This window comes from Gossypium arboreum, chromosome 9, assembly GCF_025698485.1.
Source record: "Gossypium arboreum isolate Shixiya-1 chromosome 9, ASM2569848v2, whole genome shotgun sequence".
NCBI classification, from domain to species: domain Eukaryota; kingdom Viridiplantae; phylum Streptophyta; class Magnoliopsida; order Malvales; family Malvaceae; genus Gossypium; species Gossypium arboreum.
In genome coordinates this window covers 23,158,107-23,230,195 of record NC_069078.1, presented here as the reverse complement: position 1 = coordinate 23,230,195, position 72,089 = coordinate 23,158,107, and the positions used below count along the sequence as shown (strand labels likewise).

At 37.8% G+C, this 72,089-nt stretch overlaps 1 long non-coding RNA gene and 2 other non-coding genes across 3 annotated transcripts; 2 read left to right on the top strand and 1 right to left on the bottom strand.

Moving 5' to 3' along the window:
• Positions 1 to 13,795: 13,795 nt before the first annotated feature.
• LOC128281061 (small nucleolar RNA R71) lies at positions 13,796 to 13,902 on the top strand. The gene has a single exon (XR_008271277.1). It is a non-coding gene; the product is annotated as a small nucleolar RNA R71 (small nucleolar RNA).
• Positions 13,903 to 14,375: 473 nt separating this feature from the next.
• On the bottom strand, positions 14,376 to 37,846 carry LOC128280560 (uncharacterized). Its single transcript, XR_008270654.1, has 2 exons — positions 37,590 to 37,846; positions 14,376 to 14,492 (listed from the first exon to the last, which is right to left on the bottom strand). It is a non-coding gene; the product is annotated as an uncharacterized LOC128280560 (long non-coding RNA).
• Positions 37,847 to 47,088: 9,242 nt separating this feature from the next.
• On the top strand, positions 47,089 to 47,195 carry LOC128281033 (small nucleolar RNA R71). Its single transcript, XR_008271250.1, has one exon. It is a non-coding gene; the product is annotated as a small nucleolar RNA R71 (small nucleolar RNA).
• Positions 47,196 to 72,089: the final 24,894 nt, after the last annotated feature.

Genomic DNA, 72,089 nt, shown 5'->3' with positions numbered 1-72,089 from the left:
GATTGTCTACTCTTGAGTAAGATTTTGAGTTTTCTTTTGTTTAACCATGATTGAAGTTGAAAAGGGGCATGATTGTCATATTCGCCATGATGCATTCATGAGCATGGTTCATGCTTCTTGCATGTTAGTTAAAATTTGTGTTTTGGATGGCTATGGACACCTTGAAATTCGCCATGCTCATATATGTATATATATGTTTGCACATGATGTTTTGGTTATGAACTAAGTGATGAATATATTGGTTTAAAGAAGAAGATGTGGAAGAATGCTTGTGAAATTGCAAGCACAATTCGCCTAGCACACATATAAGTGCTTGATGCTATATTATAAGTTTTAATACAATGTGCAAAGCATTAACTAGTAAAATGCATGCTGTTTTTGTGAGGTATTAAGTGCAAAATTGACCTCAACATGTACATGAATATTCGGCCTTGGGTAGCCTATTGAAGGCCTTAGCATTTCCTTGATGCTCGAATAAATTGTATTGAATTGCTTGATGTAGTATAAAATGTGCATGACCATTGTGTATTCAAGCTAAAGGGTGGCCATATGACCATTTAAACTCCTTGTCATATTCGGCCATAAGCTAGCACAATGAGGTTTTAATAATTGAATTTGTTTGAATTAGCTCAAGAGCTTAGAGGGCCACAATTGGACAAGGGGAAGGAGAAAGTGATCGAATAGCCGAAAAAGCCGTTCGACAACATCCGAGGTAAGTCCTCAAGAAGTGACCCTACTTGAATTATGTGAAATAAAGTATGGATGTGTATTGATTATTGATTATGTGTGCATGAGTATTTGAATTCTACCCGGGCTAAGTCCCAAGGCGAATATGCTTGTGACTATAATTGTGTTTGAGCCTTAGTAACGAAAATGAAATATGTATGTCCAATGATAATTGATGTATGTGTTCATGGGAAATTGAATGATATCCGGCTAAATCAAGACAATTATGCTGGAAATTATATCCGGTTAAGACCAAGGCAATTGTGCTAGTGGCTACATCGGGCTAAGACCAAGGCATTCGTGCGAGACATTCTATCGGGCTAAGACCAAGGCATTTGTGCACATGGTTATATCCGGTTATATTCAAGAATCTTGGGCTGGAGGTGAGTGTTGGTTGCTGTAATAAATTCAATGAGTACACTCGAAAAGCCCAAAGAATGAGGTACGTTTATATGTGCATTGGAAAGTCGACACGTTTGAGCAACATTCGCTCAATCGACTAATGAATTTCAGTTATTGAATTGATTGATACTTTGTGAAATTATATAATGATGAAGTGTGAAGTAAGAATGTGTATTAATGAAATGATGCATTTGGCTATGTGAATGTATTGCTGTAATTAGAGTTGATTATATTCCTTGAGACTTACTAAGCATAAAATGCTTACCCGTTGCTTTGGCTCTCGGTTTTCTAGATTTCGCTCAAGCAATCGGATTTGGGATCGTTGAAGTCGAAGTCATCCACACTATCAAGCCTCCATTTTGGTATAAATTTTGGTTGAACTTGAGACGGCATGTATAGGACTACCCCTTGTTGGTTGAATATGTTGTGATGTATATATATACGGCCATGCGAAAATGGCTCGTAAAAGTGAAGTATCGACTTAGACAAATTGTGGTTTGTATGTATATATTTGGTGTCATGATGTGGCTATGGCTTGGAAATGGGAATTTTGGTCATATGATCAGCCATTGGCATGGTTAAAATGATCATATATGAACCTATGTATGGCAAGACTAGTTGGTTCATGGAGACTACCAAATAGGTAAGACCTACCTTAAAAATAGATGCTGCCAGCTGCAGGGACGTGAATATGAAAAATCACCAAAATTCGTAGGAATGGAATTAAATAGTGAATAAGCTATTTAAATGAACCTTGATGAGTCTATTTTCATATGGAAGAAACGATATGGTCATAGGAGTTACATGTTAAGAGATATTAAAGCTATTGTGAGACAGGGCCAGAATGGTTTCTGGGTTCCCTGTCGCAACTTTAAAAATTTACTATAAATTATCCAAAAAGAATTAGGAGACATACCTTATATGTACAGATTCCATTTTGAGTCTAGTTTCATTAGAAACAAACGGCACCAGCATTAAAGCCCTGTACAGAGATATATTCAAGTTATACCACGCAAAGGTCAGAGCAGTCGATCCCTGTAACATGGGTGACTTTAACTAATAAACTGTACCAATTGGCCTGACAAAAAATTCTAGAAATAAATCCATGGATGGATATATGAGTCTAAATTCAGGGAAAAGTTACGAAACCAGTTTCCGAGTTTTGAAACTCGAGATATGATTTTTAAGGCGACAGTGACGCAGTTTTCCAGCCTAACTGGAAATGTCAAATGGATGGGCAAAACAAGTGAACTTGGCTTGTTAACCCCTCGTGTCCGACACCGGCGATGGTCTCGGGTTCGGGGTGTTACATGCATCGACTACTGGCAGTTGAACAAGTTAACTATTAAAAACAAGTACCCAAAAACGAGAATCGATGATCTTTTTGATCAATTTAGGGGAGCTTCCATTTTCTCAAAGATTGATCTGCATTCAGGGTATCATCAATTGGGGGTTAAGGAGGTGGATGTTTATATGATAGCTTTCAGAACTCGTTATGGGCACTACGAGTTCTTAGTGATGCCATTCAGGCTAATGAACGCACCTATCACTTTCATGGATCTCATGAATTGGGTCTTCCAACCCTACCTGGATCAGTTCGTGGTGGTTTTTATAGATGACATCTTAGTGTACTCAAGAAATGAGGATGAGCATGATGCACACTTAAGGATTGTGTTGCAAATTTTGAGGGAGAAGTAGCTGTATGCCAAATTAAGTAAGTGTGAATTTTGGCTAAGGAGGGTTACCTTTCTAGGACATGTGGTGTCAGTTGAGGGGACTAAGGTGGATCCCCGAAAAATTGAAGCAGTGTTAGACTAGAAAACACTGAAGTTAGCGTCGAAAATTTGAAGTTTTCTGGGCTTGGCAGGGTACTATATGCGATTTTTTGAGGGCTTTTCATTAATTGATGCATCTTTAACTAAGTTCTTGAGGAAGGGGGTACCATTTGATTGGACGGACAAGCAGCAAGAGAGTTTTGGAAAGCTTTAGAAGGTTTTAATTGAGGCCCTTGTGTTGATTCAACCAGAGCCTGGGAAGGAGTTTACGGTTTATAGTGACATGGTGCATGTGGGCTTGGGCTATGTATTGATGCAGGAAGGAAGGGTTACGTATGTGTCACGTCAACTTAAGACTCACGAGGTAAATTACCCAACCCATGACTTGGAACTAGCTGCAGTGGTTTTCACGCTAAAAATATTACCCAACCCATGACTTGGAACTAGTTCCAATGGTTTTCACGCTAAAAATATGAAGGCATTATTTATACGGAGAGAAGTGCATAATTTATTTAGACCATAAGAGTTTGAAGTAGCTCCTTACCCAAAAGGAGCTAAACCTTAGGCAGCGTAGGTGGGTGGAATTATTGAAGGATTATGATTGTACGATTGAATACCACCCTGGCAAAGCAAATATGGTAGCCGACGCGTTGAGTCGTAGGGTTAAGTCGGACTTGAGGGCTATGCTTACCCGTTTAAGCTTACTGAATGATGGTAGCTTGTTAGTCGAGCTTCAAGTAAAGCCGGTGTGGGTCGAGGAGACAAAGAGTAAGCAATTAGTGGATGAGACTTTAGGTGCTCATTTTAGACAAGTAGAAAATGGGGAGACATCAGACTTCGGGATAAATAGTGAAGGAGTATTGTGTTTCCGGGAGAGAATGTGTATACCAAAGGACGATGATCTGAGGAAGTCTATTCTGCGGGAAGAGCATAGCAGTCTCTATGCTATGCATCCTGGCGGAAACAAGATGTATCAGAATTTGCGTGAGCTTTATTGGTGGCCTGGACTTAAGCGTGAGGTTATGGAGTTCGTGAGTACATGCTTGATTTGTCAAAAGGTGAAGGCGGAACATCAGTTGCCTTCAAGATTGCTTCAGCCAGTAAAGATTCTACTTTGGAAGTGGGAAAGGGTTACTATGGACTTTGTTAGTGGGCTACCCTTGACACCTACTAAGAAAGACTCGATATGGGTTGTAGTGGATCGGTTAACCAAGTTTGCCCATTTTGTACCAATCCGCACCGATTACTCGTTACAAAAGCTGGCTAGGCTGTATGTGGCAAAGATTGTAAGATTGCATGAAGTGCTAATTTCTATAATATCTGATAGGGACCCACATTTCACTTCGCAATTTTGGAAGAAGCTACACGAGGCATTGGGTACTAGGTTGAAATTCAGTACGTCATTCCACCCTCAGACTGATGGACAGTCGGAAAGGGTGATCCAAGTTTTGGAAGATACATTGAGGGGATGTGTAATTGAGTTCCGAGGTAGCTAGGAGGACTATTTGCAGTTAGCCGAATTTGCGTACAATAATAGTTATCAAGAAAGTATTGGGATGGCTCCGTATGAAGCACTGTATGGGTGAAGGTGTCGAGCTCCAACATGTTGGACGAAATTAGGTGAACGAAGAGTTTTGGGCCCTGAGTTAGTGGCAGATACTGAGGGTAAGGTAAAATTGATTCGGTATCGGTTGAAGGAGGCCTCGAATAGGAAGAAGTCATATGCTGACCTTAAGCGTTGAGAGATTGAGTATGCAGTGAGGGACTTAGTTTTTCTTAAGGTCTCTCTGTGGAAGAAGGTATTAAGGTTTGGACGGAAGGGGAAGCTAAGCCCGAGGTTCGTTAGGTCATATCGGGTTACGAGGCGGATTGGGCCAGTCATTTATCAGCTAGAATTACCTTCTGAACTAAGGCAAATCCACGACATGTTTCATGTTTCCATGCTAAGATGGTATCGCTCGAATCCTTCACATGTCGTGTTGGTTGAGGAGATCGAGGTTAGGCCAGACTTAACTTTCGAGGAAGATCCCATACAAATAATTGGTCGTGATGTTAAAGTACTGAGAAGGAAGTCCGTTCCATTAGCCAAAGTGCTTTGGCCTAATCACAAGGCTGAAGAGGCTACTTGGGAACCTGAGGAAGCAATGCGACATCAATATCCTCAACTGTTTGGATCAGGTAAAATTTCGAAGACGAAATTTCGTTTAGGGGGTAAAGTTGTAATGCCCCAAAAATCCCGAACTTTCTTTTTATTGGTTTTGATAAAAGGTGTGTTTAATATTCCTAATCAAGTGTTATTTATGTGATATTAGGCGTTGGTTAAGTTATGAGTTCGAACTTTGGGGTGAAGGAAATTATAGTTTTATAATTAAAAGAACCTTGGTGGCAAGTAGTTTGGTTTTTAAATAAATGAAGGAGGAATTGGACACAAGGAGCCCTGTGTTGGAGTAGCAAGTAGCGTCACATGTGGGGCTTAGAGGTGGCGTCACATGCATGGCAAGGAGGTTTGGGGTTCGAATCCCTCCTTGCTTAAAAGAAGGATTTATTTTTGCTCAATAAATGGCCAGTAGTGGCGTTGGATGTGAACTCTAAAGGGAGTGATTAGAGGAGAAATTTCAGGAAGGGAAAGGATTAAAGAGTTATCAAGGAGAAAACTTAGGAGATCATGGGGTAGAGAAGTGGAGCCGATTTGGGAATTTGGGGATAGGTAAATTCGGCTATAATATATATAGGTGCCAATTTTGGGAATTCAAGGCTAATGCCGAATTCTTCCTTTCTTTTTACCGAAAACACTTTTCTCTTCAAATATCTAAAAGCCAAAATACCTTATTCTTTCTCTTTTGGTTTGTGCCAATTTCTTCCCTTCCTTTCTCATCAAACTTTTTTCTTTCTTGCTCCTAGTTACTTTCTCTAAAGCCGAATATCTTTTGGCCAAAATCCTGTTGTGCCACCACTTTTTCTTCAATGTTGGCCGATCGATTCTTGTGTAAGTGCTTTACATTATTTTAATTGGTTTTCCTAGTACCGATTTCTTCTCTCCCTCACTCTTTCTAAATCGGTTTGGTAGGGGATTAGAATCGAATCTCAGATTTTAGATCTCTGTCGAATTGCTCATTAGGCATTTTGGGGTTTTGGGTAAGTATTCCTCTTTTATTGGTTAAGGTTGGCCGAGTGGTCATGGATGATTTAAGAGTGACTTAAGATGATTGCAAGTCACTTGTTATTTGGTTCTTAATGATTAAGATTGATGCAGATTTAAGAAATACTCGTGTTTAGTGATCAAAGAAGGGCTGTTAATGCTTGTAGTTCAAGGTAAGGCGAAGGTGAGATTTTTAGTTTTTGGTGATCGTATTTGATAAGTACGTGATTAATCGTTGAGTGACATCATTTGTAGGTTCGTGGCTAATGAGATTGCGGCACGTTTTAGTACCAGGTGTGTTTAGTACCAGGTGTGTACATACACTGCACACACATAGTAGACCAGAAAATCCCGATACGCCGAAATGCCGAAAAGTAGGAAGTTTGGCTACAATAGTCTTGCGAGTGCGTGATACGTGATATTCGCTACAGATTTTAAAAATTTATAATTAATCATTCTTGAAACTAAATATTATCACGATGAAGGCATGTGTACCTATCGAAAAGTAGTATAGCTTTAGCAAGACTAGATTGTCGAACCTAAAGGAACCAAGAGTACTAGTAATTACTTTCTTTTTATTATCTAGCCTAAAAAGTAAGGGATTTGTTTATCTAAACTAATTAACTAAACTAAGGGTGCACAGAGAGAAAATTGGGAAAAGCTTTTGGGAAAACTCAATTGATTAAGACAAGACCCAAGGAAAAATCCACCTAGACTTCACTTGTTATTTGACTCTGAATTGACGATTTTTTATTTGACTTGATCCGTAGAAATCCCTAAGTTATATTATTATCTCTCTCGAGACTAATAACGTCTAACCATAGGTTGATTAATTGAAATCTATTTCTAATTAACACCCTAGAGTTTCATTAACTCTATTTATGGACTCCCTTATTAGGTTTCACCCTAATCCAGAAAAATCTTGTCACCTTATCTCTAGGCGTCCAATCAACTCTATTTAATTATGACAAATTTACTCTTAGACAGGGACTTTTGCTCCTCTGAATAAGCACATTAACTTGAATCAATATCCTGGAATAATAATACAAGAATTAAGAACACATAATTAAGAACATGTCAAATATTTGTCATACAATTTAGATAATAATAACAAGATCTGTCTTAAATTTCATTCCCCTTAGGTATTTAGGGGGTTTAGTTCATAATTCTGAAAGAAAACATCTCAAAAGAATAAAGATAACAAAACATAAAGAAAACCCAAAACTTCTAAGGGAAATTGAAGGGAGATCTTCAGTCTTGACGATGAATCTGGCTTCTGAGATGGATCAATCGGCTTTCCTTGAGTAATTCCTGCCTCCTACTCCGTGTCTGTTCCCCTAAGTGCCTCCTCAGGTGTTTAAATAGGCTTTAGAATGCCTAAAAGCCCCCAAAAGTGGCCTTTTCGAATAGGACTATACTTGGGCTCGACAGGGACACACCCGTGTGTGATTGCTTCAGACCATGGTCAAGGTTGTTAAATAGGCACGGGCGTGTGGTCTACCTGTGTAAGTCGTGCTTTGATTCTACCAAATGGACACGGCCGTGTGGATTACCCGTGTGAGGAAGTCCAGGCCGTGTTGATTTCCCATGTTGGTCTATTTTCTTTGTTTTCGGCCCGTTTCTCGCTCTTTTTACTCTCCTATGCTCACCTAAGTATAAAACATGAAACTAAAGGATTAGGAGCATAAAATTCACCAAATCTAAGGAGAAATCATCCATAAATGTGCTAAGCATGGGAAAAAATATGTATAAATTACGATTTATCAAATACCCCCACACTTAATCGTTTGCTTGTCCTCGAGCAAAATCCTCAACTCACAATCAAAATAAATTCTTCTCAATTTATAATCCCTATCAATAATATCTCAATATAAACCATAAGTAATCATACATTGAGAATTCAACTAGAAGAACATCAAAGTTTCAAACATTCCAACTTGAGCATTTTATCACGAAAACATAGGTGTCTCCCCTCATTTAAATGATTACCTTTGATTCAAAATATCCCAAAGTTTAACATCCTCATGAAAGATTCACTCAAACCACTTGAGGTGTTTAAGGACAATAAATGAAGCACTCATTAGTCAATATGAAAAGTTACTACCTTAGGCTTGCATGAAAATTAAATCTCCACCACTATATATTGAGATGATACGTCAATCAAAAGGTCTTTAGAGGGTTGTAACGTGGCTTTGGTTAGGGGGTGTGGTCACAAGCTGAAAGAAAAGGTTAGAATCGAGATGGAATTGAAAAATTACCTAACTAGAAAAATAACTAATCATTAATTGAATACAAGTGAGCTTCTTATCAGAATATGGAATTAACACTTAAGCTCAAAAAACAATGAATTACTACTAATATATAAGTATGTATTTTTTTTTTTGTTAAGAACAAGTCATAGGCTATCTATCAAAAATAAAACATAGCTAAGCAATTTATTCAAATCAAATCTCAACAAAAATAGGGATCAAGTTAATTTAGGGGATTTCAACAATAATGGGTTAAGGGTTAATGTTGAGGGTAAATCAATGAATGGGTTGTTAGGCTCAAGGGGGTTCACTAAGGGTTAATTGTGAAGGTAGGCTTTTATGGAGTGAGTGGGTTAAACCTAACTGCCTTGATCATCTTGACATATCAAATCAAAGGTGTGGTCTTGACATGTATAATCAAGCAAGTTCTAGAATAATAGGTCAATATTGACGTACTCAAAGCAACAATAAAAGTGAGCATGAAAGAAATAATAGATGCTCTAAAGGCTCAAGATCTCACAAAAATTATGGCTTTTTGATGTTTAAACCTGTGAACTTCAACTCAAGATAATACCTAAACTTGGGGGAACAACCTAAAATTTTTTTAATTCTAAAAAATCAACTTTATCATGCTTGATTCTCTAATTCCTTAAAGTTTAAAAATCAATGCATAAATGCCTATGTTTTAATTCAAGACATATCAACAAAAATCATAAATTAATCAAAATTCATTCTAATGATTATATGAGAAAATTATTTGAGAACAAGACAAAATTCTGGGATTTTTCTGATAATGATATAAAAGGTCCCCCCACACTTAAGATGTACATTGCCCTCAATGTACAAATTTAGATTTATTGAATTATATAGATATATAATCATAAGATAGGGAGAGGAGTGAAACTTCCTGAATGTTGAATGGAATCCTTGAATTGGAGGTATGGAGAATAATCGGCCAGGGCAATGATAGGAGTGGAGGAGGATACTCCGGTGGTGGTAGAGCTTCATTAGTCCATAAGTCCTGTGCCAAAAGAATATTATATTTGGTAGTAGCTATGGTCGTGGTCAAGCAGGACATGGCAGTCCTAGAGAACTTTTGCCAGTGGAGTTTCGAGTTCCTAGGTGATGATGAGCTTTGGAGCTCTTTATAACTATGATAACATCAAGAACTCTTTAGGAAATATAAAGAAGCATAATTACTCGTAATGGAATAGCCGAAACTATAAATTGTTTAATAAAAATTATAAAACCTAAAAATGAAATAATATTAAAGGAAAATAAAATAAAAAGTACTTAAAGAAGATAAATAAAGATAAAAGTAAAAATAAAAAATAAAAAATAAAAAATTCTTAAACATCGTCATCACCGGATGGTTCGCGATGTGGTGGTGGCGATGAGATGTGAAGGTGCTGACAAATCTGATGTAGAGTAGCATCAATGTGATCAAAATGCTGAAAACACTACTGCTCAAATCGAGTAAGGCGCTCATAGATGTCAGAGTATGCAGCTGGCGCATGAACTGGACGATGGATTGGTAGTGGCTGAGACGGTGGGTCCTCGTGCTATAGAGGGACATCATCAGTAATGTCTTTTGGGTCCTCCTCCTTGGCGGACTGGACTAGGCGGTACTTGGGAGGATCAACTCCACGTCGTCGCTCGATCATCCTTATATGAAGCATGCTCGAGATGACTTGTGGGGACATCTGACCGATAAGGGTGAGGGAGGATGATTGTGCTGCTGTGTTGAGGAGCCCGAAGTATCGTGCCAGTCTAGTCACATAGGGGCCAATGGAGATGACTCATCTTCTATACTGCTCTGTCTAATGGCAAATCGCGAGGGCAATGAAATAGGAAAGGTCGAGGATGTGCCCATTCGCCATACTCCTTAAAAAGTAGGCATCATGAGTGTTAATGACGCTGGTGCTCTCTCGCTGCCCTGTCAGAGTGTGGGCCAAGATGGTGTGTAAGTACCTTAGGGATGGGGTGAGGGCCGATGCCTTGGAGCGACTAGGGTCGTAGGTGGCCGAAGCAGGAACAAGGGCCCTTCAGTAGTTGGAGGGAGACAAGTGGATGTGGTGATGGAGTGTGTCAAAATCATCATCGTCCATGAACTCCTCCGTATAAAGCCCTAGAGCGACGCCGAACTTAGGTATGCTCAACTGGTGGACTAAACCACCGAGACAGAACTGGACTGTTCTGGGATCATCGAACTCTATCATAACTACTTGGAGGTGGAAGGTCGAACAGAGTTCGAGTGTGAGCTTGAGGTACGTCAGCTCGACAATCTCAAAGAATAGCCCCCACGGGACAGTCGTCAGGAGAGCTCTGACCGCGTTAGCTAGTTGGATTTGTTCAAGTGCGGCCCAGTCAATACAGCGGCTCGTACCTAAGGATCGAGCCCATAGTATTTGAAAAAGTTCCTCCTGTGGTCCCAATGGAAATTGGAGGAATGGGTGCCTGATTTCAGCTGTAGGACACGAGGATGGCGTTGCTCCTTTCCTCTTCTTTGAGGTAGGGACGGTGGTCTTCTTGCCACGTGAGGTTGACATGGTATACCTGCAATGAAAGGTCAAAGTTAAAACAATACTCCCCAAGAATAGCATGGAGAGGTATGCAAGTATGTTAAAATTAAAGAAGAATACTTCATAGGCATCACAGGTACAAGGTAAGATGTACTAAAAAGTAACTAAATCCTAATGGAAGTCATTATTAACAATAAGAACATGAGAATAGTGCTAAATGGAATATCGAGTGAATGAATGTATGTGGGTTTGATAATATGGAATATGGTGTGGGTAAGCATGAAATCCATGGAAACAAGAAAAACGGATGAATGTAGCATAATGTATTGACTAAAATGGCAAATTTTTAACAAAGAGCATAAGTATTACTATCATTATAACCATGAATATTTACCCAAAATAGTCAAATAAAACAATAAAAAATCATGAAATAAGTAAAATATTTGAAGAGAATAGAGAGAAAAGAGTAAACAAACACAAGAGGGAAGAGCATGGTAAGGAGGGCGTGGGAAAGAGTTACAGTGGCTAGGGTTAGGAATTTTGGGGAAGGGGGTGATGAATAGTGAGGGGTTTATATAGATTTTGGGGCACACGATCGTGGGCCACGCCCGTGTACCCTTATTTCAGCCCATGTTTATCGTGATTTTCAAATTTGGGTGTGTCTAAAATTCGTCCCATGCCCGTGTTCTTTGGGCATGTCGATGTGTGTTCTACTTCATTCACTTCTCCCACGCTCGTGTATATAGGCGCACGCCCGTGTTGTTTTATCAGTCCTAAGCACGGGTGGTGGGCACGGGTGTGTCGCACGCCCGTGCTAAATTCTCAGTTTCAACCACGGGTTCTAGACACGGGCGTGTCACATGCCCATGTTGTTTTGACAGGCTCATCCATGGCCACGTCACACGACCATGGCAACTTATCGCATCCCGTGTTGGGGAAAATTTTTGCCCTATTTTCACACGGCCGTATCGCACGGTTGTGTCTCCGCCCGTGGTGTGAGCACGACCTAAGGCACGCCCGTATGCCTGGCCGTGTGGATTAGAAAGCCTGTGTTTCAAGGACTCAAATAGTGATTAGATGTTAAAAACTAAAATTTTAAAGAAATCAGTACTGTTAGTGCTCGAGTTGGCTCCCGAGAAGTGCTTATTTATAGTCTAAGCTCGACTTACCTCGATTTCGCATAGTCATGGTGGTTCGAAGAGTTTACACTCTTCATCCTTGCAATCTATTTCATCAAAAGAAGGTTTTTGACGAGTATTATTTACCTTGAACATACTGAATTTGGGATGAATTACCTCAACTGTGACGTATGGGAAAATGCTAAGTACCGTAAGAGGGATTTCTCCATTAGGTTCAGAGGTGGCAATCCGAGGGTCTGCTACATCTAGTAGTACTTTGTCTCCAACCTTGAGTTGATTTGGTGAGATATTAAGCTCGTCATGGCGTGGATTTGGTTTATCGTGTGTCCTCGGTTTATGTGTCCGCCATTCATCTAGTTCCTCAACTCGTAGCCTTCGTTCTTCATAAATAGGTCCCTTGTTGTTACTCGAACATAGCTCAGGTGTTCTCTTCGAACGTGTTTCCTGCAAAGAAGTTTTCACCACATGATTAGTATTAGTAGTACGGTTTATACAATCACTCTCGATATTTGATGTGTTACTTGAATTGTGAGCTTGAAGAGTGATTGTTTCATCACCCACACGAAGTGTGAGTTCACCTGTACCAACATCAATTATCGTTCTAGAAATTGCTAAAAAAGGACCTCCCTAAAATTAAAGGCACGTTACTATCCTCCTCTATGTCTAGAACAACGAAATCAATTGGGAATATAAATTTGTTAATTTTAACGAGTACATCTTCAGTAATACCTCTAGGAAATCTGATTGTTTTATCTGCTAATTGAATGCTCATCCTAGTTTGTTTGGGTTTCCCAAGACCTAGTTGCTTAAACATTTTGTAAGGCATGACATGAGCAAACTCCATTCATCTCCACACGTGACACCTCGTCTAACTTCTGCTTATTTACTAAAAGCTCCTTTAAAAATTTGACTGCGTTCGGCATTTACGAAAGAGCCCAATAAACGGTAAGTTAATATTTAATTTCTTTAACAGTTTAAGGAATTTACAAATTGTTCATCTGAGTGGTCTTTCCTTGTCGCATTGGGGTATGGTACACGTGGTTTGTGCTCTTTACTTACCTGTATTTGGTCATTGTCGTTCACCTCACCTTTATCTTGAATGGTAATCGTATTGAGCTACTCTCTTGGGTTAGATTCAGTGTTACTCGGTAGGCTACCTTGTGGTCGTTTAGATATCAATTTAGCAAGCTGGCCTATCTGATTTTTGAGCCTTTGGATCGACGCTTGTTGATTCTTAAGTGCTGTCTCAGTATTTTAAAAATGAGTTTCTGACACCGAGATGAATTTTGTTAGCATCTCCTCAAGGTTCAGCTTTTTCTCTTGTTGGTAAAGTGGTTGTTGGAAACCTGGAGGTGGTGGTGTTCTTTGATTCCCTTGGCCTCCCCATGAGAAATTTGGGTGGTTCCTCCATCATGCATTGCAAATGTTGATATAGGGATTATTTTGAGGTCGAGGATTATTACCCATATAATTTAATTGCTCGTTTTCCATGTTGTGGCCATAAGGTGGGTATTCTGAATTGCTTATTCCTCCTTCACTTGCATTGTATTGCATTACTGGGTGAACCTGTAAAGAAATAAGAAAACCGTCAATTTTTCTATTCAAAAGTTCTACCTGATTAGAGAGCATGGTGACCGAATCGACGTTAAAAATGCTAGCTACTTTCGTTGGCTTTGTCCTCATGACATGCCACTGATAATTTTTCAGTGGCATCTCTTCTATAAATTCATAAGCATCCTCAGGTGTTTTATTATTGATAGTCCCACCAGTGACTACGTCAACCATCTGTCTAGTCGAAGGATTCAGCCCATTGTGAAAAGTTTGAACCTGTAGCCAGAGTGGTAGCCCGTGGTGAGGGCACCTTCTCAACAAATCCTTGTATCTCTCCCATGCATCGTAGAGTGTTTCTAGATCCATCTGCACAAAAGAAGAGATGTCATTCCTTAGCCGTTTTAGCCGGCAAAAAATATTTTAGTAAAAACTTCTTGGTCATTTGTTCCCAAGTAGTGATTGACCCTCGTGGTAACTAGTTGAACCACTACTTAGCTTTATTCCTTAATGAAAAGGGAAATAACCAAAGACGAATGGCATCATCAGAAACGCCATTGATTTTAAATGTGTTGCAAAACTCCAGAAAATTCGCCAAGTGATTGTTTGGATCCTCATCCTGCAAACTATCAAACTAAACAAATTACTGTATCATTTGAATCGTGTTAGGTTTCAGTTCAAAATTATTTGCAACAATAGCAAGCCTAACTATACTTGACTCAGTTCCTGTTAAATTCGGTTTAGCATAATCATACATAGTGCGTGGAGCATGATTCTGATTTAGTGGATCAACGGCAATTGCAGGAGGTAGTGAATTTTCCTGATTTTTAGCCATCTCCTCGGTTGTGGTTTGAATATTGTCTTTTTATTGTTCCTCTGTGTATCTTAAGCTTCGCCTTATTTCTCTTCAGTTTCTACGAGCTGTGCGGTCGATCTCACTATCAAAAAGTAATGGTCCTAACGGGTTTCTTCTGGTCATAAACTAGAAAAACCTGTTAGAAGCGAATAAAAGAGAAAATTAGAAAAGAAAATAAAAATTTAAATTGCAAATAAAGTAAAATGGCTAAAGCAATAAAAATTGAGTGTTCCTAATATCTTAGTTCCCCGAAAATGATGCCAAAAGATTGATATGTGATATTCGCGACAGGTTTTAAAAATTTATAATTAATCATTCTTGAAACTAACTATTATCACGATGAAGGCAAGTATACCTATCAAACAGTAGTATAGCTTTAGCAAGACCGGATTGTCGAACCCAAAGGAACCAAGAGTCTAGTAATTACTTTCTTTTTATTAACTAGCCTAAAAATTAAGGGATTTGTTTATCTAAAGTAATTAACTAAACTAAGGGTGCACAGAGAGAAAATTGGGAAAAACTTTTAGGAAAACTCAATTGATTAAGACAATACCCAAGGAAAAATCCCTAAGTTATATTATTATCTCTCTCGAGACTAATAACGTCTAACCATAGGTTGATTAATTAAAAACTCTTTCAAATTAACACCATAGTGTTGCATTAACTTGATCTATGGACTCCCTTATTAGGTTTCACCCTAATCTGGCAAAATCTTGTCACCCTATCTCTAGGCGTGCAATCAACTCTGCTTAATTATGACAAATTTACTCTTAGACAGGGACTTTTGCTCCTCTGAATATAGTGCATTAACTTGAATCAATATCCTGGAATATTAAAACAACAAGAATTAAGAACACAAAAATAAAAATAAGACAAATATTTATTATACAATTCAGATAATAATAACAAGATCCGTCTTAGGTTTCATTCCCTTTAGGTATTTAGGGGGTTCAGTTCATAATTATGAAAGAAAACTTCTCAAAAGAATAAAGATAACAAAACATAAAGAAAACCCAAAACTCCTGAGGGAAATTGAAGGGAGATCTTCCATCTTGACGATGAATCTGGCTTCTGAGATAGATCAATCGGCTTTCCTTGAGTAATTCTTGCCTCCTACTCCGTGTCTGTTCCCTTAAGTGCCACTTCAAGTTTTTAAATAGGCTTTAGAATGCCTAAAAGCCCTCAAAAGTGGCCTTTTCTGAATAGGACTATACTTGGGCTCGACAGGGACACACCCATGTGCGATTGCTTCAGACCATGGTCAAGGCTGTTAAATAGGCACAGACGAGTGGTCTACCCTGTGTACCGGGGGATGGAGATGGTGTGTAGTGGTTGGATGGGCGGGATCCGTGCATATTTGATTGCTTTACATCTGTTCTGATATTTGATTGGGCTCAGGCCCAAAAAGACTTGCTATTGCATGCTTTTCTATTTACCAAGAGTTGTACACACTGAGTTTTCGAAAACTCACCCCCTCTTTTATTTTTCTCAGGTGATCCTCAGTAAGTGGTTCGACGATTGGAGGGACTCCGAGGTGGCCGGCTAGCAAGACAACTTGGACTTGTTTTCTTAAGCCTATAATTTCTAGTATTTAAAGTTATTTTAGTCCGGAATGTAATAAGGCCTTTCCTCTGGTTATTATTCAAATCAGGATTATATTTATTATTATGCTTTATATTTGCTGGAAGTAAAACATGGTTTTCTTAAAACCATAACTGTTTTGTTTTAAATACTACGTTTCCGTAACTTAATTTTTAAATGAAAATTTTTCATAGATCATCTGTTTTAAATAAAGCTTTCACAACTGAAAAGAGATTTTACAAAGTAATTATTATCATACAAGAAGGATTAGTTTTTTTTTGAAATACACCTCGCTTTGAAAGCAACAAATACAAGCTGTGATTTTACTCAAGGTTTTTATTTTAAAGAAGGGTTTTCAATGAAAACAAGGTTTTCAATAAAACCCTTCAATATGACTCGCTGGATCTGGCTATAACGTCCGGGCCGGGTTTGGGGTGACACATAGGCCGTGTGCTAGGCTATGTGCGATAACACGGCCGTGTGATCGATGAAGGCCAGGCTGTACACTAGACACGATCGTGTGATGGCTGAAGTGTGGCCGCGTAGGCCAAACAGGCTAACCCCATGTGGCCTACACAGGCACGTTACACGGGCATGTGATATCTGAGCCAAGCCGTGTGATCCACATGGGCAAAGCCAAACTGGGTGTGTGGGCCCACTTAACCAAACCATATGGGTGTGTGGACCTATTTAGCTAAAATATTTCCTAGGGTTGCAAGGGTCGCCCAAGATGACTTTGAACCTACTATAGGGTCAGTTAGCGCTACGTAGACTCTAAAATCGTGCGATCTAAATATTAAAGTATGTATTAAGCATTACAAGTTTACACATGTTTACTGATCTGTATGTATGACTGATGACTGAGTCATAGCATGTAAGCATGTATTTTTGTAAGTCTGCATTGAGCATGTTAGTCGCATCTGCATTAGGGTGGGATGATTGATTATTGGAGAAAGTGTACTGAAAGGCTTTCATGCCTGTGATCTAGCAGCTCAGTTGCAATATTACTGATATGTGCTGTATTCAGTATGACTTGGTATGTAGGGTTGGGAGGGTGTTTTAAACCCCATATGGTGTGTAGGGCTGGTCAAAGATGGTGTGTAGAGGCTGGTGGGTAGGATACTGATTTCTATTACTGTATCCATGCTGTATCTAAATAGGCTAAGGCCTAAACTGTATCTGAATCTGTAACAGGTTTAGGCCCAAACTGCATTTGATTGATAACTATTGTTTGACTGTATGCGTGTCTTCTGTGGGGATTACACACCGAGTTTACGTAAATTCACCCATTTCTATTTTAACAATACAGGTAATCCCCAGACTTAGACAGATCGGTGCGGCGGAGGACTCAACGATGACCACATGTTTATCACACTGTTTAAACTTCATTTATGGTTTTTATTCCCTATTCTTATGGGTAATTTTTGATGTAATTCGGGACTTTTGGATGGTTAGCATTTATTTTGGATTTTAACTATTTCATGAACTTTCAAACTACAACAAAAACTCAATTTTATTAAACACAACGTTTTCCCCAAACACAAATAATTTTCTTTAAATATCAAGATTTTAAAAGCTTTCGCTACAAAATATGTTTTAAAATGAATCAATTAACGAGAAATTAGTTTTGAAATTGACGAAGAATTAGTAGAAGCTAACAAACAGTAACGATTTAATAAATTCAATTTCAAATTCCGTTCCATGTGACATCACCAGATTCAGCCATAACGTCTGGGCCTGATTGAGGTGTTACATTTAGTGGTATCAGAGCCTGATTGCAAAACTCGACTATGAATTTTAGGTTTTAAAACTTAGCTTTTAAGAACTGATTTTCAAATGATTGAAATGATTTTACTGAGAATGTGGTACATCGAGTCTCTGGAGCTGATCCTGTATGTATTTTGATAAATTGTTATGGTATTATAGATAGTCTGTTCTGAAAACACTCTAGTTAGTGTATACTGAAATTGTAGTGCAACTGAAACTGATAGAGACTGTGCTTGCAAAAAACAAACTCTGAATTTATCGAACTGCTTTACATAAAACATTTGTTAATAAATACTGAAACTATAATTGATTCATAAAATTCGTAATACAAATAAATTTAAATTGATATGAGCACACGAGGTATCCGTGGACGGGGTACTAGAGGCCGAGGTAGTGGCCGTTGAGGGGCTTGAGCTAAGTCCTCTTCTCTAGGCAGCATGCCGAACTTGGATATGAGTGAGACGCCGGTGTCACTTGCTACTGAGACTAGATCTCACGATTGCATGGCTAGGAACGACGCATTATCCCAGGCTACGCTAAGGATACTGGAGAGGGTCGCTGTGTGACAGCCTTAAAACGACCCTAGTCGGAATGTGGTTTTGGGACCACAAAACTGAGGCATAAAAATAATTTAATATTCATTTTGATGCCTATGATATGTGTTAACTCATGTGTGATATTTTTGATGTTTTGATTTAGAGTTATAAATGTGAATTTCACTAGAAAGGACCTAGTAGAAAACTTTGAAAGTATGATGGGAAATGTGTGATGACTAGTTGATCATGCATGCAAAAATGAGGGGTTTGCATGTCAATTTCCCCTTTTATTTGCTAATGGCCGGCCATGACAAAGAATTATGGGCAAAATATGTCATAAAACATGTTGGGTGAATGCTTGATGTTAGAAATAATAAAATAAAGAGCATGGGCAAAACATGGTCTCATCCATGCCCCCCCTTTGCCGTGAATGAGAGAAAGAAAACAAAGAAGAAAAAAAAATGTGTGTGTTCATCCTTGAACATCTTTTGGCCGAAAATTGAAGGAAAAAGGGAAGAAGGGAGTGAAGCATTCGGCTACCCTAGGTCACTATTAAGGTAAGTTTGATGTTGTGTTGATGAGATATTAAGTGATTTTTCTAAACCATGTTGAAATTTGATTTGTGGGGTGAGTATGTTTTTCGGCTATAAAAGATTAATAAGGGTGATGCTTGTGTTTTATGCTAAACTTAGATAAATAATGGTAGTTGCTTACATCTTGATATCTATGAGTTCCTTTCTTGGTTCTACCATAGACCCACGAAGTATATGTTTATGTGGTGTTGTTGGAGATTATGATAGAAGCTAATGAGTGAGAGTTTGATAGATACTATGAGGTTAAACTTCATGAGATTGTAAGCTTGTAAGTTGGATGATGAAATTCATGCTTTGTGAAGGTAAATGGTGTGGAAGGAGCATTCGGCCATGATGAAAATATATGAGATAGTTATAATCAACTTGAGATTCGGCCCTTGCACCTACATGTATATATGTTGCACATGATGTATTGGTATGACATATATACTATCTCAAGGTATATATTTGCATATGATGATGTTTCGGTCATGAAATAAATGATGGATGCGTATTGAGTTACAATATGGAATCGTTAGTTAGTAAAATGTATCTGTTTTTGTATGGTATTAAGTGTATAATTGGCCTCAACATGGACATGCATATTCGCCACATGAAGGGGGTTGGTGTGCATGCATTCGGTTAGAGGCAAGCATATTGATGCCTATTCTTGGCTTGGAAAATTCGGCTAAGGAGAGTACTAACTAATGTGTTGAATTCAATTCGTGATTTCGTACACATGTGACTCTAATGTCTAATGTATATAAGGGCTAAGTACCTTGAGCTTCACTTTGATGTTTGAATGAATTGTATCGAATTGCTTGTTGTGATTAAAAATTGTGCATGACCATTGTGTATTTGAGCTAAAGGATGGCCATATGGCCATTTAAACTCCTTGTCATATTCGGCCATAAGCTATCATAATGAGATTTTAATAAGTTAAATTTGTGTGAATTAGCTCAAGAGCTTAGAGGACCACAGTTGGATAAGGGAAAGGAAGAAGTGATCGAATAGCCGTCGAAATCGTTCGACAACATCCGAGGTAAGTCTTCGAGTAATGACCCTACTTGAATTATATTGAAATGATTTGTCATATTATGGCGGACAGCCGAATGTGCGTAGGGACTAAGTTATAAAGTCAATTGAAATCATGCTCTTTGTGTGTGCCTATTGAGCCGAAATTGGAAAGGTTTGGTAAGTGTTTTGTGTTTGAGCCTTAGTAACGAGAATGAAATATGGATGTGTCGTGATTATTGATATATGTGTACATGAGCATTTGAATGATACCCGGGCTAAGTCCCGAAGGCATTTATGCTAGTGATTATATCCGGGCTAAGACCAGAAGGCATTCGTATGAAGTTGTTATATCCGGCTAAGACCGAAGGCATTTGTGCAAGTTACCAAATCTGGGTTAAGACCCGAAGGCAATTGTGCTTGTGGTTATATCCGGCTAAATTTCGAAGAGACTCGGTTTGAAGGTGAACGTTTCGGTGCTGTAATAAATTCAATTAATACGCTCGAAAAACCCATACGATAAGGTATGTTTACATGTGCATCGGAAAAGTCGATCCGTTTGAAATAGTATTCGTTCAATCGACTAACAAACTTTCGGCTCTTAGATAGGTTGATACCTTGTGTGTATATGTTGATGAAGTGTGAAGTAAGTATGATTATGAGAATGTGTATTAATAAAGTGATTCATTTAGCTATGTGAATGTAATACTTTAGTCAAAGCTGATTTCATTACTTGAGACTTACTAAGCATTAAAATGCTTACCCTATTGCTTTGGCTCTCTGTTTTATAGATTTTGCTCGTTAGCTATCGGATTCGGGATCGTCGAAGTCGAAGTCATCCACACTATCAAAGCCCCTTTTTTTTTGGTACAAATTTTGGTTGAACTTTGAAATGGCATGTATAGGACTACTCTTTCGTTTGTTGGTCATAGACCCCTTTGATTTTGTATAAATTTGGATAGCCATGCGAAAATGGCTTATATACACTTTGGCATGGTATCATAATCATTTTGTATGTTGTTCATTAAGAGGTATGGAAATGTTTGGAAACGATTAGCCATTGGAATGGTTAATCATGATCATTCCTTGTGCTATGTATGCTAAAAGGGCTAGTTGAATCAAAGAAATTATGAAGTAGGTAAAGGTTACCTTGAAAACAGATCTTGACAAAGAAGAGTGATGTGGATGTGAAAATCACTAAAAATAGTAGGAATGGAATTAAATAGTGAATAAATTATGTAAATGAACCTTAATGAATATACTTTCATATGGAAGAAACGAAACGGTCATATGAGTTATATGTTAAGAGATATTAAAGTTCTCGTGAAACAGGGCCAGAACGGTTTCTGGATCCCCTGTTCCGAATTTGGAAATTCATTTTAAATTAACCAGAGATAATTTGGAGTCATGCCATATATGTATAGATTCCTCTTTGAGTCTAGTTTCTATAGAAACAAGCGGCATCAGCATTGAAGCCCTGTATAGGGAGATATCCAAGTCGTAATACGCGAAGGTCAGTGTAGTCTATCCCTGTAACAGGGGAGACTTTAACTAATAAACTGTACTAATTGACCCGACCAAAAATTCTAGAAAAAAATTTTTGGATGGACATATGAGTCTAATTTCAATGAAAAATTACGAAACTGATTTTCGAGCTTTGAAACTGAAGATATGATTTTTAAGGCGACGGTGACGCAAATAACCAGCTTATGCGGAAAAATTTTAAATGGACCGTGAAAATGATTAAGTCAAGTTTGTGTGCACCTTGTGTTCGACTCGAGAACGGACTCGCACGGGTGTTACAATTTTATTGGTATCGAGCTACGGTTTAGTCGATTCTAGGACTACCGTAATGCGTTTGGGTCTAGCTATACATGCCATTTTATGTGATTATTTGATAGTGTGGTGATTTCGACTTTTGAATTTGTGTTTATTTCTAGTAATGGATCCCGATTCCAACCGAGCGATAGGCGATGATGTGGAGAGTATGGCGCTGCTCAAGACAAGGGACAGTGGGCGGACTCTCAACCTATTGCTAGCAATCCGAATGATGAGGCTAGGCAAGCTTTTATAGCGTGATGAATGATTGGTTCAACCAATACATTCGAACTAATACTACTATTCCACAACCTCCATTCCCAACAAACATGACCCTCGCACCTACAATGCCTCCGGTAACTAACCAAATAAGGTCGAATAAGCCCCAGTTGATGTAATCCGAAAACATGGGGCTCTTGAATTTAAAGCTACGGATAGCGACGATGCCGAGCAAGTGAATTTTGGTTGGACAACACTATCCGCATTTTCGATGAGCTATCTTGTACACCGATGAATGCCTAAAGTGTACTATCTCCTTGCTACGCGATTACGCCTACTATTGGTGGAGTACTCGACTTGTTGTGCCCGAGAGCAAGTAACATGGGAGTTCTTCCAAATCGAGTTTGGAAGAAGTATATCATCAAAGATTCATTGACCAAAAGCGGAAGGAATTTCTTGAACTCAAACAAGGTTCCATGTTAGTTACCGACTATGAGCGAAAATTTGTGAGGCTTAGTCGATCATGACGAGAATGCATTTCCTCGAAGCCATGATGTGTAAGCGTTTGAAGATGGGTGAATGACGATATAAAGTCGTATGTTGGCATCTTGGAAATCGAGAATTTGTGGTACTTGTCGAGCGAGCTTGCAAAGCCGAGGAGCTCAGTGTGGAGAAAAGAAAAGTGAAGGGGAGCAAGGGAGTTTCAGAAGAGGTCTTGGGAAGCCCATCCCACATCATCAAAGAAATTTAAAGATGGCTTAGGCCGATCTAGAGACACTTTGGGCTTTTCTAGGCGAGACCGCGATCGACCCCTATGGGCACGCTGAGTCACTTCGATCGCCGGTGTTGGCAATGATCGTCGAGACGTAAGCTGAGTGCCAATATTGTGGTAAATGGCATTCGGGAGTTGTAGATTCGTGACCGCTCTGTTACAAGTGCGGATCGTCGACCACTTCATTAAAGATTGCCCGAGGTTGTCGAGCAGAATGTAGATCGAGTGGGAAACGGGTGCTACCACCGCCGAGGTAGACCATCAAGAAATACGGCAATGCTAGTGGTGGTCGAGAGGATCTAGAGATCTGCGACGGATCCGAGGCTCGTGCTCCTGCTAGGGCTTATGCTATCGCCGCACGCGAGGATGCTTCCTCGCCGGATGTTATTCTGGGTACTTTCACTCTCTTTGATACTAATGTGATTGCTTTGATTGACCACGGTTCTACTCATTCTTATATATGCGAAACCTTAGCATCTAGTAAGACTTTACCTATTGAGTCTACTGAGTTCGTAATTTGGGTGTCAAATCCCTTGGGTCGTTACGTGCTTGTTGACAAAGTTTGTAAGAAATGCCCCCTAGTAATTCGAGGTTCCTGTTTTCCGGCGGACTTGATGCTTTTGCCGTTCGATGAATTTGATGTTATTCTTGGTTTGGATTGGTTGACCGTGCATGATGCGGTTGTGAATTGCAAAAGCAAGACTATGAATTTGAGGTGCGCAAATAACGAGATGATCCGAGTTGAGTCTACGGACTTAAAGGGTTGCCATTGTAATATCATCAATGTTGGCCCAGAAATATGTAAGAAAGGGGTGTGAAGCATACCTTGCGTATGTACTTGATGACAAGGAATTGGAAAAGAAACCTAAATCTGTGCCGATGGTTTGTGAATACCCGGATGTTTTTCCATGAATTCTGGGTTTACCACTGTTCGGAAGTAGAGTTTGGTATTGAGCTTGTACAGGACTACGCCAATTTCGATAGCTCAGATCGTATGGCACCAACCGAGTTGAAGGAGTTGAAAGCTCAGTTGCAAGAGTTAACGGATAGAGGTTTCGCTCGACCAAGTTTCTCACCTTGGGGTGCACCAGTATTGTTTGTGAAAAAGAAGGACGGAACCATGAGGTTGTGCATCAACTATCGTCAGCTGAATAAAGTGACGATAAAGAATAAATATCCGTTACCACGCATTGACGATTTGTTTGATCAACTAAAGGGAGCCTCGGTGTTTTCAAAGATAGGTTTGAGATCGGGTTACTATCAGTTGCGAATTCGAGATTCGGATGTACCCAAAACTGCTTTCAGAACGAGATACGGCCACTACGAGTTTTGGTGATGCCGTTTGGGCTCACAAATGCCCTACGGTATTTATGGATTTGATAATCGGATCTTTAGGCGAGATTTGGACCGGTTCGTAGTTGTGTTCATTGATGACATCTTGGTCTATTCAAGAGATGAGACCGAACATCTTTGAACACCGAGATTAGTGTTGCAAATTTTACGGGATAAGCGGTTGTATGCTAAGTTCAACAAGTGTGAGTTACGGTTAAGAGAGGTTAGCTTCTTGGGTCATGTGGTCTCTGACGGGTATTCAAGTTGACTGAGCAAAGTTTCACCATACTTAATTGGAAGCCTCAGAAATATTCTTGAGGTTCGGAGCTTTTGGGACTTCTTAGGTTACTACCGACGGTTTGTAAAAGGTTTCTCGATGGTAGCCACACCCATGACGAAGCTACTTCAAAAAGATGTTAAGTTCGAATGGACGGAAAAATGTCGAAAAGTTTTGATCAACTGAAAACTTATTTGGTGAAGCTCAATTTTAGTGCGGCCGAATCGGGTAAAGAGTTTGTCATCTATAGTGACGCCTCCTACTTGGGTTAGGTTGCGTATTGATGCAAGAAGGTCGAGTCGTGGCCTATGCGTCGAGACAATTAAAACCACATGAGAAAAATTATCTGACCCATGATCTCGAACTAGCTGCCATCGTATTTGCTTTAAAAATATGGCGACATTATTTATTTGGCGAGAAATGCCATGTGTATTCAGATCACAAAAGTCTCAAATATTTGATGACTCAAAGAGACTTAAATCTGCGACAAAGACGTTGGCTCGAGTTGTTAAAAGATTATGAGCTTGTCATTGATTATCACCGGGAAAGGCTAATGTGGTTGCGGACGCCTTAAGCGAAAATCCTTTGCTTTTTACGAGCTATGAATGTACACTTGTCTATTCTACCCGACAATGTGTTAATAGCCGAATTAAAGGCCAAACCATTATTGACTCATCAAATTCGTGAAGCTCAGAAAGTTGACAACGAGTTGGTTGCAAAACGGGCTGAGTGTGTTCCGAACAAGGAATCGGAGTTTCAAATTGATGATGACGATTGTTTGAGGTTCAGAAGTCGTCTGTGTGTTCCAAAGAATTCGGAACTTATTTCGATAATTCTAAACGAAGCCCATTGTAGCCGAATGGCAATCCACCCGGGGAGTATGAAGATGTACAACGATTTGAAACGTCAGTTTTGGTGGCATGGTATGAAACGAGACATCTCCGACTTTGTTTCGAGATGTTTAATATGCCAACAAGTGAAAGCGGAACACCAAGTGCCTTGAGGTTACTTGACCGATCACGATACCCGAGTGGAAATGGGATCGAGTCACAATGGACTTTGTGTCCGGACCGCCATTGTCGACAAGTAAGAAGGATGCGATTTGGGTTGTTGTTGATAGACCGACTAAGTCGGCTCACTTTATCCCCGTATGCGTCTGGATTTTTCATTGGATAAACTAGATGAATTGTACGTTTCTCGGTTGTGAGATTACACGGGTACCGATTTACATTGTGTCGGATAGAGATCCGAGATTCACCTCGCGATTTTGGAAGAAATTGCAAGAAGCTTTGGGTACCAAGTTGCATTTCAAGACCGCCTTTCACCCCAAATCGATGGTCAATCCGAGCGGATAATTCGGATACTTGAGGATATGTTGAGATTTTGCATCCTCGAGTTCGATGGTTCATGGGAGCAGTATTTACCTTTGATTGAATTAAACACAACAATAGTTTTCAATCAAGTATTAAGATGGCGCTTACGAGGCCTTATGCAGGCGTAAATGCCGTACACCATTATTTTAGACCGAGCTCGGTGAAAGCAAAATTTTGAGTGGATTTGATTAAAGATCTTTGAGCAGAAAGTAAAAGTAATCCGTGAAAATCGAAGATAGCCTCCGATCGTCGAAGTCGTCGCGGATCTGAAACGAAAAGACATTGAGTATCGGTGGGAGATAAAGTGTTTCTTAAAGTTTCGCCTTGAAAAAGATACTCGATTTGGCCGTAAAGGCAAATTGAGCCCGAGGTTCATCGGGCCATATGAGATATCCGAACGAGTCGGTCCGATTCGCATGTCGTTTGATTTTGCCCCTAAACTTGGAAAGATTCACGGCGTCTTTCATGTTTCGATGCTTCGACGTTATAGATCTGATCCATCACACGTAATTAGTCCATCAGAGGTTGAAATTCAAGCCGATATGAGTTATGAAGAAGAACCGATTCGTATCCTAGCTCGTGAAGTGAAGGAGTTGCGAAACAAAAGGGTTCCGCTAGTGAAAGTGTTATGGCTCAAACACGGGATAGAAGAAGCTACCTGGGAACCCGAGAACTCTATGAAAGAGCGATACCCAAACCTATTTACCGGTAAGATTTTCGGGGACGAAAATTTCTTAAGTGGGGGAGAGTTGTGACAAATGTGGTTTCGGGACCACAAAACCGAGGCATAAAAATAATTTAATATTCATTTTGATGCCTATGATATGTGTTAACTCATGTGTGATATTTTTGATGTTTTGATTTAGAGTTATAAATGTGAATTTCACTAGAAAGGACCTAGTAGAAAACTTTGAAAGTATGATGGGAAATGTGTGATGACTAGTTGATCATGCATGCAAAAATGAGGGGTTTGCATGTCAATTTCCCCTTTTATTTGCTAATGGCCGGCCATGACAAAGAATTATGGGCAAAACATGTCATAAAACATGTTGGGTGAATGCTTGATGTTAGAAATAATAAAATAAAGAGCATGGGCAAAAAATGGTCTCATCCATGCCCCCCCTTTGCCGTGAATGAGAGAAAGAAAACAAAGAAGAAAAAAAATGTGTGTGTTCATCCTTGAACATCTTTTGGCGAAAATTGAAGGAAAAAGGGAAGAAGGGAGTGAAGCATTAGCTACCCTAGGTCACTATTAAGGTAAGTTTGATGTTGTGTTGATGAGATATTAAGTGATTTTTCTAAACCATGTTGAAATTTGATTTGTGGGGTGAGTATGGTTTTCGCTATAAAAGATTAATAAGGGTGATGGTTGTGTTTTATGCTAAACTTAGATAAATAATGGTAGTTGCTTACATCTTGATATCTATGAGTTCCTTTCTTGGTTCTACCATAGACCCACGAAGTATATGTTTATGTGGTGTTGTTGGAGATTATGATAGAAGCTAATGAGTGAGAGTTTGATAGATACTATGAGGTTAAACTTCATGAGATTGTAAGCTTGTAAGTTGGATGATGAAATTCATGCTTTGTGAAGGTAAATGGTGTGGAAGGAGCATTCGCCATGATGAAAATATATGAGATAGTTATAATCAACTTGAGATTGGCCCTTGCACCTACATGTATATATGTTGCACATGATGTATTGGTATGACATATATACTATCTCAAGGTATATATTTGCATATGATGATGTTTGGTTATGAAATAAATGATGGATGCGTCTTTGAGTTACAATATAGAATCGTTAGTTAGTAAAATGTATCTTTTTTTGTGTGGTATTAAGTGTATAATTGGCCTCAACATGGACATGCATATTCGGCCACATGAAGGGGGTTGGTGTGTATGCATTGGTTAGAGGCAAGCATATTGATGCCTATTCTTGGCTTGGAAAATTCGGCTAAGGAGAGTACTAACTAATGTGTTGAATTGATTCGTGATTTCGTACACATGTGACTCTAATGTCTAATGTATATAAGGGCTAAGTACCTTGAGCTTCACTTTGATGTTTGAATGAATTGTATCGAATTGCTTGTTGTGATTAAAATTGTGCATGACCATTGTGTATTTGAGCTAAAGGATGGCCATATGACCATTTAAACTCCTTGTCATATTACCATAAGCTATCATAATGAGATTTTAATAAGTTAAATTTGTGTGAATTAGCTCAAGAGCTTAGAGGACCACAGTTGGATAAGGGAAAGGAAGAAGTAATCGAATAGCCGTAAATCGTTCGACAACATCCGAGGTAAGTCTTGAGTAATGACCCTACTTGAATTATATTGAAATGATTTGTCATATTATGGCGGACGGTAGAATGTGCGTAGGGACTAAGTTATAAAGTCAATTGAAATCATGCTCTTTGTGTGTGGCTATTGAGTAGAAATTGGAAAGGTTTGATAAATGTTTTGTGTTTGAGCCTTAGTAACGAGAATGAAATATGGATGTGTCGTGATTATTGATATATGTGTACATGAGCATTTGAATGATACCCGGGCTAAGTCCCGAAAGCATTTATGCTAGTGATTATATCCGGGCTAAGACCCGAAGGCATTCATGCGAGTTGTTATACCCGGGCTAAGTCCCGAAGGCATTTATGCTAGTGATTATATCCGGGCTAAGACCCGAAGGCATTTGTGCAAGTTACCAAATCCGGGTTAAGACCCGAAGGCAATTGTGCTTGTGGTTATATCCGGCTAAATTCCGAAGAGACTCGGTTTGAAGGTGAGCGTTTTGGTGCTGTAATAAATTCAATTAATACGCTCGAAAAACCCATAAGATAAGGTATGTTTATATGTGCATCGGAAAAGTTGATCCGTTTGAAATAGTATTCGTTCAATCGACTAACGAACTTTCGGCTCTTAGATAGGTTGATACCTTGTGTGTATATGTTGATGAAGTGTGAAGTAAGTATGATTATGATAATGTGTATTAATAAAGTGATTCATTTAGCTATGTGAATGTAATACTTTAGTCAAAGCTGATTTCATTACTTGAGACTTACTAAGTATTAAAATGCTTACCCCGTTGCTTTGGCTCTCTGTTTTATAGATTTTGCTCGTTAGCTATCGGATTCGGGATCATCGAAGTCGAAGTCATCCACACTATCAAAGCCCCTTTTTTTTTGGTACAAATTTTGGTTGAACTTTGAAATGGCATGCATAGGACTACTCTTTCGTTTGTTGGTCATAGACCCTTTTGATTTTGTATAAATTTGGATAGCCATGCGAAAATGGCTTATATACACTTTGGCATGGTATCATAATCATTTTGTATGTTGTTCATTAAGAGGTATGGAAATGTTTGGAAATGATTAGCCATTGGAATGGTTAATCATGATCATTCCTTGTGCTATATATGCTAAAAGGGCTAGTTGAATCAAAGAAATTATGAAGTAGGTAAAGGTTACCTTGAAAACAGATCTTGACAGAAGAAGTGATGTGGATGTGAAAATCACTAAAACTAGTAGGAATGGAATTAAATAGTGAATAAATTATGTAAATGAACCTTGATGAATCTACTTTCATATGGAAGAAACGAAATGGTCATATGAGTTATATGTTAAGAGATATTAAAGTTCTCGTGAAACAGGGCTAGAACGGTTTCGGATCCCTGTTCCGACTTTGGAAATTCATTGTAAATTAACCAGAGATAATTAGGAGTCATGCCATATATGTATAGATTCCTCTTTGAGTCTAGTTTCTATAGAAACAAGCGGCATCAATATTGAAACCCTGTACAGGAGATATCCAAGTCGTAATGCGCGAAGGTCAGTGTAGTCGATCCCTGTAACAGGGAGACTTTAACTAATAAATCTGTACTAATTGGCCCGACCAAAATTCTAGAAAAAATTTGTTGATGGACATATGAGTCTAATTTCAGGAAAAATTACGAAACTGATTTTCGAGCTTTGAAACTGAAGATATGATTTTTAAGGCGACAGTGACGCAATAACCGACTTATGCGGAAAAATTTTAAATGGATTTGTGAAAATGATTAAGTCAAGTTTGTGTGCACCTTGTGTTCGACTCGTGCGGACTGAGTGCATGTGGTGTTACTGTTGGGCTGAACATTGGATCTGAGGTCTAAGGGTCAGTTATGGAACGACTATGGTCCAATAGAGCTGAACTTTTTAGGGGTGTCACTAAAGTCACCCCTAATGTGGCTGAGTACTAGATGGAGGCTACTGAGAGAATAATGGATGATTTAGACTATACCCCTGAGCAAAAATTGAAGGGTACAGTGTCGTTACTTCGCGATGAGGCCTATCAGTGGTGGTTGACCGTTAAGGAGGGGCACTCAACCCGATCGTCTGTCTTAGGAGCTCTTTAAGTCTGCCTTTCAAGGGAAGTATGTGGGAGCAAGTTACATCGATGCTTGTAGGTGTGAATTTCTGAACCTCACTTAGGGAGACAAATCAGTGGCCGAGTATAAGGCTAAATTTCTATGACTGAACCGTTATGCACGAGGCATGGTGCCATCTGAGTATGAGAGATGTGTTCATTTTGAGGACAGCCTTAGGGATAATTTGAGGGTACTGATAGCTCCGCAGAGAGAGCGAGAGATCTCTATTTTGGTAGAGTAGGCGAAAATCGTCAAGGAGGTTAAGCTCACTAAGCGCCAAAACAGAGATCGAGAAAGGGGTAAGAATAGAAAGGATTCAGAGCGCTCGAGTTCAATACAGAGGCCTAGGAAAAAGGCCAAGACTGATGGGCCGGTTAGAGATGGCCCCCCTGTTACTCCTACTAGATCGCAACTGTGTGGAAATTGTGGTAGACGCCATCAAGGCGAGTGTTGAAGGAGGACTGAGGCGTGTTTGAGGTGTGGGTCATTAGAGCACTGCATTAGATAGTGTCCGCTGAGGGCTGATCAGGTGCAAGCTCTGGGTTCTGGTACTGCACAGTCACAGAGGGTAGTTCTGCAGCCACTGAGGGGCCGTGGTCAGGCTAGGGGTGGTAACGGTATGGGCCGTGGATAGAGAGCATCAGATAGAGGTGCTGAACAGACTGAGGGGAGGTAGCCTGCTCTTATTTATGCTGCTCATCATCGAGAGGACAGAGATGCTCCAAACGTCATTACTAATACGTTCTTAATTTATGATGTACCTTATTTTGCTTTGATAGATATAGGTTCTACATATTCCTATGTAGCTAGCACTGTGACAGAAAACTTGGGGATTTTGGTTGAGAGTACTTCTAGTGAGGTGACTGTGTTGAATCCACTAGGGCAACCGGTTCAGGTTAGCAAACTGTATAAAGATGTTTCGCCAGAGGTTCAAGGGTCGGTATTTTTGGTTAATCTGATGGAGCTTCTGTTTGGGGAGTTTGACCTGATTCTGGGTATGGACTGGTTGGTCAAGCATCGTGTCAGTCTGGATTGTGCGACTAAGAGGATCGTCTTGAGAACTGAAGAGGGTAATAAAGTAGTCATGATTGGAGGACGTCGAAATTATTTGGCTAATATGATCTCTACACTGGTGGCTGAGAAACTGGTTCTTAAGGGATGTGAGGTCTTCTTAGTGTTTTCGTTTCTAGGGACTCTACTATAAAAGACATTAGAACTGCAAGGGATTTTTCGGACATCTTTCCTGAGGAGCTACCGGGGTTACCTCCAAATTGGGAAGTGAAATTTGGGATTGAACTTCTTCCAGGTACAGCTCCGATGTCTATCACCCCCTATCAGATGGCACTGAAGGAGCTTATGGAGCTTAAGGCTCAAATTTAAGAGTTGTTAGATTGTAGGTTCATCCGTCCCAATGTGTCTCCGTGGGAAGCACCTATACTGATTGTTAATAAGAAGGATGAGTCCATTAGAATGTGTATATACTATCGGTAGTTAAATAAGATGACCATTAAGTATCCATTTCCGAGGATTGATGATCTGTTTGATCAGTTCTAAGGGGCTTCTGTGTTCTCCAAGATTGATCTGCATTCTTGGTATCATCAGTTGAAGGTTAAGGAAACTGATGTATATAAGACAACATTGAGGACTCGTTATAGACACTACGAGTTCCTAGTGATGCCTTTTGGACTAACTAATGCACCGTCCACATTCATGGATCTGATGAACCAAGTGTTTTAGCCCTACCTGGATCAGTTTGTTGTAGCTTTTATCGACAACATTTTGGTATAGTCTAAGACTGAGGATGAGCATGATGAGCATCTTAGATTTGTGCTTTAGATTCTGCGTGAGAAGCAACTGTATCAAAATTTAGCAAGTATGACTTCTGGCTTCGTGAAGTCATTTTCCTGGGCCATGTGGTCTCAACTAAGGGGATTTGAGTTGATCCTCGAAAGATCGAGGCTGTATTGGATTGGAAACAGCATAAGAATGTGTTTGAGATCCATAATTTTTTGGGTGTGGCGGGTTATTATCGGCGGTTTGTGGAAGGTTTTCTCATTGATTGCAATGCCCTTAACTAAGCTGCTATGTTAGGGTGCTCTATTTGTCTGGACTGATGTGCAGTAGGGCAGCTTCGAGAAACTCAAGACTATTCTGATTGAGGCTCCTGTTTTGATGCAGCCTGAACTTGGGAAAGAGTTTGTGGTTTATAGTGACGCGTCGCATATGGGTTTGGGTTGTGTTCTAGTGCAAGAGGGTAAGATTGTGGCATATGCATCTCATCAGCTCAAGACACATGAGGCAAATTATCTGATGCATGATTTGGACCGTAGTCTTTACTTTGAAGATCTGGAGGCACTATCTATACGGAGAGAGGTGTATTATCTGCACTAATCACAAAAGCCTCAAGTACCTCTTAACTCAGAAGGAGTTGAATATTAGCAGCGTAGATGGATTGAGCTGCTTAAAGACTATGACTATACTATACTATTGAGTACCATCCTGGCAAGGCCAATGTGGTGGCCAATACATTGAGTCGTAGGGCGATGACTGATTTGAGAGCGATGTTCGCTCGACTTAGTTTGTTCGATGATGAAAGTTTGTTGGCTGAGTTGCAGGTTAACCCAACTTGGATAGAACAGATTCGGGATAGGTAGTTAGGGGATAAATCGTTGAGTCTCCGATTCCATCAGGCTGAAAGTGGCAACACTACGGACTTTGGGCTGAATAATGATGTGGTACTTTGTTTCCGTGGTCAGATTTGTATACCGAATGATAATAATCTGAGACAGTCCATTCTGAGAGTGGCACATAGTAGCCCTTATGTTATACACCCCGGTGGGAATAAGATGTACCGAGATATTTAAGAACTGTACTGGTGGCTGGGTTTGAAGCATGAGGTTACTAATTTTGTGGGGCGATGTCTAACATGCTAGAAGGTTAAGGCTGAGCATCAGTTACCTTCGGGCTTGTTACAGTCGGTTAAGATTCCACTATGGAAGTGAGAATGAGTAACAATGGACCTCGTTAGTGGGTTGCCTCTATCACCCACAAAGAAGGATTTTGTTTGGGTCATCGTGAACCGGTTGACCAAATTTGCGCACTTCATTCCGGTTAGGACCGACTATTCTCTTCAGAAGTTGGCAAAGCTTTACATTACAGAGATAGTGAGACTGCATGGGGTACCAGTTTCAATCATTTCTGATAGGGATCCTCGCTTCACGTCTCGGTTCTGGAAAAAAGTTACATGAGGCTCTGGGTTCGAGATTGGACTTCAGTACTGCATTCCATCCTCAGACCAATGGTCAATCTGAGAGGGTGATTTAGATACTAAAGGATATGTTGAGGAGTTGTGTTATCGATTTTCGAGGTAGTTGGGAGGATTATCTGCCACTAGCCGAGTTCGCCTACAATAATAATTTTCAGTCGAGTATTCAGATGGCACCTTACGAGATCGAGTTGAGTGAACATCGAGTGTTGGGTCCTGAGCTGGTTTTTGAGACTAAGGATAAGGTTCGACTGGTTAGGGATTGTCTAAAGGCAGCTTCTGATAGACAGAAGTCCTATGCAGATTTGAAAAGGTGTGAGATTGAGTATTTTGTAGGGGACTTTGTGTTTCTTAATGTCTCGCCACGGAAAAAGGTTCTAAGGTTCGGCCGTAAGGGCAAATTGAGCCCTAGGTTTATTGGGCCTTACTGAATTCTAAAGCGAATGGGACCGGTCGCTTATCAGTTGGAGTTACCTCCAAAGCTAGATAGTATTCACGACACATTCCACGTCTCGGTGTTGAGGCGTTACCACTCTGATCCTACTCATAATATCCCTGTGGAAGAGATTGATGTTAGGCCCGATTTTACCTTTGAGGAGGAGCTGGTTTAGATTTTGGATCGCAATGTGAAGGTTCTTCGAAAGAAATCTATCCCATTAGTGAAGGTGCTGTGGCGGAATCATAGAATTGAGGAGGCCACGTAGGAGCCTTAGAATGCCATACGTTAGCAGCATCCTCATCAGTTCTGATCAGGTAATTTTCGAGGTCGAAATTCTTTTAGGTGGTAGAGTTGTAATGCCCCAAAAATTTCTATTTCGGCTTTTTTGAAAATGTGACAAATGTGTATCTTCTTCAGTGGTTAAGTGTTCTGGGTGTCTGTGAGAGGTCCTAAGTTCAAGCCCTGCGTTTGGCAAGTTTTGTGATTTCTTCAATAAAGCCTTACCCTTGTTTAGTGGGTTATATTTAAGTATTTGTAGAAACATATCAGAATAGGCCTACTGGTCTGATGCTTAAGTGGAGTGTTAGGATTGTTGATGGTCAAGTGTTCGAATCCTTGAGCGAGCATGGGAGTTTATTTTTCCTGGGCGTTGCACAAGTGTTTTAGTGCTGATGGAATTCTAAGTAGTGGGTGAATGGATGAGTTAATTTAGGGGTTTGGGTGAATCTATTTTCCCAAAAGAAATTCTCTGCAAAAAACTGACGTCCTTTTCTCCTCCTTGCCGAAATTCTACCTTCCCGTTTTCTTTTTTTCCTTCTTTTCTTTTCATTTTGATTTCTATTTCAACTATTTCCTTTTTATGCCCCCTCTGTTTAGTTGATCAGTAAGTGGAGGTAAATGTTCTTTTTGGTAATCTTGTTTTCCAATTCTCGTTTGGAGACTTATTGGTTGTTTTGGCAATAGCAAATCAAGAGGTTAAGGGCTCTCCTCATTCTGAATCGTAGTTGAATCGTTCCGGGCTGTTGCGTAAGTGTTAAACGTTTGATTGAAATACTGTCAATTTCGTAATTTCAGTTTAATCAAGATTTATGACTGATTTGGGGAAGTTTGTGGTATCGATTTTAGGTGCTGGTCTGTTCGAGAGTGTTTTTGCATTGAATCAATATAAAATGAGTTTTCAGTAGAAGCCGAAAACCTTACTATCGATACGACACAGACCGTGTGGTAGGCCGTGTGGTAGGCTGTTTACGACAACACGATCGTGTGATCGACGAAGGCCAGGTCGTACGTAAGACATTACTGTGTGATGGCCGGGGTGTGGCCGTGTGGGCCACACGAGCTAAACCAAACTGGGCGTGTGGGCCCACACAGGCATGCCACATGGGCGTGTGATATCTGGGCCAGGCCGTGTGATCTACACGGGCAAGGCCAAACTAGCGTGTTGGCCCACACGACCAAACCACATGGGCGTTTGGGCCCATTTAGCTAAAACGTTTCTTAAGGTTACACGTCGCCCAAGACGATTGTGAACCTACTGTAAGATCGATTAGCGCGACTTAGACCCTAAAATCGTGTGATCTGAATATAAAAAGTATGTATTAAGCATGACAAGTTTAAACACGTTTACTGATCTGTATGTATGACTAATTACTGAACATAGCATGTAAGCATGTATTTCTGTAAGTCTGCTTTGAGCATGTTAGTCGCATCTGCATTGGGGTGGGATAATTGATTATTGGAGGAAGTGTACTGAAAGGCTTTCAAGCCTGTGATCTGGCCGCTCAGCTGCAATATTGATGATATGTGCCGCATTCAATACGACTTGGTGTGTAGGGCTAGGTGGTGTTTTCAACCCCACATGGTGTGTAGGGCTACTCGGAAATGGTGTGTAGAGGCCAGTGGGTAGAATACTGATTTCTGTTACTGTATACATATTGTATCTGAATGGGCTAAGGCCTAAACTGTATCTGAATCTGTAACGGGTTTAGGCCCAGACTGCATTTGATTGATAACTATTGTTTGACTGTATGCATGTCTTCTGTGGGGATTACACACTGAGTTTACGTAAACTCACCCCTTTCTGTTTTAACTGTACAAGTAATCTGCATACAACGGACCGGTGTGGCGGAGGATTTAACAGTGACCACATGTTTATCGCACTGTTTAAACTTTGTTTCTGGTTTTTATTCTCTATTCTTATGGGTAATTTTTGATGTAATTCGGGACTTTTGGACAGTTTGCATTTATTTTGGATTTTAAATGTTTCATGAACTTTCGAAATGTAACAAAAACTCAGTTTTATTAAACACAACATTTTTCCCAAACACGAACGATTTTCTTTAAATATCACGGTTTTAAAAGCTTCTGCTACAAAATATGTTTTAAAACGAATCAATTAACGAAAAAATAGTTTTGAATTTGATGAAGGATTAACAAAAGCTAACAAACGGTAATGGTTTAACTTGATAAATTTGACGTCAAATTCCATTCCCTGTGACATCGCCAGATTCGGCAATAACGTCTAGGCCGGGCTTGGGGTGTTACAGGTATGGGTTTACGCTATTCCTAATCTCCCGATTAAGGCTATGAACCATGTCTACTAGCAGCAATTTTAAATACTCACTATTCGCACTTTCACCTAATCACCAAAAGTCTAAACCAACTTTTCCTTGCCTTCGCCTTACTTGTCGAAGGCTCCAATGGTTGTATATCTTTACCAAAATTAACCACACAATAAACATGATTAATATACAACTAGAAACTCACTTAAACTATCAAAAACACAAGTCCAAGGTTCCTCCTTCTTGGAACTGAAACTTCTTACTTACAAACTTGAAATTCAAATATCTCAATCTCTACTAATTCCTCTCACCTAAAATTGATTTCTATGAACTAATTATTCATCTACGTATGATTCTCAATCTTCAAACTATACAAAATTACACAGATTCATGGTTCCAAAATTTTGACGTTAAATAGTCATTTTCCAGGAAAACTCATTAAAACCTTAGAATCTCTTGATTAAACCTTAGGGAAAGTTTAGAAGCCTTTTAATAACATCAAAACAAGTTGAAAATCACTTTGAAACATCCATTTTATAAAAAAATCCCAAATTTCACCATTAACGACCCAATTTTCGACATTTATTCAAAACCCTTGATTTAATAGATAAAATATCAGTTATAAAGGCTAGATAACATTAAAAACTAATAAGAAATCGAAATATTAACTTATCTAAAGAAGGAACGATCGTTTAATTGAAAATCTAAAAATTCAAAAAGTTGACCAATAACAAAATCAATAGTGTTTTTTATGGTTTTTATAGAATTCTATGGAAGTTTAATGCTTGAAAATGGAGCTTGAAAATGTAAGGGACGAAAAAACAAAATTTAAAGGGAAGAACTATCGTGATTTCTTGTAGGTGAGAGAAATATTAGGTTGATTTTGAGGTTTTGAGTTATTTGCTTTTGAATTACTTCTAACTTTGACCCTTTTTCAAAAAAATTCTTATTTCAAAATTAAAGATCTTTTCAACTATATTTTCAAAAATTAATTTAATTTTCAAAAATCATAGTCAAAAACAATTTCAAGTTTCCACAATTCAAAATTTATGAACCTATTCCTAGCCAAAATTCTCATTTTACCTTCAAAACTTCTGGAACCAATTTTGGGATATGACAGGACGAAATTCCATAGTTAAAATTTTCTAATTGAATACATAATTTTATAGAGAAGAAAATGGAGAGAACTATCGTTATTAAGCTACTTGGGAGAAGCATCGGTTTCAATGTTTTTCTTGACAAGGTGACAATGTTACGGAAATCTAGGAGCAGTTTTCAACTAATAAACTTAGAGAGTAATTTTTACCTTGTTCGTTTTCATGACAAGAGCAATTTTGGTAATGTTATTATGGGTGGGTTGTGGGTGGTGTTTAGACATTATTTATCCATTCAGCTATGGTCGTCCTCTTTTTCCACTTCCAGTGATGTTGTTGACAGCAAGTGGTCTAGATAAGATTTCTAACGTTATCAGAACATTTCTATTCAGAGTGTCTTCTTAAGGCCATTGGCCAACTTGTTGGACCAGTGGTCAGAATTGATGTGAACACGATGCTGGAAAAGAGAGGGCAGTTTGCTCACCTGGTCGTGTGTGTGGATCTGAAGCGGCCTTTGATTTCTAAGATCAGGATTGAGGAAAGGTTACAGACGGTAGAATATGAAGGGCTATCAAATGTTTACTTCAGATGTGGAGTTTATGGTAGTAGTTCTAAGTTGTGTCAAGGCACCAAAATGATTCCCAAAGAGGATGAATCTAACAAACGCGTACCAGAGGTGGTGCAGCTTGATGTGCAGAACCTGGTGGAAGAGGAGAAATTTTATCCATGGATGTTAGTGGAGCATCGGCAATGAAAGAGGGGAAGAGGTTCGATGAATGGTTGAAAAGAGAGAGGTTGAAAAGTTGATGTTAGAGGCTCCCAGTTTACCGCTCTTGGCACACTGGATTTGGAAAGAAATCTCACGAATCTCGGGTTGGATGCTAATGAGTAGCCTAGGGGATTAAATAAGGCAAGTAAGAAGGCTCAATTAGAAGGGGAAAATGAGGAATCTATGGCTAGGGCATCGATTGTGAAGGGCAAAGGTAAAGGAAAAGGGAAAGGGCTTGATGTTGGTAGTAAAGGTAGGCCACAATCAGGAGGGGAAAATAAGGAATCTATGGCTAGGGCATCGATTGTGAAGGGAAAAGGTAAAGGAAAAGGGAAAGGGCTTGATGTTGGTAGTAGGCTCAAGGTAGGCCAACAAGTTTTGAAAGTTTTTAATGGCCCTAGTAGGCCTTTGGTTGAAAAAGGGCCTGGTAGGTCAAAGGCTAGTTTGCCAAATTGAACTAATGATGATGTAATTTTTAGTAGTAATTTTGAGCTTGTTATTTTTAAGTGTAAATTGCATAAAAAGAAGCATAAAGTGGTCCGAGCCTTGGTAGGTGGGAATGCTGAGTGGTCCACAGGGAAGGAAAATATGTCGTTTATCATTGGTGGGCCTGTAGTGAATGATCTTGACCCAGGGACGGCAAAGGCATTTGTAAAGCGATTCTAGAAACATAAGCCACAGGACGATGAGTCAGGGAATCCTGGAAAAATCATTGTTGAGATAAGGCTGGCTATGGAGGAGATTGTAAAGACTATTGATCTAGCGATCGTGTAGGTTGTTCACGATGAGCATTCGGCGTCTTGTATTCAGAAAATGGATGCGGATTGTGACAGTAATGCAAATATTTCTTCCTAAATTTTTTAATGTTATTGATGGGTGTTTTTTGGTGTTTAGTATTATTGCTATTTTTTATGGATTCAATAATTGTTTTTTGGAATAGTGAAGGAACGGGTCATCCTCGTTTCCATAAAATAATTGTTGAATATAGACAAGAGTTTAATTCGAATATTTTTTGTTTATTCGAGACCCAAATTGGTGGCATATAAGCAGATGGGATCATTGGTAATTTGGGCTTTCCAAATTCTTTTCGAATAAAAGCTATGGGCTTTTTTGAAAGAATTTTGATACTCAAGATGGATACTATTTTAGTTGATATTGTGGCTTTACACCCTCAAATTGTTACTATGAGAATATGTGACAGTCTTGGTTTAATTGATTTTCTCAACTCAACGGTGTATACGAGTCCCCATATAGCTTCTAGGAGGTTGTTGTGGGACTATTTAAGTTCGGTCTCGTTGGATACTAAGGGACTGTGACTTATCGCGGGTGATTTTAATTCTATTTTGGATGGATCAGAGCGAATAGGAGGATCAATGGTTGTGCATAACAACTGTAGTTTGTTTCATAAATTTGTGTTTGATAATGGATTTCAAGATTTAAGCTATGTTGGTTCTAAGTTCACTTAAAGTAGAGGGGGCTTGTCTTAATGACTGGATAGGGCGATTTGTAATGAGGCCTAGGATGTTGTTTTTCCTAATTGTAGGGGGAGAAATCTCCACAGTTGTAATTCCCCTATCCCGTATCTGTCGCCAGATTAGGGTTATGAGGTATTACTGTTCATATTAGAATTTATACAAATGTGCATTATAAATTACAATTAGAGATTTAAATCACATCAATGCTTATAACTTAAATAAAAATATCAAATCTAAAAAAAGATTTATCATTCGCAGCATAGTATAAGTAAAACATAATCCAAAATGTATATCAAAACAATTTATACATATACAGAACATATTAAACATCAATAACTTCATTATTGAATATTAGACCTAATCTTAGGTAAGCCATGCGTATACAAAAGTTATACATCAAAAGAAATAAATTTCATTACTAACCCTTTCATTCATATTTGCGGCTCTAATATGTTGGTCTATATGAAATTTCATATCTCATACAATAATATAATTTAATACATCAATTCAATATATGTATACATAAATAAAATCATCTAAGCATATTCAGATAAAGCATTATATCAAGTAGTATTTACGGTTTAATAAATGACTAACATACAAGAGATGCAATATGTTACGCCGAGCGCAAGTACATTACATCATTTTAACTTAAACGATTTTCGGACACAAATAACAACTTTTGCACAAACCCAAATAAAACCAATTGAAATCTTATTACATAATTTAACAAGCAATCACCCATGCAACTTAGTACAATATAACATGACCGAACATGCTATTTATGCTTTTATACATAGTGCGCACTTACCCTAAAATTCAAGGCCACACTTAACATTTGAATTCATAACAAAACAATTGACTAAAACAATCATGGAACATTTTTCCTTACTTAATACCCTGCATAGCCGAATCATATTATTTAAAACCACATTCATGTCCAAAATTTCCATCATCGAATTATCAAAACTAAACTCATTAAACATCATAACTAAGAACATATTAGATCAGGACTAAGCATAATAAGAAAAATTCACATATATATATATTTTATCTTAGTATGAAACACATCCAGACCAACCAAGCATACTTATGATCTATTCTTTCATACCTCATCCAAAGTCATTAACTAACTTCAATGCACAACAAAGCACATATCACTAATATTATTTATCCATAGCATAAAATACCATAGCCAAAATAAACTCAAATCATAAGCAAACATAACTGAAATTAAACATGGAAATTAAGCCATTTTCGCATGGCTCAAATTATACAGAGCTGAAATCCAACATTTCAAAAGATAATCCAGCCAATACATGCCATAGGTTTGATAGGTCACTTATGAAGGTACCAAAAATAGTGCATAGTGTATAGACTTTGTTGACGATTCCCGAGCTCGTAACTTGCATCCAAAATCTATAAAACTAAAACAAATATACACACAGTAAGCTATCTTAGCTTAGTAAGTCATAAGCAAATAAACAACTCAATAATATAGTCAACTCATATTAACTAAACGAATTACATTAACATTACCATGCTTGACCTCAAACCTACAAATTCCATAATTAATACATTTTCATAGACAATTACCCACCTAGGCCGAATACTCACATAGTCATTTTATCATATTATTAATCAACTTTCAAACGAAATAGTCATAATAAACCATACATACATTTACTCACATACGCAATGTAACACCCCTTACTCGTACCCGATGCCAGGACAGGGTACGAGGCATTACTAAACTTAAGTAGAACCAGACATATAGAACCGGGCCACAAAATTTCATTCAACTAAAACCAATCAATTAAAGTCAATTTGTCTTTATTATAGACCTACGAGGCCTAAAACTTGCATTATTGGCCGGTCGAGACTAAACCGAGGACTCAAGAAAATTTTAGGAAAATTTTTAGGTTAAAACCTCACACGCCCGTGTGGAGGCAATAGGCACGCCCGTGTGCTTGGGGACACGTCCATGTCCCACACCCGTGTGGAATTATTAGATTTATTTTCCAATTCGAACCTACAGGGGTTTTCACACGGCTGAGCACATGCCTGTGTCCTTGGCCCATGTTCCTCACACAGCCTGGGACATGCCCGTGTGGTAGCCCGTGTAATTTTAGTGAGCATTCTGTTTATGACGTCATCATACAATTTTGAGGCACACGGCCAAGTACACGCCCTTGGCCAAAGGCCCTATCCTCTACATGGTTGAGACACATGGCCCTGTCTCTTCCGGTGTGTTTACTACCATGCATATTAACCTAAAATTGAAGGTGCAGGGGACACACGACCGAATAAGACGCCCATGGGGCTGATCGTGTGTCACACACGGCCTAGACACATGCCCGTGTGTCTACCCGTGTGGACCATTTGGAGGCTACTCTCCAAGCCATTGGTCGCCCTTAAACAATCATACATTTCCATTTGTTCAATGGCATATCCCATGATATATTTGGACACTTAAACATGTAATATTATAGCATCACTATGACTCCTTTTTCATACTAGTCCTTTAGTATTCACACAAACTTATCTTTTAGTCATTCCACACCAATTTCATAGTTTACCATATTCCTTATTATCAATCCATTATGAGTGCTAAATCATGCAACCACATACTATCAAATGAATAGTCATCCATCAAACCAACACATACACATCTTAGTATGCATGTAAGGATAAACTTAGGGATACATCCCAATCATTAATATAGACCAAATCACATGGCCACATACAAAATAATCAATACCCAAATAAGCCATTATACTTGGCTATTTCAACATGACACATATACACAAAATAGACAAGTTTCCTATACATGCTATGACCAAAATAATTGAACCCTTTTTTTCATACCAAAATTGTAACATCCTGATTTTCGGGTTTTTTTCGTGATTCTCGAGATTTTGGTAAAGTTTTTAAAATTTGATATTTGGTTGTGAAATTCATAATTGGAGTGTGTAAATGGGCTTATGGAAGGCCCATGTGATGGCCAAAACCCGGTAGAATTTTTGAATTTTGGACTTAAGAAGTTAGGGGCTTTGGGTAGATGGTCTTATTAAAAATTGTGGGTGGAGTGTATCACAAAAGTGCCTCTGGCAGAGTGGCTAAGTGACGCCACTAGGGTGCTAAAAAGGTGGCGTGTAAGTGGTTGGGGGAAACCTAGGTTCGATTCCTTGTGATGGCAAATGTGATGTTTTTTTATGCTTTGAGCTTGCAGGAGTTGTAGCCAAATGGAACTTTGTGGGAGAGAGTTTGAATCAGTCAAACGCATGGATTAAGGAGTGATAAGAGGAGCAATTTTAAGGATTTTAGAGAGAGATAGAGTTGGCCAAATAGAGTGGATTAGAGAAAGGATTTCGGCAAAGGGGTATTAGGTTAGTATTTCGGCATTTGGGAGCTTGTTGTGCCGTTTTCTTCTTTGTAAACCATAGGATTAGTCTTTTCTTTTTCTTTCTTCTTCTCTAGCCAACCTACCACCCTTCCATCCATCATATTTCTTCTTTTTTTTTTTCCAAAACTAGTTCACTACTCCCTTCCGTTCATCTACTACTTCTTTCCTTACCTCCACTTCTGTTGAAAAGCCGCAAAAGTCGAACCTGTGAAGCTTGGTGGTGCCGATTCTTTATTGACCAGCAACCCTCTTTTTCCCTTCACTTTTTGGTGGCCAATCCTTTTATCTTCTAAGCTTTAAACGGTTCAAGAAGGGAGACTGTGGTAAGTATTCGTACTCCAAATTGATTCAGTAGTAACTGTTGACAAAAGCCGAAACCCCTATAGTTTAGGGAGGTGGCCGATTACAGATATAAGCCTTATTGGGCTTTTTCATTTGATTTTTATGGTTTGTATAGTGGAATAGTTACGTTGGAGGAGTAGCAAGGCATGGGGTGTCGATTTGGATAAGCTTGGATCATATCGTCAGACCTTGTGAAGGTAAGTGAACTATGGCCATTAGGGATCTTTGGCCGAATCTGGTAAGGTAGATTTTGGGTTTGATAAGTATGATTTGTACACTAAAAATGGAGATGAATAAATTTAGGTTGCCGTGGGAGACTTCGTTGGTGAACGTCACAAAGCAGGTGTGTAACGAACCCTCTTTTGTAGCTTAAATCGATATATGCCGAAAAGCCGAAATGCTAAAATTCTGGCATTTCAAGGACTCGTGAACATGCGAATGCTCATAGGTTAGTTAGATTCGCTAATTTGATGATCGGGATCGTTGGAACAAGTAAGAGCATGATTTTCGGTATCACGGTAAGTTGGGCCTCGAGGGGCTAAAATCGGGCCCAATGGGCTTCTGGGCCCATTTGGGGTAAATTTGATAGAAAATGGAACTTGGATATATTACTTGTTAAATGAGTGGATCTGATGTAAAATTTGGATTATGAAGGTTTAAAGGGCTAGATCGGCATTCGTAGGGCCCATTAGGGGTTTTGGGCCCAAAAGCCCGAATTTGATAAAGTGCGTTAAAATCATTGTTTAAACACTTGGAGTTATTGATAATTTTTAATGAACATGGAAAACCCTAATATTTTGGTAAAATTACGAAATTACCCTTATAAAGTGAAAATGACATTTTTGCCCCTAGGTGAAAATGACTATTATACCCCTAGGGTTATGTTATAATTGATATGCATGTGATACTGATTTGTACATAATATGCCATGATATGCACATGATATGCCATGATATATACATATATGCATGGGTTGGGTTTTATATGAATGGAGGAAGTGCAAAAGGGCTATGCCCCAGTTTACCGAAAAGAGCTTTGCCTCAGTTTACCGAAAAGGGCTTTGCCCCAGTTATTAAAAGAGGCTAGGCCTCCAGTTATATGATAAAGCAGCTACGCTGCTAGTGGAGAGTTTGGTTGGGTGGGTTGAGTTATTCCCCACATGGAGAGCTTGGTTGCTACGGGTGGAGAGTAGCGGTTGGTGGGTTGAGTAGTCTCCCCAAACGGGCTTGCATACATCTATTAATAGTGCATGTGGTATTGATTTGGGCCTATGGGCCATACCGTTTATAGTAAAGGCTTCGGCCCAGTGATATGAATAATGTAAAGGCCGTGTCTTGCTTCGTTCGCTTCTCCCACGCCCTGTACATAGGTCGACGCTCGTGTTCATTTTGACAGTGTCAACCACGGATAGATGGCACAGGCGTGTCGCAAGCCGATGTTACATTCTCAGTTTCAACCACGGTTTTGAGGCACACGCCCGTGTTGTTTTGGCAGTTTCACCCATGGCCACGTCACATGGTCGTGGCAACTTATCACATCCTGTGTTGGGGAAAAAATCTTGCCCTGTTTTCACACGGCCTAATGCACGCCCGTGTGCCTAGCCGTGTGGTCTTTAGAAAGTCTGCGTTCCATGATTCGGTTAGCATGTTAGATGTTAAAAACTAAAATTTTAAAGAAATTAACGCTTTTACTACTCGGGTTGCCTCCCGAGAAGCGCTTATTTATAGTCTAAGCTCGACTTACCTCTCTTCTGCACGGTCAAGGTGGTGCGAGGATTTTACACTCCTCATCCCTGCTATCAACTTTATCAACACGAGGTTTAAGATGGGTATTGTTTACCTTAAATGTGCTGAATTTAGGATGAATTACCTCGACTGTACCATATGGGAAAATACTAAGTATCATAAGAGGAATTTCTTCATTAGGTTTAGGAGTGGCAATGCGAGGATCTGCTGCATCTAGTAGTACTTTGTCTCCAACCTTAACTTGATTTGGTGAGGTATTGAGCTTGTCCTGGCTCGATTTCGGTTTATTGGGTGTTCTCGATTTCTATGTCCGTTAGTCATCTAGCTCCTCGATTTGTAGCCTTCGTTCTTCATAAATAGGTCCTTTATTTTTGTTTGAACACAACTCATATGAGTTCTCCGAAACTATTTCCTGCATAGAAGGTGTTGATCAATACTAGTAGAATGATTTATACAACCACCTTCAATTTTTGATGTGTTACTCGAATTACGAGCTTGAAGGGTGATTATTTCGTCTCCCACACGAAGTGTGAGTTCACCTGTACCAACATCAATAATGGTTCTAGCAGTCGCTAAAACGGGTCATCCTAAAATTAAAGGTGCGTTACTATCCTCTTCCATGTCTAGAACAACAAAGTCTACTGGGTATATAAATTTATTGATCTTAATAAGAACATCTTCAATGATACCCCTAGGAAATCTAATGGTCTTATCAGCCAATTGAATGCTCATCCTAGTTTGTTTGGGTTTCCCAAGACCTAGCTGTTTAAACATTTTATAAGGCATAACATTAATGCTTGCCCCTAAGTCAGCCAATGCATTATGAACATCTAAACTACCAATTAAACAAGGAATCGTAAAACTCCCTAGATCCTTCAATTTGTTGGGCAGCTTATTCTGTAATATGACTGAGCAAACTGCATTCAACTCCACATGTGATGCCTTATCCAACTTTCGTTTATTTGTTAAAAGCTCTTTTAAAAACTTGACTGCATTTGGCATCTGCAAAAGGGCTTCAATAAACGGTAAGTTAATATGTAGTTTCCTTAAAAGTTTAATTAATTTACCAAATTGTTCATCTGATTGGTCTTTCTTTGTCACATTGGGGTATGGCACACAAGGTTTATATTCTGTACTCACCGGCTTTGGGTCATTTTGGCCTACCTCATTCTTACCTTTGCTTACCACCGTTTCTGGCCTTGGTTTTGCAACTAACCCTTTCTTATCTTGAACGACAATCGCGTTGAGTTGCTCCCTTAGGTTAGATTCAGTGTTGCTTGGCAGGCTACCTTGTGGTCATTTGGAAATCAACTTGGCGAGCTGTTTAATCTAAGTTTTGGGCCCTTAGATTGATGCTTGTTGATTTTTAAGTGTCGTCTCAGTATTCTAAAAATGAGTTTCTGACATCGAGATGAATTTGGTTAGCATTTCCTCAAGGTTTGGCTTTTTCTCCTGCTAGTACGGTGGTTGTTGAAAGCCTGAAGGGGGTGGTGGTCTCTGATTTCCTTGGCCTCCCCATGAAAAATTTGGGTGGTTCCTCTAACCTGCATTGTAAGTATTGCTATAAGGATTGTTTTGAGATCGAGAATTGTTACCCATGTAATTTAACTACTCGTTCTCTATGTTGTGGCCATAAGGTGGGTATTTTGAACTACTTGATCCACCTCCACTTGCTTCGCAATGCATTACTAGGTAACCTGTGAATAACTAAGAAAATCATCAATTTTCTTATTCAAGAGTTCTACTTGATTAGTGAGCATGGTGATCGAATCAACGTTATAAACACCGACTGTTTTTGTTGGCTTTGTCCTCATGACTTGCCACTGATAGTTATTCAGTGACATCTCCTCTATAAATTCATAGGCATCTTCAGGTGTCTTATTATTGATGGTTCCACCAGCAGCTGTATCAACCATTTGTCGAGTCGAAGGATTCAGGCCATTATGAAAGGTTTGAACCTGTAGCCAGAGTGGTAACCCATGGTGAGGGCATCTTCTCAAGAGGTCCTTGTATCTCTCCCATGCATCGCAGAGTGTTTCTAAATCCATCTGCACAAAAGAAGAGATATCATTACGTAATTTAGCCGTTTTAGCCGGCGAAAAATATTTTAATAAAAACTTTTCGGTCATTTGTTCCCAAGTAGTGATTGACCCCCGTGGTAATGAATTCAACCATTTTTTAGCTTTGTTTCTCAATGAAAAAGGGAAAAACTGAAGGCGAACGGCGTCATCAGAAACGCAATTAATTTTAAATGTATCACATAGTTCCAAAAAGTTTGCCAAGTGAGCGTTGGGATCTTCGTCCTACAAACCATCAAACTAAACAAATTGCTGTATCATTTGAATTGTGTTAGGTTTCAGTTCAAAAGTATTTGCAGCTACAGTAGGTCTAACAATGCTCGATTCAGTTCCTGTTAAAAAAGGTTTAGCATCATACATAGTGCACGAAGCAGGATTCTAATTAACAGCAATCGCAAGAGGTAGCAGATTTCCTTGGTTTTCAGCCATCTCCTTGGTTGTGGTTGAAGTATCATCCTCTTGCTCTTTTGTGTATCGTAAGCTTCTCCTTATTTCTCTTCAATTTCTGTGAACTGTGCTATCGATCTCACTATCAAACAATAATGGTCCTGACGGGTTTCTTCTGGTCATAAACTAGAAAAACCTGCCAGAAGAAAATAAACGAAGAATTAGAAAATAAAATAAAAATTAAAATTGCAATAAAAAGTAAAATGGCTAATGTAATAAAAACTGAGTGTTCCTAATATCCTAGTTCCCCGGCAACGGCGCCAAAAACTTGATACGTGATATTCATGACAGGTTTTAAAGATTTATGAAAGAATCGTTCTTCAGACTAACTTATTATCACGATTAAGGCAAGTGTACCTATCGAACAATAGTATAGTTTAGCAAAACTATATTGTCGAACCCAAAAGAACTACGAGTACTAGTATTTACTTCCTTTTTTATTATCTAGCCTAAAAATTAAGATGTTTGGTTATCTAAACTGATTACTAACTAAGAATGCACAGAGAGAAAATTTGAGAAAATACTTTTGGGAAAATTCGATTGATTAAGACAATACCTAAGGAAAAATCCACCTAGACTTCACTCGTTATTTGACTCTGAATCAGACGATTTATTCATTTGACTTGATTCGTAGAAATCCCTAAGTTATATTAGTATCTCTCTCGAGACTAATAACGTCTAATCCTAAGTTGAATAGTTGAAATCTATTTCTAATTAACATCTTAGAATTGCATTAACTCGATCTATGGATTCCCTTGTTAGGTTTTACCCTAATCAGGAAAAATCTTATCACCCTATCTCTAGACGTGCAATCAACTCCGCTTAATTATGATAAATTTACTCTTAGACAAGGTCTATTCCTTCTCTGAATAAGAGCTTAACTTGAATCAATATCCTGGAATATCAAAACAAGAATTAAGAACACATAATTAAGAACAAGTCAAATATTTATCTACATTTCAAATAATAATAACAAGATCCGCCTCAGGTTTCATTCCCCTTAGTATTTAGGGGGTTTATTTCATACTTATGAAAGAAAACATCTCAAAAGCATAAAGATAACAAAACATAAGAAAACCCAAAACTCCTGAAGGAACTTGAAGGGAGAACTTCAGTCTTGATGATGAGTCCAGCTTCTGAGATGGATCAATCGGCTTTCCTTGAGTAATTCCTTGCTTCCTACTCTGTGTCCCCCTTCTAAGTGCCTTCTCAGGTGTTTAAATAGGCTTTAGAATGCCTAAGAGCCCTCAAAATTGGCCTTTTTTAAATAGGGTTATACTTGGGCTCAGTAGGGACACGCCCGTGTGCGATTACTCCAGCCTGTGGTTAAGGCTGTTGAACAGGCACGAGCATGTAGTATACCCGTGTAAGTCGTGCTTCAATCCTGCCAAAGGGACATGGCCGTGTGAGATGCCTGTGTGAGAAAGTCCAGGCCGTGTTGGTTTTCCACGTGGTCCATTTTCTCCGTTTCCGGCCCGTTTCTCGCTCTTTTTACTCTCCTATGATCACCTAAGTATAAAACATGAAGTTAAAGGATTGGGAGCATCGAATTCACCAATTCTAAGGAGAAACCATCCATAAATGTGCTAAGCATAGGATAAAAATATGTATAAATTACGTTTTATCAAAAAACACCATTGAAGCCAATTCTGAAGAAGATTTCAATCAAGATTTAAGACTCCCAGTTGATTTTTTAGGAAATTATCCTGAGTTTCTTTGTTTCTTTTGGATATATTGTGTTTTGGATGTTTTTATTTGCAAGCATGAACTAATTTTCTAAAAACCTAGGGTAGATGAACCCTATGATGAATTCTGTCTTTTGATTTTTTTGTTTTACACAATAAAGACTTAGATCTTGTTCTCAATATGTGTGCTCAATTCTTAGTTTGATATTTCTAGATTATTGATCCAGATTTGGTATGCTTAAATCAAAGGAGGAATAGGCCCTGATTAAGTGTAGATCTAGTGTAATTGAGTGGAGTTGCATGCAATCCTAGAAATAGGTCAACATAAATCTACCAGATTAGAGTCAAATCTAATAGAGGAATCCATAGATCAAGTTAATGCGATAGTAGGGATTTTAATTAGAAAGAAATTTCAATTAATCAATCTAGAGTCAATTGCTTTTATTCTTGAAAAGAGATATTAGCATAATTTCGGGATTCCCACGGATGAAGATACTAAGTGAAGAAATTGTGTAATTTAGATTGATAATAACATATGAAATCTAAGTGAATTCTTTACTGGGTATTGTTTCACTTCTTGGTTGTTTACTCGATTATTTTCTTGATTTGTTCTTTGTTGCATTCGTAGTTAATTAATTTAGTTAATCAATCGTTCCAATTATTCAGTTAAATAATAGAAAGACGATAATTACTAGTATTTTTAGTCCTCATGATATCTTTGCTCACTATAGCTATACTATTAATTGATAGGTGCACTTGCATTATTCGGATTTTTAGTTAGTTTCATGGACATCAAGTTTTTGGCGTCGTTGTTGAGGACTAAAATATTGTGAAAACTTTATTTCTATTAATTTAGCCATTTTTTTATTTTAATTTAATATTTTTGTTTTTAGTTTAATTTTTACATTCTAATTTTTCGTTTATTTGATTCTGATAGGTTCTTTTGGTTTATGATTAGAGGAAACCCGTTTGAACCATTAGTTTATGATAGTGAGATCAGGAAAATTGCTCGTAGAAATCAGAGAGAAGTTAGAGAAGCAAGCCTAGGTCAAAAAAATTTAATAAATGATCAAGAGGAAAAGGATATTACTGTGGAGATGGAAAATAATCAAAATAATCAAGTACTTTCAGATCAACTTGTGACAACCTGAATTAGGGCCTAATCGGAATAGTGGTTTCGTGACCACAAATCCAAGATAGAAATAATTGTTTTATAATTATTTTGGGGTTTATGATATGATTTCATGATTTCGTGAAAGTTTCGTGATGAAATTCTGTGCATTTCGCGCTTAAGTTGAGATTAGGGACTAAATCGAATAAATTGTAAAACTCGTATTTTAGACTTTTTTAGTATGAAATTGCTTTGGGATATTAACTAGGAGGTCTTAAATAGCAATTTGACCCATTCTTAAGTTATGGACAAAAGTTGGACATGGAGGGAATTTTTTTGAAAGTTTAGTAGTAAGGGCATTTTGGTCATTTGTATATTAAATGAAATAAAATGGGAAAAATAACACAAAATTGGTTATCATCTTCATTAGTTGCTGCCGAAAATTGCTCTCCTCCATAGCTAGGGTTTCTCCAACTTTCAAGCTTCATAGTAAGTGATTTCAAGCCATGTTTTTAATGTTCTTCACATTTTTGAAATCCTCGTAGCTCGGTTTACTTATTTCTACCATTAGTTCGAGTTAGGGTTTATGTTTAAAAATTTACCCATGAATGATAGGCATGTATTTTGTTGTTTGATGGTAGAATATGAATGTTTGAATTTAGGAGAACGATCTTTTCTAAGCGATTTTAACGAAAACGAGCAAAAGCAAGCATAATCGATAAAAATACCTATTGTTCATAACTATGTGTTAGAGTGAGAATTTGATGTTGCCATAGAAGAGAAAAATGATCAGTAGGTCATAAACATAAGAATAAGGGCTGAAATTAAATTTCCGAGCCTTCGGAAAATCGTAATTTTGTAAAGTTAGGGGCAAAATGTAATTTTGTATAATGTGATTTTGGATTAAAATAAATAGTTCGAGTGTTAAATGAGCTAAATATGTTTTTATAGATCAAGAAAGGCGTGGAATCGACCTCGAGCGGGGAAGGAGAAAGTTTTGGACTAAATTGCAAAATTCCATATTTTGCACCGAGGTAAGTTTGTATGTAAATAATACATTAATTTCATTTAAATTTTATATTTCAGCCTATTATATATATATTAGCTGATGTTGAAGTATAAATCGACTATTGGAAGAATGGAAATAAGTAATAGAGAGAGATCCGGTTGAACATTGGAAAAATCGAATAAAATAGAGGGCGTAGCTAGGTCACATGTATGGTGCCGAGTGCACATCATGTGTACAAGAAGGCTACGAGATACTATATAGTAGCTAGGTCACATGTGTGATACGGGATGTATCCCATGTAGACAAGAGAGCTACGTGAGAGATAAATGTAGCTAGGTCGCATGTGTGATTCCAAGTGAAGGACACCATGTAGACAAGAGAGCTACGAGACAAATCGGCTAGGTCGCATGAGTGGTACTAAGTGTTCACCGTGTGTACAAGAGAGCCGAATTAAATGAAATATGATGGTGGGGTGTGTCTTTGAAACCATCAAGTATCGAGGATTAATCCGAATTGTTCAACGGGATGGTTTTGTGGTGACATTGTAGTCATGGACCTACACTTGTGATGTATGAAATGTGGTGAAAATGATTTGTGGTATATATATATGTAAGTTAAAATGAGGTTAGTATAAAGAATGTGTAAAAGAGTGAAATTAGCATTAAAACTGTTTTGGACTGTAGCAGTGACATGATTTTGAAAATTCACCAAAAATAGAAGGAATTTAATTAGAGGTTTAATGAGATGTGAAATTAAATCTTAATGAGTCTATTTTCATATAAAAGAAACATAGCAAGCAAAGGAATTATATATTTTGAGATATTTACAATTGTGTGTGACTTGCTCAGGATGACTATGTGATCCCCTATTCCAACTTTGAAAAATCATTAAAAATTGTACAAGACAAATTAAGAAATATAGTTTATATGCCTAAATTCCTTATTGAGTATAGTTTTAAATAAAACAGGTTTCATGGTTATTTGAATTTTGTACTGAGATAAATTCAGTTCGTAGTGAACAGAGGTCAGATCAGTTGAGCTGTGTAACAGGGGAAACTTTAACTAATAAACTGTACTAATTGGCTGAACCAAAAATTCTAGAAAAACATTAGTAAGAATTTTTATGAGTCTAGATTCAGGGAAATTTTACTTATTTGAATTTTGAGTTTCGTAACTCGAGTTATGATTTATTTAGTGATCATGACGCAGGAGGGACAGCTTGATCAAATTGGAGTAAACAGTAAATTTAAAAATATGATATAATTGAGTTATGTTGTAAACATATTAGATTCCTTATTTGTTATTTATATACTTACTTACTAAGCTATAAGCTTACTTTCTTTTCTCTCCTTTGTCTTATAGTGTCATCCACTAGCACAGAGTCGAGATCGTAGAAGATCCGCCCGCACTATCAATACTCTTGGTATTTGAACTCAACATTTTGAAATATGGCATGTATAGCGGACTTAGTTATTTTGTTACGTGTCATAATTGTCTAGGTTCAAATTACTACTTATAGTATCAAACTAATCATTTTGTACGAAGCCTTTGAAGTTGGTTTGTATTGTTAATGGCATATGTTATAATGATCCATGATCAAATTGCACGCCATATTTTTGTTGGGTTTTATTTAATAGTATATACTATAATTTGTTAATACCTCGTACCCTGTTCCGGCGACGGATACGGGTAAGGGGTGTTACACAACTATTGCTACAAACAATTTTGGTATGAAGCCGAACACAGTTCAGATGGTACAATAATATGCTCAGTTTGATGGGTTGTAACATGAAGATCCGAATGTAACAGCCCGATTTAGGGCTTAGTCAGAATAGTTGTCTCAGGACCAAAAATTTAGAGTTGAATAAATTATTTTATTATTATTTTGGAGTCATTTCATGTTTATATAAGTGTATGAAAATTTTGGTGAGTTAATTTTGACGTTTGCGAGTCCAATTGCAAGAAAGGACTAAATCGCATAAAATGCAAAAGTCCTAAATTGATAGCTAAAAGTGTCAAATAGCTAGAGAATAAAAATTGGAGGTCTTTAAAGGGCAATTAGACCCTATTGTGGTAGCTTGGCTGGCCATGGGAGGTAAAAATGTTGAAAAGTCAACATTAGGTAAGTTGATGACATAATGTATGATATAATAATAACCTAAGCCTAGCTATCATCTTTTTCTTTCATTCTTTCTTCTTTACCACTGATTTTTTAGCCATTGTTAGGGATTTGAGCTTCAAAAAAAAAATAAAAAATTCAGCAACTCATTCCTCTTGCAAGTAAGTGATTTTTATGGCTTTTCTTGAATATTTTTGTACTTTTGAGACCCTTGAAGCATAAGCTTTCAAATGAGGTACTATTTTGCAAAATGAATAAGATTTTAGGGTATTTTCATGAATGTATTTGTATTGTTTGCTGAGTTTTTGTGGAAGAAAATGAGTTTTGGGTGTCTTATAACCAACTTTTGTGAAAGGTGTTAGCATGAAAACACCTAAAAGGACCATTTTGCACAAGTTGTAAAATAGATGTTAAATATGTGAAATAGTGAGAATTTGGAGTTGCTATAAGAGTAAAAAGGGTTTAGCTAGGCTTAAGATGTGAAGAAATTCGATAAAAATCAATTTTTAGACTTAGGGGTAAAATGGTCATTTTGTAAAAGTCTAGTGGCAAATTGGTCATCTTGCCCAATTATGAATTGTACAGTGCCTAGATTGATAAAGTGACTAAATAATTGCATTTTTCTATTATAGATTAAGAAATACTGAATCCGAACCTAGACCGGGGGAAAGCCAAGTAAATCGACTAGATCGACTAGTGGCCACATTTTGTAATCCAAGGTAAGTTGTATATAAATAATATAACTATAGTGCTTATGTATGTGTTGAACTGTATTTGAATTATTATAGCATGAATTACTTGATTTCGAAATGAGACAATATGATAAGAATAGAGATAATAGAATTCCTGAATGAACCTCAGGAAATAAATCGGATATTCATGCCATGGCATTTGGGTCACTTGTGTGAGCTAGTGTAAGACATGTCTGGGACATGCATCGGCCACATTATGAGAGCCAGTGTAAGACCATGTCTGGGACATGGAATCTGCCTCGAGACATAAGCTAGTGTAAGACATGTCTGGGACATGCATCAACTACGAGATGTGTCAGTGTAAGACCATATCTAGGACATAGCATCAGCACAGATATACTAGAACTTGTATAAGACCATTTCTGGGACATGGAGTCGATGTCTGACCCCATATTTGAGTCTAAATCAGTATCCAATAATGTTCCATATGGTTCAACGGTGAAAGTATGATTTAAAGTTAACTAGGAACGTATAACTGTGTTGTGAATGGTATAGGTACCTATATGGTATGTATGAAATGTGAGCTCAATATATGTTATATGAGGTGTAATGAATATTGATGAGTAAGTTTTGCTTATGCCACTTGTGTATTTTGATACTTTTTGATGAATGGTAAAGATATGTTGTATATTTATTTATGTGTAACTTATTAAGCTTTATGCTTACTCCCTCTCCTTTTCCATTTTCTTATAGTGCCGCCTATCTAGCTCAAGGATAAACAGAAGTCAGAGATATCGATCACACTATCAATCGAAGCTTTCGGTATAGTTTGATTTATATTTTTGAATATAACATGTATAGGGATTATGTAACATCCCAAAATAAGGCCTAGTCGGAACAGTGGTTTTGGGACCACAAATCCGACATTGAAATGTTTATTTTATGATTATTATGAGGTCTAGAGTATGAAAATATGCATGTGCTAAAGTTTCATGAAGAAATTATATGAGTAAGGTGTCCAATTGGAAAATAAGGACCAAATTGAATAAATTGTAAAATGTGGATTCTAGAAGCAATTTGCATGAATTTGCTTTAGATTATTAATTAGAAGTCCTTAAAGAGAAATTTTCCTAATTTCTAAGTTTTTGGACAAAAAAGGGCATGTATGGACAAAATTTTAAAGAAAGGGCTTAACGGCATTTTGGTCATTTGGCTTATTAATGAAATAAAATGGGAACATAAAGGAAAAAATCGGCCATTCTTTTCCCTCATCTAGCCAAATTTCTCAAGCCCTCCATAGCTAGGGTTTTCAACATTTTCAAGCTCAATAGTAAGTGCTCCCAAGCCCCGTTTTTAATATTCTTTGTATTTCTGAAATCCCAATAGCTTACTTTCTCCATTTCTACCCATATTTTGAGTTAGGGTTCATGTTTTCAAAGTGACCCATGTGTGACATGTTTATTCTTTGATGTTTTATGGAGGAATATGAAAGATGGATGTGTGTTAAACATCGTTTTCTAGGTGATTTTCATGAAAAACCCCTAAAAGGACCTTTTTGCAAAAGGTGTAAAATCTGTGGTAGAAATGTGAAATAATGGAAAAATGTGGGCTGTCATAAGAGGAAAGAACATTCGGCTAGGCTTGGGTAATGTAGAAAATTCATGCATTTCATCATACGAGCCTAGGGACTAAATCATAAATAATGTGAAAGGTTAGGGGCAAAACGATCATTTTGTCCGGGGGTGAAATTTAGACTCGAAAAGTATAATGTGAGGTATTAATATTTCATTTTTATTGTTATAGACCCCGAGGAACAAATTTTGGAGGTCGATCGAGGGAAACGAAAGGTTTCGGAATAACAGAAACGTGGAACCGACACGAATACAAGGTAAGTTTGAATAACTTTAAGTAAACTATTAATATGCCTAATTACATGTGTTATGAATGCATGATATTTAGTTATAATGATGACATGAAAATCCATGAAATATGTCAATAATAATGATATGATAATAAATGTCCCGGTTATGTAAAAAGGGAAATTCGATAGATAAACCATGGCTTACATGACTTGAGATCTTGCATGTGTTGTAGAAAAAGGATTTAGCCTGGACGGGTAATCCGTTGATCTCAAATATAGAAAGGATCTATGTGACAGCCCTAAATTGAACCTAGTCGAAAAGTGGTTTCGGGACCACAAAACCAAGTCATAAAAATTAATTTACAGTCATGTTTGATGCTCATTATATATGAATATGCATGTGTGAAAAATTCATGCTTAAATTATGTGTATATGGTGCGAAATTTATTAAATAGGACTTGTGTGAGAAAATTTAGAAATGTGCTAGGCAAATGTTAAAGTGGCCTATTGATGCATGTTAGAAAATGCTTGTACTTGCATGTCAAATTAGCCAAATTCTAGATGGTGGCCGGCCATGTTATGGACTAAACAATATTATAATTATTTTATGTTAATATTTTATGTTAAAAATATGGATAATAAAACAATAGTGGTTAGGGGAGGAGAAACAAAAAAAAAAAATTAGCTTATGTTACTCCTCCATTGCCGTAACTAGAGGAAGAGGAAGAAGAAAAATTCGGCCAAGGTGGTTCCCTAGATTAAGGTATGTTCAATGTTGCTTTTGGAAGTTTATACATCCTTTGGATGATTAGTCTAAATTCTATCTATCTCATGGATGGATTTGGGGTTGTTGGAGAGTTAGGATTCGGCTAAGAGGCTTCAAAATTTTAGTTGATGCCTTGATACTATTATCATGTTAGTTATATGGATGTGTTAAGTTGCTTGAAATGTTAGATAAATTTGAACTCATCACCAAGTTCTTTAGACAACCCATGTTAAAAATTTCGGTATTGAGATGTCTAGAACTTTCGGCCATAGTAGCTATGGAGAAATAAGGTTTTTGTTTCTTGTTAAATTGGATGAATCTTGTTGTATGAGTGCTTGAACAAACTATGATTAAATAGATGCATAGATTCAAAGTGGGAAGAATTGGCTATTATGTTTGATACTAATGCCGAATATGAAGATGTTGTACTTGAGTAATGTATGTGGTTTGAGTTAATAAAATGAAAAGAATGCTTAAATGTGTTATAATCGATTAGGTGTTAAATTAAAAATTGCTAAAAAATTTCCATGTTCCTAGCCAAATATGCGTTTGATTAAGAAGGAATTTGTTGAAAAATGTAGGTAAACATGACAAGTGTATTCGGCTTAGGGCATAAAGGATATGAAAATTTTGGTATTTATTTTTGATTGTGTGTGTGTATGACCATGGATAATTGGCCGCACAAATATTATAAATACATGGTGTATATTATAATTATTAAGCTACAAAACATTGTACATGTTCGGCCAAGGCAAATTATTTGAGCAAAGTATATCTTGATGGTACATTTCGGCTAGTATAAAATGTATTAAAGCTATATGTATAATTGTTTAATGTGACTTACCAAATATACAAATTTGAAAATGAAATGATGAGAGACTTAAGTGGGCAATTAATTGAGTGAATTAGTTCTAAAATGTATATGGATGTCGATGACTATGTTTGATTTGGGAAGTAAATTGTTTGATTTATCTCAAGAGCTTAGAGGATCAAAGTTGGATAGGGGAAAGGAAAAAGTGATCGAATAGCCGTTGAAATCGTTCGACAACATCCGAGGTAAGTCTTTGAGTAATGGAACTTACTTTATGATTTGATTAAATCACGACATATATTTGTAACAAATAAATGGTGATATAATGATTCTACTTGAATTATATATCGAGGTAATTAGTTTATACTTATGACTGGTAGCCGAATGTGTATAGAGATCATGTCATAAAGCAAATCAAAATCATGCTCTTTGTATGTGGCTATTGAGCCGAAAATGGGAATGGTTGATAAGTGTCTTGTGTTTGAGTTCTAGTAATGAAAATGAAATACAGATGTGTTATGATATATATTGATATATGTGCATGATTATTCGGATGATAACCGGGCTAAGTCCCGAAGGCAATTGTGCTAGTTACTATATCAGGGCTAAGTCCCGAAGGCAATTGTGCTAGTTGCTATATCCGGCTAATTCCCGAAGGTACTTGGGTTTGGAAATGAGCGATCTTGCTGTAATAACTTCAATTAATACGGTCATAAATCCAAACGATAAGGTATGTTTCGTATATGCATTGGAAAGGTTGATTCCTTTTAAATAGTATTCGCTCAATTGATTAACAACCTTCCGGCCTTTAGTTAGGTTTGATCCTGAGTGTATGAATAAAATGGTTGAAGCGTGAAGTAAGTATGATTTTGGGAATATGCGTATATGGAATTATTCATTTAGTCATACGAACGCTATACTTTATTTGTAAATAATTTCATTACTTAAAACTTACTAAGCATCAAAATGCTTATTCTGTTGCTTTAATTCTTCGTTTTATAGATTTTGTTCGTCAGCTATCGGATTCGGGAGTGTCAAAGTCGAAGTCGTCCACACTATCTATGCCCTTTTGGTATATTTTTAGTTGATCTTTGATAATGGCATGTATAGGGTTGACCCTTGTTGTTAATTAAGTATCTTTTGGTAATGTATATTCGTATAGCCATGCGAAAATGGCTTGTAAATTTTGAGTATAACATTATGGTCATTTTGTATATATGGTCTTATGATATGGTTATTAAGTGGTGTGGAAATGTTTGGTAATGATTAGCCATTGGAATGGCCAATCATGGTCCTATTGGTGCTACGTACGTCATGGTTAATCGTGATTATACTTGAAAATAATGTATGTCAATTTACTAATTGATTCATGGAAAATTATGAAATAGGTAAAATTTACCTTAAAATAGATGCTAACAGCAGCAGTGATGTGAATTTGAAAAATCACTAAAAATAGTAGGAATGGAATTAAATAGTGAATAAATTATGTAATCGAATCTTGATGAGTCTATTTTCATATGAAAGAAACGAAACGACCATATGAGCCTTATTTTATGAGATGTTTAAGTTTTCGTGAAACAGGGCCAAAGCATTTTCTGGATCCCCTATTCTGATTTTGGAAATTCACCATAAATTAATCAGAGATAATTACAAGTCATGCCTTATATGTACAGATTTATTTTTGAGTCTAGTTTCATTAGAGATAAACAGCATAAGTATTGAAGCTCTGTACAGGGAGATATCTAAGTCGTAATGCATGGAGGTCAGAGTAGTCGAACCCTGAAACAGGGGAGACTTTAACTAATAAACTGTACTAATTGGCCTGACCAAAAATTCTAGAAAACAATTTGTAGATGGATATATGAGTCTAGTTTCATGAAATATTTACGGAATTGGTTTTCGAGTTTTGGAACTCGAGATATGATTTTTAAAGTGACTGTGATGCGTTAGCCGACTTTGTCCGGAAATTTTAAAATGAACTGTAAGTAAATGAATTAAGTCCGTTAACACCTCGTGTTCGACTCAAACAACGGTCTCTGCACGGGCGTTACAATTTTATTGGTATCGAGCTATGGTTTAGTCGATTCTAGGACTACCGTAATATCGTTCGGCCTCGCTATACATGCCATTATGTGTTTATTTGATAGTGTGGTGATTTACGCTTAAAAATGTGTGTACTTATAGTAATGGATCCCGATCCCAACCGAAAGTGGTAGCTGATGATGTTGAGAGTATAGTGCTCGCTCCGCGCAAGGGACAATTGTGCGGTGGACTCTCAACCTATTGCTAGTAATCGAATGATGAAGCTAGATAGGCTTTTTATAGCGTGATGAATGATTGGTTCAATCAAGATATTCGAACTAATACTACTGTTCCACAACCCCATTCTCGACTAATACAACCTCGCACTGCGATACCTCGTAATCGACGGATAAGGTTAAATAAGCCCCAGTTGATGTAATCCGAAAACACGGGCTCTTGAATTTAAAGCTACGACACAATGATGATGCCGAGCAAGATGAATTTTGGTTGGACAACACCATTCGGGTACTTGATGAACTATCTTGCACACCCGATGAATGCCTAAAGTGCACTATCTTCTTGCTACGTGATTCTGCCTACTATTGGTGGAATACGTTGATTTCTGTTGTGCCCAGAGAGCAAGTAACTTGGGAGTTTTTCCAAACCTAGTTTCGAAAAAAGTATATCAGCCAGAGATTCATTGATCAAAAACGAAAAGAATTTCTTGAACTTAAAAAGGTTCCATGTCGGTTACTGATTATGAACGAAAGTTTGTAAGGCTTAGCCGGTACGCTTGAGAATGCATTTCTTCAGAAGCTGTAATGTGTAAACGTTTCGAAGATGGACTGAACGATGATATAAAACTGTATGTTGGCATTTTAGAAATCAGAGAATTTGTGGTACTTGTCGAGCGAGCTTCTAAAGCCAAGAGCTCGAGAAGGAGAAAAGAAAAGGCGATATGGGAGCAAAGGAGTTTCAGAAGAGATCTTCGGGAAAGCCCTTTCAACAGTCATCGAAGAAATTTAGAGATGATTTAGGCCGGTCTAAAGACACTTCGGGCTTTTCTAGATGAGATCGTGATCGACCCCCTGTGAGTACACGAGTCACTTCGGTTGCCAGTGTTGGAAATGATCGCCAAGACAGAATAGAGTTCCAGTATTGTGGTAAATGGCATTCGGGGAGTTGTAGATTCCATGACCGCTCCTGTTATAAGTGCGGATCAGCTGACCACTTTATCAAGGATTGCCCGAGACTGTCTGAACAGAATGTAAATTAGAGTGGGAAACCGGTGCTACTACTACTCGAGGTAGACCATTTAAAAATGCGGGGAATGCTAGTGGCGGTCAGAGAGGATCTAGAGATGTTACCACCAGATCTGAGGCTCGTGCTCCTGCTAGAGCTTATGCTATACGTGCACGCGAGGATGCTTCTTCGCCTGATGTTATTACCAGTACTTTCACTCTCTTTGATACTAATGTGATTGCTTTGATTGACCCTGGGTCTACTCATTCTTATGTATGTGAGACCTTAGCATCCAGTAAGACTTTACCTGTTGAGTCTACTGAGTTCGTTATTAGAGTGTCGAATCCCTTCGGTCGTTATGTGCTTGTCGACAAGGTGTGTAAGAAATGCCCCTTAATAATCCGAGGCTCCTGTTTTTCGGCTGACTTGATGCTTTTACCGTTTGATGAATTTGATATTATTCTCGGGTTAGATTGGTTGACCGTACATGATACAGTTGTGAATTGCAAAAGTAAGACTATTGATTTGAGATGTGCAAATAATGAGATAATCCGAGTTGAGTCTACTGTCTTGAATGGATTGCCAACAATAATATCCTCGATGTTAGCTCAAAAATATGTGAGAAAGGGGTGTGAAGCGTATCTTGCATACGTACTTGATAATGAAAAATCAGAAAAGAAACTTGAATCGGTACCAGTGGTTTGTGAATATCCGGATGTTTTTCCCGAAGAATTACCAGGGTTACCACCTGTTCGGGAGGTAGAGTTTGGCATCGAACTTGTACCTGGGACTACACCGATTTCGATAGCTCCGTATCGTATGGCACTAACGGAATTAAAGGAATTGAAAGCTCAGTTACAAGAGTTGATGGATAGAGGTTTCGCTCGATCGAGTTTCTCACCTTGGGGTGCACCAGTATTGTTTGTGAAAAAGAAGGACGGAACCATGAGGTTGTGCATCGACTATCGTCAGCTGAATAAAGTGACAATAAAGAATAAATATCCGTTACCACGTATTGATGATTTGTTTGATCAACTAAATGGAGCCTCAGTGTTTTCAAAGATAGATTTGAGATCGGGTTACTATCAGTTGCGAGTTCGAAATTCAGATGTACCTAAAACTGCTTTTAGAACGAGATACGGTCACTATGAGTTCTTAGTGATGCCGTTCGGACTCACTAATGCCCCTGCGGTATTTATGGATTTGATGAATCGGATCTTCAGACAGTATTTGGATCGGTTTGTAGTTTTGTTTATTGATGACATTTTGGTCTATTCGAAGGATGAAACCGAACATGCTGAGCACCTGATTTTGTGTTGCAGATTTTACAGGATAAGCAGTTATATGCTAAGTTCAGTAAATGTGAGTTCTGGTTGAGAGAAGTTAGCTTTTTGGGTCATGTGGTATCTGATCGGTATTCGAGTTGATCCGAGCAAAATTTCAGCCATACTTAATTGGAAGCCTCAGAAATATTACCGAGGTTCTGAGCTTTTGGGACTTGCGGTTACTACAGACGGTTTGTAAAGGGTTTCTCGATGATAGCCACAAAGAATGATGAAGCTACTTCGAAAGATGTTAAGTTCGAATGGTCGAAAAATGTCAGAAAAGTTTCGATCAACTAAAAACTTACTTGACTGAAACTCCAGTGCTAGTGCAGCCTGAATCAGGCAAAGAGTTTGTCATTTACAGTGACGCATCCTTATTTGGGTTGGGTTGTGTATTGATGCAAGAAGGTCGCGTTGTAGCTTATGCGTGAGGCAATTGAAGCCACATGAGAAAAATTTTCCAACCCATGATCTCGAATTAGCTGCCATCATTTTCGATTTGAAAATATGGCGACATTACTTATTTGGTGAGAGGTGCCATGTATTTTCGGATCACAAAAGTCTGAAATATTTGATGACTCAAAGAGATTTGAATCTGCGACAAAGACGTTGGCTTGAGTTGTTAAAAGATTATGAGCTTGTCATTGACTATCACCTGGGAAAGGCTAATGTGGTTGCGGATGCTTTAAGTCGTAAATCACTGTTTGCTTTACAAGCGATGAATGTATACTTGTCTATTCTATCCGACAATGTGTTAGTAGCAGAATTAAAGGCCAAACCATTGTTGATTCATCAAATTCGTGAAGCTCAAAAAGTCGATGATGAATTGGTTGCAAAACGGGCTGAATGTGTTTCGAATATGGAATCAGAGTTTCAAATTGATGATGACGATTGTTTGAGGTTCGGAATTCGTTTGTGTGTTCCAAGAAATTCAGAACTTATTTCGATGATTCTGAATGAAGCTCATTGTAGCCGAATGTCGATTCACCCGGGGAGTACGAAAATGTACAACGATCTGAGACGTCAGTTTTGGTGGCATGGTATGAAACGAGACATTTCTGATTTTGTTTCGAAGTGTTTAATATGTCAACAAGTGAAAGCGGAACATCAAGTGCCTACAGGTTTACTTCAGCCGATCATGATACCTGAATGGAAATGGGATCGAGTCACGATGGATTTTGTATCTGGGTTGCCATTGTCGGCAAGTAAGAAAGACGCGATTTGGGTTGTTGTTGATAGACTGACTAAGTCGACTCATTTTATTCCCGTACGTACGGATTATCCACTGGATAAACTAGCTGAATTGTATGTTTTTCAGATTGTAAGATTACACGGGGTACCTATTTTTATTGTGTCGGATAGAGATCTGAGGTTCACCTCGCGATTTTGGAAGAAATTGCAAGAAGCTTTGGGTACCAAGTTGCATTTTAGCACCGCTTTTCATCCCCAGACTGATGGTCAATCCGAGCGGATAATTCAGATACTCGAGGATATGTTGAGATGTTGCATCCTTGAGTTTAGTGGTTCATAGGAGCGATATTTACCTTTGATTGAATTCACTTACAACAATAGTTTTCAATCAAGTATTAAGATGGCACCTTACGAGGCTTTGTACGGTCGTAAATGCCGTACACCATTGTTTTGGACCGAGCTCGGTGAAAGTAAAATTTTGAGTTGATTTGATTAAAGATGCCGAGCGAAAGTAAAAATAATTCGTGAAAGTCCAAGGCGCATCGATCGTCGAGAAGTCGACGCGGATTTAAAACGAAGAGATATTGAGTATCAGGTGGGAGACAAAGTGTTTCTTAAAGTTTCACATTGGAAAAAGATACTCAGATTTGGCCGTAAGGGCAAACTGAGTCCGAGGTTCATAGGGCCGTATGAAATATCCGAACGAGTTGGTCCAGTGGCATATAGATTGATTTTACCCCCTGATCTCGAAAAGATTCACAACGTTTTTCATGTTTCGATGCTTTGACGTTACAGATCTAATCCTTCGCACATAATTAATCCCTCCGAGGTTGAAATTCAATCCAATATGAGTTATGAAGAAGAACCGATTCGTATCCTAGCTCGTGAAGTGAAAGAGTTGCGAAACAAAAGGGTTCCGTTAGTAAAGGTGTTATGGCTCAAACACGGGATCGAAGAAGCTACTTGGGAAACCGAGAACTATATGAAAGAACGATACCCAAACCTATTTACCGGTAAGATTTTCGGGGACGAAAATTTCTTAAAGTGGGGGAGAGTTGTGACAGCCCTAAATTGACCCTAGTCGGAAAGTGGTTTCGGGACCACAAAACCAAGTCATAAAAATAATTTACAGTCATGTTTGATGCTCATTATATATGAATATGCATGTGTGAAAAATTCATGCTTAAATTATGTGTATATGGTGCGAAATTTATTAAATAGGACTTGTGTGAGAAAATTTAGAAATGTGCTAGGCAAATGTTAAAGTGGCCTATTGATGCATGTTAGAAAATGCTTGTACTTGCATGTCAAATTAGCCAAATTCTAGATGGTGGCTGGCCATGTTATGGACTAAAACATATTATAATTATTTTATGTTAATATTTTATGTTAAAAATAAAAATATGGATAATAAAACAATAGTGGTTAGGGGAGGAGAAACAAAAAAAAAATTAGCTTATGTTACTCCTCCATTGCCGTAACTAGAGGAAGAGGAAGAAGAAAAATTCGGCCAACGTGGTTCCCTAGATTAAGGTATGTTCAATGTTGCTTTTGGAAGTTTATACATCCTTTGGATGATTAGACTAAATTCTATCTATCTCATGGATGGATTTGGGGTTGTTGGAGAGTTAGGATTCGGCTAAGAGGCTTCAAAATTTTAGTTGATGCCTTGATACTATTAGCATGTTACTTATATGGATGTGTTAAGTTGCTTGAAATGTTAGATAAATTTGAACTCATCACCAAGTTCTTTAGACAACCCATGTTAAAAATTTTGGTATTGAGATGTCTAGAACTTTCGGCCATAGTAGCTATGGAGAAATAAGGTTTTTGTTTCTTGTTAAATTGGATGAATCTTGTTGTATGAGTGCTTGAACAAACTATGATTAAATAGATGCATAGATTCAAAGTGGGAAGAATTGGCTATTATGTTTGATACTAATGCCGAATATGAAGATGTTGTACTTGAGTAATGTATGTGGTTTGAGTTAATAAAATGAAAAGAATGCTTAAATGTGTTATAATCGATTAGGTGTTAAATTAAAAATTGCTAAAAAATTTCCATGTTCCTAGCCAAATATGCGTTTGATTAAGAAGGAATTTGTTAAAAAATGTAGGTGAACATGACAAGTGTATTCGGCTTAGGGCATAAAGGATATGAAAATTTTGGTATTTATTTTTGATTGTGTGTGTGTATGACCATGGATAATTGGCCGCACAAATATTATAAATACATGGTGTATATTATAATTATTAAGCTACAAAACATTGTACATGTTCGGCCAAGGTAAATTATTTGAGCAAAGTATATCTTGATGGTACATTTCGGCTAGTATAAAATGTATTAAAGCTATATGTATAATTGTTTAATGTGACTTACCAAATATACAAATTTGAAAATGAAATGATGAGAGACTTAAGTGGGCAATTAATTCGAGTGAATTAGTTCTAAAATGTATATGGATGTCGTATGACTGTGTTTGATTTGGGAAGTAAATTGTTTGATTTAGCTTAAGAGCTTAGAGGATCAAAGTTGGATAGGGGAAAGGAAAAAGTGATCGTATAGCCGTTGAAATCGTTCGACAACATCCGAGGTAAGTTTTTGAGTAACAGAACTTAGTTTATGATTTGATTAAATCACGACATATATTTGTAACAAATAAACGGTGATATAATGATTCTACTTGAATTATATATCGAGGTAATTAGTTTATACTTATGACTGGTAGCCGAATGTGTATAGAGATCATGTCATAAAGCAAATCAAAATCATGCTCTTTGTATGTGGCTATTGAGCCGAAAATGGGAATGGTTGATAAGTGTCTTGTGTTTGAGTTCTAGTAATGAAAATGAAATACAGATGTGTTATGATATATATTGATATATGTGCATGATTATTCGGATGATAACTGGGCTAAGTCCCGAAGGCAATTGTGCTAGTTACTATATCCGGGCTAAGTCCCGAAGGCAATTGTGCTAGTTACTATATCCGGGCTAAGTCCCGAAGGCAATTGTGCTAGTTGCTATATCCGGCTAATTCCCGAAGGTACTTGGGTTTGGAAATGAGCGATCTTGTTGTAATAACTTCAATTAATACGCTCATAAATCCAAACGATAAGGTATGTTTCGTATATGCATTGGAAAGGTTGATTCCTTTTAAATAGTATTCGCTCAATTGATAAACAACCTTCCGGCCTTTAGTTAGGTTTGATCCTGAGTGTATGAATAAAATGGTTGAAGCGTGAAGTAAGTATGATTTTGGGAATATGCGTATATGCAATTATTCATTTAGTCATACGAACGCTATACTTTAGTTGTAAATAATTTCATTACTTAAAACTTACTAAGTATCAAAATGCTTATTCTGTTGCTTTAATTCTCCGTTTTATAGATTTTGTTCGTCAGCTATTGGACTCGGGAGTGTCAAAGTCGAAGTCGTCCACACTATCTATGCCCTTTTGGTATATTTTTAGTTGATCTTTGATAACGGCATGTATAGGGTTGACCCTTGTTGTTAATTAAGTATCTTTTGGTAATGTATATTCGTATAGCCATGCGAAAATGGCTTGTAAATTTTGAGTATAACATTATGGTCATTTTGTATATATGGTCTTATGATATGGTTATTAAGTGGTGTGGAAATGTTTGGTAATGATTAGCCATTGGAATGGCCAATCATGGTCCTATTGGTGCTACGTACGTCATGGTTAATCGTGATTATACTTGAAAATAATGTATGTCAATTTACTAATTGATTCATGGAAAATTATGGAATAGGTAAAATTTACCTTAAAATAGATCTTGATGTAGAGAGTGATGTGAATTTGAAAATCACTAAAAATAGTAGGAATGGAATTAAATAGTGAATAAATTATGTAATCGAATCTTGATGAGTCTATTTTCATATGAAAGAAACGAAACCACCATATGAGCCTTATTTTATGAGATGTTTAAGTTTTCGTGAAACAGGGCCAAAGCATTTTCTGGATCCCCTGTTCTGATTTTGGAAATTCACCATAAATTAACCAGAGATAATTACAAGTCATGCCTTATATGTACAGATTTATTTTTGAGTCTAGTTTCATTAGAGACAAACAGCATAAGTATTGAAGCTCTGTACAGGGAGATATCTAAGTCGTAATGCATGGAGGTCAGAGTAGTCGAACCCTGAAACAGGGGAGACTTTAACTAATAAACTGTACTAATTGGCCTGACCAAAAATTCTAGAAAACAATTTGTAGATGGATATATGAGTCTAGTTTCATGAAATATTTACGGAATTGGTTTTCGAGTTTTGGAACTCGAGATATGATTTTTAAAGTGACTGTGATGCAATTAGCCAGCTTGTCTCGAAATTTTAAAATGAACTGTGTAAGTAAATGAATTAAGTCCGTTAACACCTCGTGTTCGACTCCGGCAACGGTCTCGGGTACGGGGCGTTACAATCTAGCCCGGATGGGTGTTCCTTGAGTGATCAAGCCTCTCGAAGAATATGTGTGTATTGTGGATTTAGCCCGGACGGGTAATCCGATTAAGGTCTAAATTTACCCTAGACTGGTAATTCAGATCCAAGCTCATTAAGGGTGTTTGTCACTATAAGGGATTTAGCCTAGACTGGTAATCCCGACATCACCCTATGAGTTTATAATATGACCAAATCGCATGAGGTGGTTAGGCCACAATTTGGCAATGAGTTCAGATAACGAGCCAAGCTTAATTGAGTTACAGGTCATGAAAATCCTTAATATTAAGGGGATAACCTAGCATGTATAAAAACCGATGAGATGGGGTGTACATGCAATGAGGTATATTAAGGTCATTTAAGAGTATAATTAGACCATGTTAAGTGTTATTGAAAACTATAAGTGGATATGAATATTAGAGGGTGACCAAAGGCTTAGGAAATAGCCCAACAAGGTCCACACTGGTAAACACACGGGCGTGTGTCTAGGCCTTGTGTGACACACAGATCGCCCCATGGGCGTGTGGTATGGCTGTGTGTGTAACATCTCGAAATAGGGCCTAAATGGAATAGTGGTTGCAAAACCACAAATCTGAGATAGAAAAGTTTATTTTGATTATTTTTTATGATTTACCTAGTGATTAGATGCATGTGTTAGAGTATTGATAAGAAATTTTATAGATTGCATGTTTAATTTGCCTATTAGGGCTTATTTGCAGAAGTTGCTGTAACAACTCGATTCAGGGCCTAAATGGAACGATGGTTTTAGAACCACGAATTTGAAGTTTAAAAATTTATTCCGATTAAGTTTTAAGGTTTATTTATTGATTAAAATATTGTGTAAAAATATCGTTAAGTAATTTTACTGATAAAGTGCTTAATTGGACTTTTAGGACTAAATTGCAAAAGTTGCAAAATATGTGTTCTAATTCATAAGTACTTGATTGAAATGGGGGTTTAAAGAGGAGGTCCTTAAGAATTAGACCATTATATTTTGTTTGGACAAAAATGGGCATGAATAGGACAAAATTTTAAAAAAGGCCTTAAGGGCATTTTAGTCATTTGGTAATTAAAAGAAATAAAAAGGGAAAATAAAGCCAAAATTCACTCATCTTTTTCATGGAGGCCGAGATTAGCAAGGGGGAAGCCATGGCTAGGGTTTTCAAGCTTTCCAAGCTCAATAGTAAGTCCGTTCTAGCCCCGTTTTTCAAGTTCTTTACGATTTTGGAATCCTGGTAACTTGATTAACCTTATTCTGGCAATAATTTAAGCTAGGGTTCATATTTGGAAAAATAACCATAGGTGATATGTGTTTTGTGACAGCCTTAAAACGACCTTAGTCGGAATGTGGTTTCGGGACCACAAAACCGAGGCATAAAAATAATTTAATATTTATTTTATTGCCTATAATATGTGCTAACTCATGTGTGACATTTTTGATGTTTGATTTAGAGTTATAAATGTGAATTTCACTAGAAAGGACCTAGTAGAAAACTTTGAAAGTATGATGGGGAAATGTGTGATGACTAACTAAAGCATGCATGCAAAACAATGGCCTTGCATGTCAAATATCCCTCTGTTTATAGGAGGTGGCCGGCCATGACAAGGGAGGATGGGCAAAACATGTCATAGACATGTTTTGTTGGTGCATTAGGAGAAACATTAAACTAAGGGTATGGGTATTAAAAAATGAAAAAAAATGTGTGTGAAGGCTTCTCCCCTCCCCATTGCCGTGTATTGAAGAAAAGAAAAGAAAAAAATTTGCTCATCCATTTCATTCTCTCTTGACCGAAAATACTAAAGAGGAAGGAAGGAATTTTTGCTTCATGTTTGGTTTGGAAGGGGATTAGGAAGAGATTTGGCTATACTTGCATCAAGATTAAGGTATGTTTGAGGTTGTGCCATGAGATTCATGCATGTTTTTAGTTGCTAGCTTGATGTTCTTATTAGCCCATGGTTCAAATCTTTGCTATGTCATGGAATGATATTCGGCCAAAGGGGATGTGGTGTTAATGCCATTGCATGCTAAATATCAAGCTTGATAATGATACATGCGATGGGGGATTGAGGACTCTTAGATTTTCTTTTAGCATTTTTGAATGAGATACTAAGTTCTTTGTTTAACCATGACCAAATTGAAACGGTATGGTGTTGTGGTGTATTCGGCCATGGTATATCCATAAGTATGATTCATGCATGTTGCATGGTAGGTAAGATTTGAGCTTTGGATATGTGTTTATATTTGGATATAAGCAACTTGGGATTCGGCCCTTGCACCTACATGAATATATGTTTGCACATGATGTATTGGTATGACATATATACCATTTCAAGGTGTATATTTGCTTGTGATGATGTTTCAGTTATGAAGTAAATGAGAGATGTGTATTGAGCTACAATATGTAATGCGTTAGTTAGTAAAATGTATGCTGTTTTTGTGTGGTATTAAGTGTATAATTGGCCTCAACATGGACATGCATATTCGGCCACATGAGGGAGTTGGTGTGCATGCATTCGGTTAGAGGCAAGCATATTGATGCCTATTCTTGGCTTGGAAAATTCGCTAAGGAGAGTACTAACTAATGTGTTGAATTGATTCGTGATTTCATACACATGTGACTCTAATGTCTAATGTATATAAGGGCTAAGTACCTTGAGCTTCACTTTGATGATTGAATGAATTGTATTGAATTGCTTGTTGTGATTAAAATTGTGCATGACCATTGAGTATTTGAGCTAAAGGATGGCCAAGGCCATAGGACCATTTAAATTTCCTTGTCATATTCGGCCATAAGCTATCATAATAAGATTTTAATAAGTTAAATTTGTGTGAATTAGCTCAAGAGCTTAGAGGACCACCGTTGGATAAGGGAAAGGAAAAAGTGATCGAATAGCCGTCGAAATCGTTCGACAACATCCGAGGTAAGTCTTGAGTAATGACCCTACTTGAATTATATTGAAATCATGCTCCTTGTGTGTGGCTATTGAGCCGAAATTGTAAAGGTTTGATAAATATTTTGTGTTTGAGCCTTAGTAACGAAAATGAAATATGGATGTGTCGTGATTATTGGTATATGTGTACATGAGCATTTGAATGATATCCGGGCTAAGTCCGAAGGCATTTATGCTAGTGATTATATCCGGCTAAGACCCAAAGGCATTCGTATGAAGTTGTTATATCCGGGCTAAGACCAAGGCAATTGTGCAAGTTACCAAACCGGGTTAAGACCAAGGCAATTGTGCTTGTGGTTATATCCGGTTAAATCTCAAGGTACGTGAATTCGGAAATGAGCAATCTTGCTGTAAAAATTTCAGTTTATACACTTGTGAAAATTCCAGCAATGAGGTATGTTCGTATGTGCTTGAATTAGTTGAGTCCTTACAAGTAAGAATTCGCTCAGTTGATAAACGAGCTACCGGCCTTTGGCTAAGTTGTTCTTTTGTGTATAAACATAAGGGTCGGTAATGTGAAGTAAGTATGATTATGAGAATGTGTATTAATAAAGTGATTCATTTAGTTATGTAAACGTAATACTTTAGTCAAAGCTGATTTCATTACTTGAGACTTACTAAGCATTAAAATGCTTACCCGTTGCTTTGGCTCTCTGTTTTATAGATTTTGCTCGTTAGCTATCGGATTCGGGATCATCAAGTCGAAGTCATCCACACTATCAAAGCCCCCATTTTGGTACAATTTTGGTTGAACTTTGAAATGGCATGTATAGGACTACCCTTTGGTTGTAGGTCATGTACCTTTCGGTTTTGTGTAAACTTGGATAGCCATGCGAAAATGGCTTATATACGTTTTTAGCATAGTACTATAATCGTTTGTATGTTGATCATTATGAGGTATGGAATGGTTTTGAAATGATTAGCCATTGGAATGGTTAATCATGATCACACTTTGTGCTATATATGCAAAAAGGGCCAATTGAATCATGGAAATCATGAAATAGGTAAAGCCTACCTTAAAGGCAGATGCTGACAGCAGCAGTGATGTGGATGTGAAAAATCACTAAAAATAGTACGAATGGTATTAAATAGTGAATAAATCATGTAAATTAACCTTGATGAATCTACTTTCATATGGAAGAAACAAAACGGTCATATGAGTTATATGTTAAGAGATATTAAAGTTCTTGTGAAACAGGGCTA